The 72,089-nt window shown below is 38.0% G+C and overlaps 1 long non-coding RNA gene across 1 annotated transcript; it reads left to right on the top strand.

The window, feature by feature from the left end:
* The first annotated feature begins 39,575 nt into the window (after positions 1 to 39,575).
* Positions 39,576 to 48,385, top strand: LOC110569167 (uncharacterized). Its single transcript, XR_002479307.2, has 3 exons — positions 39,576 to 39,675; positions 42,714 to 42,753; positions 48,138 to 48,385. It is a non-coding gene; the product is annotated as an uncharacterized LOC110569167 (long non-coding RNA).
* The last annotated feature ends 23,704 nt before the right edge of the window (positions 48,386 to 72,089 follow it).

The following is a 72,089-nucleotide window of genomic DNA, read 5'->3' as shown; positions in this document are numbered from 1 at the left end:
TAACTAGAAATGACCTAAATACCTTGTAAGACTGAAGGCAAAAGAAAATACACATAAGCATTCTACTCTTACTGATAAAATTGTCTCCGGGAGTTGTGGATTGACAATTCTAAAACCACTGTATATATATGCATTGGAATTGAAGAAACTAAATAAATACATAGTGAATGATGAGAATAAGGCTTCTCACTGTTAGAGTATAAAGTTACAAATAGCCCAGAGGTGGAAACTAAAATGATCCATGTGGCAATAGAGTTAGAGACATCAGCATGAACTCAGATATAGCTTAATATAGACACAGATGGTTACATATTTATTATTTATAGTTATGCATATGATCAGGGGTTAGTATATACACATATATGTCCTTGCTCTGTCAACTGAAAGAACCTAGAAACACTGACATTTACTAGCAACAAGCCCATTTAGTGCCCGAATCTTGGTTTCTGATACTGTTCTTCGATTAAAGGACAAGGGCTCCTTGGATGAATTGCTGAATCTAGGACTGGGGCAAGAAATACACAAGATGAACCTGGAGCATATAGTCATACCACAAAGTAAGAAAGAGCTTTAAAAAATACAATGATAAGACATGTCAAAGTGATGCAGACATCAACTAAAAGAGCCTTCAGTGGTCAAAGCCGAAACAATTTAAGTAACAAAATAAAGTTGTATCGGATCTTTAGCTCAAAACATAAAATAACTATCTATGCATCTATCCTCTTATAAATAAATATTAAATAAATTTGTTAATAGGAGAAAAATAGATATATCTTCCAAAAAGAAATATCCCAAGTAATTTATGTAGATATTCTGCCCTTACATTCGACAATTAATTTTCTATTCCTTAAATGTGAGCTACTTTCAGTGACTTTCTTCCAAAGAGTACAGTGGGCGAAGGGGAAAGAAAAGAGTAACTTGACAGTAGAGAAACATGATAAACGCACCTAAACCAGGTGGTCAAGGTCAAACTCAACAGTGATGCCATGTTAATAGTAAGCACCTTGAAAATATGTGATAATAATCGCACTTTACTTTTGTGGTGTTCCTTCCAAAACCCACAAGTTCCATCTAATCTTATTTCTAAAAATCAGAAAAATTTCAATAAAGAGCCATCCTATAAAACATGTGAGCAGTACTCCCCAAACTGTCAAGGTCATGAAAAACAAGGGAAGTATGAAAAACTCACAGCTTAGAAGAGCCTAAAAAGACATGATGACTATATGTAATGAAAACCTAGATAGGATCCTGGAGTGGTAAAATGTCATTAGATTATAACTAAGGAAATCTGAATACAGTATTCATTTTAGTTACTATCAGTATTGGTTCATTCATTGTGACAAACGACCCTACCAATATTTACATTAGGGAAAAATGGATGCAGTATGTATGAAAACTTTCTCTACTATCTTTGCAATTTTTCTGTAAATCTAAGACTATTCTAAAGTAAAACAGTTATGTTTTAAATAATTAAGAATAATATTTTGGCCCCAAAGAGTTGTCCATAGTTCTGATTATTTTCTGAGTACTAGAATTACTTATTAAAAGTAAATGAATATTTTAAGGGGCCCTATTGCCAATTATTTACCATTATTTTTGCACTAATTTAATATGTCAGTGACAACATTTGAGAGAGTCTGTCCCTCTGTAGGAGCCCTGATTAAAAGTGACTTAGATGTTGAATCTTCCTCACAGAATCCAACTATTCAAAAAGGGCTAGCTTTATTCAACCTGAAGTGAAATAAGTCAGTATAACCTAGAGGATAAGTGCTCAGGGTTGAATGATACTGCATGAATTCGTATATGGCTCCACCATTTTCCACCTGTGACTTTGGGCAGGTTATGTAGCTGCCTTAATCCTCAGTCATTCTCATCCGTAAGATGACGATAACCAAATAACTCTCCTATATATTTTTGAGGACAATTAAATGAGGTAATGATACCACTTGATTAGTAAAATGGCTGGCACAAAGTAAGTACTTGCTCTCAATTATTGTTGTTGGTTTTTACTTGTTCACTCATTTATTCAACAAATACTTATGGAAGAACCACTGTATGTTAAGCACTCTGGAAGGTTCTGGAGAGATGATGGTCAACAAGACATAATCCCTGCCTCTAAAGAGCTTACAATCTTTCAGTAGAGTCCAAGACATGCACAAGAAATCACAATCTCATGTGATAAGCATGCAAACAGACTTCCTGATTCCAGGAAGCAAGGGAAGCATATGGCATGATCATGAGCAAGAAAGCCTCCTTAGGGAAGTGGACAGATGAGCTGGAATCTAAAGGATTTGTAGGATTTAACCCAGTGTTGTAATGAAGCCAGCACACACCAACTATCTAGGACCCATTGTGCAAATTTCTTCCCAATTTTGTTTTCAATGACATCATACGAGACAAAAGCCATGGTGAGAATGTTTATACCATGAAAACCATCAAATGCCACAAATCTAGGCTCCCCTTCTTCCCCTCTCCCAAAGGAAGTTGTTAAATGTTTACCAGCAAAATACTGCTTTAACTAATCAAATTTTGAAGGAGGAATGTGGAGGGAAGCATGGAGGAGGGTAGATTTGAGAGACTAAGAGGCGTTTGTCTTACTAGAGCAGGAAGGGGTTATGAGGGTAAAGAAACAAGTGTGAACCAAATCATGTGGCCCTTTGCAAGCCAAATTAAGACATTTAGAATTTTTTCTGAGGGTAATGGGGAGCCACTGAAGGGTGTGGGGCAAGGGATCAGAAATTGTTTGCATGTTAGAAGGATTCCCTCTGGTGTTGAAGAGCATAGTATAATTGAGAATAGACAAGGTGTACTTAACATTTTACGGATACATAAATGACTTGGATTTGATCATTATCTTTGTCTCTTCAGGGTGGCATAATTGAAGTGCCACTATCAGTTAATATATCAAAATTTTTGTATGTTTTTTGTGTATTTTCTACCTGGATTTTTTTAAGTTACTTTCTTAACAAACTGTCACAAAACGGTAGACTGAGACTTAACACTTTTGACAGTTTTATTACATTTCTAACAGTACCTAGAAAATTTTCTTCTTCCCAATCCTACATTTATGAAGAGAGCAAGACCTGAGACTGTGAAATAAATGAAAAGTTTGCTGAAGGAAACAAGATAAAAGATAATAGTCTGAACATGGGTGGTAGTTGTCGTGGTTGTGGCTAATGGCTTTGAAAAATATTTAGGAGGTAAATCATGATGATGGCATGAATGAGGAGAGTGAGAGGCAAGGAAAAGTGAAGAAAAATGCTCAGATATCTGGCTGGTCAGTGGTTCTTATACCACAAAATAGGAACCAATAGAGAAATAGTAATTTAGGGCCAGAAAAATATAGATATGGTGGTAAAAGGAGGGAAAGATGTGTTTGTTCAATTATTGAATTTAAAATGTCTTTGCAAGTTCTAAGACAAATTGTGCAGAACTCAGTTGTGTATGTGAATATGGAGCTCAAGGAAAGAGAAAAGAAAAAGCACCTTAAAAAAAAGGCATGGCCAGGTACAGTGGCTCATGCCTGTAATTCTGGCACTCTAAGAGGTTGAGGCAGCAGAATCACTTGAGGCCAGAAGTTCAAGACCAGCCTGGGAAACATAGCAAGACCCCCATCTCTACAAAAAAAAAAAAATTTTTTTTTAGTAGCCAAATGTAGGAGTGTGTACCTGTAATTCCAGTTATTTAGGAGGTGGACGTGGGAGGATTGCTTGAGCCCAGGAGCTGGAGGCTGCAGTGAGCTTTGATTGCACCACTGCTTTCCAGCCTGGGCGACAGAGTTAGACCCTGTCTCTAAGAAAACGCATGAAAAATCTTATTACAGCATCTGGAGACAAAGAAAGAGAATGAAGCCTTGTGGAGCCAAAAGAAGCAAGCATATCTTCAAAGAAGAAGAGTGAGTCAGCAGTGTCAAATAATGTAGAGAGGTCAAAAAAGAATTAAGGCATTCTCTCTTTGCTGCTTCTACATGAGAATGAACACCATTCTCAGGACTCATACTAAACATTCTGGAAAATGTCAATATCACTCTGAAGGGACTCACAGTTACGGAGGGTCCAGAGGAACTCTGCAGAGACTTCACTCATATCAATGTAGAACTCAAGTCTACTTGGAAAGAAAACAGAGGCTTCAAGTTGACACGGTAGAGAAATTCACAGGAATTGGCTCTGGTTCACACTATCCGTAGGCATGTACAGAACGGGATCCAGAACATTACACTAGGCTTCCATTACAAGATGAAGTCTGTGTATGCTCGCTGCCTCCTCAGCATTGTCATTCAGAAGAATGGGTCTCTTGTTGACATCAGAAATTTCTTAAGTGAAAAATATATCTGCAGGGTTCAGATGAGGCCAAGTGTGGCTTATACCATCAGTAACTCAAGCCCAGAAAGTAGAGTTCATTTTTGAAGATTATGACAGTAAACTTGTACCAAATTCAGCTTCTTTGATTTAGCAAGTTACAGTAGTTAAAAACAAGGCTTTCAGAAAATTGTTGGATGGTTAGCTATGTCTCTGAGAAAGCAACAGTTCAGCTTTCTGATTAATAAAGTCTAAGAGTTATCCAGCTATGGAAACAAGAAGATGCTGGATGATTCCTAAGACCTATTTGTGATATTTTTTAAAATGCAATAGAAGCCCTCTTGTTGATGGGAAAAAAATGGAAGGAAGGGATGGAGGAAGGGAGGAAGGAAGGGAGGAAGGGAGAAAGGGATGGAGGAAGGGAGGAAGGAAGGAGTGAAGGAAGGAAGGGAGGGAGAGAGGAAGGGAGGGAGGGAGGGAGGGAGGGAGGGAGGGAGGGAAGGAGTCACAGGATTTAGTAGTAAGGCTCTTCTTAGCAGCCACCTACAGAGCCATTTCTGAAAAATGGTTGGGGCAAAGATCAGGTTGTAGAAGAGGTAAAAATAGCAAAGATAGACTATTTTTCGCTTTGGTTTATGTTTTCTGCCTAGCAAGGTCAAACCATGTAACAAAGGTATGACCTAGCCCAGTACTTCTTAGTCTCTTCCACCAAAATATTGCTTATAGCAAAAGGGAGTGTGAATCAATTCATGTAGAGGTTTTTGAACCTACAACTACAAAATTTCTTTAGCTTTATCCTAGTAATTCTAAAATTTGTTTTTGTTATAGTATGAAAATAGCAGCTTTCAGCCCCAAAAAAATCTTTTGAGAAAAACCATACTCCCAGAAAAAATGGAAGATGTTTAAACTGTGGCCTCAGGGAGTTCTGCAGGATGCATGTAAACACTAGTTGAGAAGCAAAGACTCATTCCAAGTCTTGTGTAGGAAAATGTACCTTTATTTCGATTACCTCACAGAGATTGGGTCACAGTTTACCATAACAGATGACGCAAAGAATGGGAAGTTATCCAAGAAGGCAATGTTCACCTGGAGAACAAATGCTAGATCAAACTAGAACCCAGGTTCTACTCCTGGATCGCCATGAAATGATAGTACAAGTTTGGACAATCACTTAAAGGCTGTGAGTCTCGGTTCCTACTTCTGTGAAATAAAGGCATTAATGTACATGCTTATTAAGTTTCTTTCCCATCATAACTTTCTTTTCTGTTTGCCAATGTTAATATTGAATGGGCTAAAAGGAAAGGAACAGAGAAGTTAATACTCTTTCAGAGCCAGTGCTAAATGCAACTATGTTCAAGAATTCTGAACTATGTTCAAAGAGTAACCATTTTCCTACAAGGCTGCAGTTCCAGGACTGCTTTATTTAGCTCTAAGTTTTCATAAAAATGGGTCTCAATCCAGATGTTACTGCCCAGCAGAAAATATGAATCAAAACAAAGAAAATTGTATAGTCTCTGTTTTGGCTGTTTTTACATGTATAACATTCCTCAAATGCACAACGGCCAATGAGCTATTATTTAGTTAGCAAATGTTTATTAAATATGTACTCTTCTATTACATATAGTTCACCTTATGGGAAATGCAGAAATAAATGAAATGAAATCTCTATACTCAAAGATGTCACTCAAAAAAGAAACAGAAGTATACAACTCTGAGAAAAGGCAGAATAAAATAAATATGATGGATAGAGATAAAAGCCACATGCTCAAGGAGTGATCATCTTTGACCAGGATCTTCTGATGGAGAAGATGGTATTCTTTTCTTAGTGCTATAGTCATTGAGAAAGTCTTTTAAAGGATGTGAGTCCTACAGTCCAACTAGTCATTGAAAATAAATTTTACACACAAATTCTGACTGCAAATCCAGCTCTCTCTCTGCTGCCTCTACAAAAAAAAAATGATTTTTATCATGCTCTTCAATTTATGAAAACATATATATCTGTGTCTGTTTACACAGAAATGTATAAAATTCTATTTAACCTTCGCATCAATCCCAAGAAAGAATTGTTTTTATTTATCCAAATGTTTCACAAATCTGAGACTCTCAGAGGTTTCAGGACTCGCCCAAGATCAATCAGAACAAATCATGAAGAGGGGACTCAAACCCAAAATTCATAACACCCAAGTCTGCAGTTTCCCCTGAAATATTCCTAGCATACAGGCTGCCATGCTCTGGAGTAAACTGATAGACCTCCTATCTGATCACTATTTACCAGGAAGAAGCTAATGACTGGAATTCAAAAATTCTTTTATTTAAATAATGTTATATCTATTCTATTTGTTAAAATAAGAACAAATAGTCAGGGGATTATGAAGCTATATCCATCCCTTACAATGCAGTAGAGTAAGTGACTGTCCATTGAGCAGAGCTTAGAAAAAGGTGGATAGTGCAGAGATGCCAACAATACAAGGATGGCAGGGCAGCACACCAGCATGAGTAGAGAGCTGCAAGACAGAAGCATTGATAATCAGTTTTGTCCCCTTCACAATCCTGCCCAAGGAGGGACTCAGGAATGAAAGAGGAATTTCACCATGTCTGTCACTTTTGCCTCTTTTCTGTGAAATAAAAAAAAGAGAGAGAGAAAGTTAAGCATGTCTCCAACGGCATTAATTTGTCAAGAGTCCAAATCCCCTTTTAATGTGTTACTTGTCTTAAAATAATTATTGAAAAAAAAGGAAAGTCTCTGAATAATTTTTCAGCATTTTAAGAGGAGCACTTCATAAATTTATTTATGTGGCTCTTCCTGGACGCATCTAGCTTATTGTTGCTGTAAGTCATGTTTCCAAGGAGATTGCCATGATGGGCCATAATAGATTGCACTGGGGTAGGAATGCAGACTAAGTGGAAATGCAGGGCTAATCTGTCAGGTCCAACCAAGATAAATATCCCAGCAGCACTGCCATATTTCACAGTGCGTAGTGTTGACTGTAGATCTCCTGACATGATAAATTTTATGGCCAAATGTGGTGGCATTTTGCGACCCCGGGTCTACTAAGGATGGTTGGTCCTTCTCTGATGGGGTCAATTGTGATAAATTGGCCTGTTGAACTCCCATGAAATATGACATTTCAGGTTAGCCAAATTCTCTTCGATGTGCCTGTCCCTTTTAGCCTCAAGACATTTACTAGAGGAGCTTTTCTAGTTAGAAGAATGAAATGGTACTAGATATGACCTTCTCATCTTCCTTACTATTTTGACAGCAATGAAAATGAAAGTGCTAGAATCTCTTTCCTGGGAATATTATGGACAGATTTTCTTCTGGAGTGGCAGGAGGTGGAGGGCATTAGGAGGAGAAGAAGGACATAGATGATTGGTTCAATCTCCTGCATCTTTTATTAATTACCCTGGCATGGAACCACCAATTCGTTTTGGAAGAAGTTGTCTTTCCCTATACGAGAGACCTGAGTATCCAGTAAACTGATGCTACATATTCCTCCAAGGAAACTGACGTTTTATCCAGAGCAAGCCAGAATCATTTTTCCATACACAGAATTGTGTATGTGCCTCACATAAGAAAACAAAGCTTCAAAACTTGTGTAGACCACCCCATTTCCCAGCTTTTCAACACGAGTTTATGAATGGCAGTAATGATAAGATGCATGGTAACTGCAGGCTAATGTCAGCATACCCTGTCTCCAATAAATTCATCCTTGCACATAAGAACACAAACTGTCAGAGTTTAAAATGTGTCACAAAATAATTATGTGACCCTGAGCAAGTAACTAACCTCTTAGCCTTTGGTTTCTCAGATGTAATGAACCCAAATTTCCTTCTGTTGTAAAGCTTCTAGTAGGTAGTACAACAATGTGCTTAAGAGCACAGACTCTGGAAGCAGGCTACCTGTGTTCAAAACCTGCATCCTTCACATAATACACAAGGACTTTGAGAAATTTCTTTAATCTCTCTGTGTTCCATTTTTCTCATCTATGAAATGGGGTTGATAATAAAAGCACTCAACACATAGGGCTGTGATGAACATTAAATAATTTAATATATGCGAAGTGCTTCTAATCAAGGATAGAAGATAGTGAGTTTTCAGTAAGTGTTAGCAATTATTATACTAAAATTCTATGTACATGGTATTCAAATAATAGTGACCAATCCAGTACGTCAACTGTTACATAGTAAAATAAATAACATTTTTTTGCTATCTCACCATCACCTGTAACTGGACTCCTACATGTGGGCAAAATGTTATCAACAAACAGCAGGAACAGAACTACATAATACTAATAATTATACTTCTATTTTCTTTATCAGTTTATGTCAGTCACCATCATATCCACAAATGGTAACATTTTAAACTCTTTCTTCCCCTGAATTAGTCCCACCGCCATTTTCTTCCTCAATGAACACACACACACACACACGCACACTCAAACCTCAGTCATTACACAAATCTCTTTTAACTTCAACTGCCCAATATTTCAACACCACATCCTTTCCTTTCCATTCCTATTACAATCACGCATGGGATGCATTCAATAAAGTTTCCTTGATGATGACAATAATATGACTGAATATGAATACAATGGTCTCAGATTAGTAAATTGTACTTACTATTTTCAAAGCGTATAGGTAAGTCATACATGCTTTATTCATTCATTCATGCAGCTGTAAGCCTGCCACATATTAGGCCCTGAAAAAGCTCTTTGGGGTCCAAAACAATGATGTAACACATCAAAATCTCATCTAAATTTACATTCGGGCAAAATTTTAGTTATTATCCTATGGTCAAGCCATACAGCATTCAATTTGTAAGCAATTACTTACAGAAAATAATTCATTAAATTCCTAATTGTTTTTCTTCTTAGGACTTTGCTTTGGTCTATAGATACATTTTTCTAGTCGTGACTTCCTCAGCTGAATATTAAGGAAGTTTGACTAAATAGTCTCAGAGGTCACTTTCTGTTCTAATGTTCTATGGAACAAAGACAAAAATAGTTCCCCATGATTAGGACTTGAGGAAATAATATCAGCCAGGAAATATACTGGATTCTAAAATAATGACAAAAAGGATATGCACAAAACTGAATCTTTCTGGGTGGTCAGCTTGTGGATAAATTTTATCACTACCTTAATGTTCTCTGTCTCTCCTCTTTATTCTTTTCCTGTTTGGTTGCACTATTATTATATGGGCTGCCAAAAGGAGTAAAGTGTGATCAGCTTTCCTGGAATGTTAAGTCTGGAGAAATTCTGGGAGGATACTCCTGGCTCCCACTTGATTGATGGGTCAATTGAGCAACAGCTGACATGTAATGAAAAAATCATAGACTTCAGAGTCCAAAGACTGTACTTTAAGTCCACTGTTTCTTTCAGCTTTAAATTCCACTACAAACAATTCACGTTTCTTCTCTGAGGCTCAGGTTCAGCATCTATAAAATGCGTATCCCCACAATTGAAGGCACAACCTTTGGCTAGCTGTCCAGATATGTCATCAGTGCAAGAAAGACATTGCTATTCCTTATCTTCCAAGTGAGAGAGAAGAAACTCAGTGAGGTTAAAAGAGGTAGTACAGGTGAAATTATCTTGTAAATCCCAAAGTTCTACATGCATTTTGTTGTAGTTGTCACTGTTAGAATACCTCATCCAAATATTAAGCTTTTATGCCTATGCGATTACAGTAATGCAGACAAAATAAACTTTGATTATAAGTAGACATGTTTGTTCTCCTTAATTTGAAATATACAGAAAAAAAATTCAAGAGGAGGGTAGCACTTCCTCTTTTCAGTAAACTTCAAGCATGGTAGGAATGGCCTAGGTCTATTTTGTTCACCAGTGGGCATTTCTATCACGTAGTAAAGAGCCTGGAATACAGAAGGAGTTCAGTAAGTATAGTAAAACTCTTCCAGTGATAGATGTGATTCCAGCTAGTCATTTCCATAAAATGCCTGATTGCATTATTGCAAGCCATGGAGTTTGCCAGCTCAAAGCTATTGGGTGTACAATCTAAATTCATCTTGTCCCATGGCTGTGACTTGGTCCTACTTCATTGTCATCTTCTCTGGCTTAAATATTGATTCCAGGTCTTCTGGCTGGCTGAGATTTCCAGGACAGAAAACACAATTATAGACATATCCTTGCGCCTTTCCCCCCTCCTACCTGTGTAAGAATAAAGAACTTTGCCCAGTTTTTGATGGTGTTGTTTGGTTTTCTCTTGCTAATTTGTTTTAGTTCCCTGTAGATTCTGGATATTAGTCCTTTGTCAGATGTACAGACTGAAAATTTTCTCCCACTCTGTGGGTTGTCTGTTTACTCTGCTGATTGTTTCTTTTGCTGTGTGGAAACTTTAGTTTAATTAAGTCCTACCTATTTATCATTGTTTTGTTGCATTTGCTTTTGGGTTCTTGGTCATGAAGGCTTTGTCTGAGCCAATGTCTAGAAGGGTTTTTTCCGATGTTATCTTCTAGAATGTTTATGGTTTCAGGTCTTAGATTTAAGTTCTTGATCTTGAGTTGATTTTCGTATCAGATGAGAAATGGGGATCCAGTTTCATTCTTCTACATGTGACTTGCCAATTATCCCAGCACCATTTGTTGAATACAGTGTCCTTTCCCGACTCTATGTTTTTGTTCGCTTTGTCAAAGATCAGTTGGCTGTAAGTATTTGACTTTATTTCTGGGCTCTCTATTCTGTTCCATTGGTCTATCTGCCTATTTTTATGGCTGTTTTGGTGACTATGGACTTATAGCATAGTTTGAAGTCTAGTAATGTGAAAATGACCATACTGCTAAAAGCAATCTATAAATTTAATGCAATTGCCATCAAAATACCACCATCATTCTTCACAGAACTAGAAAAGAAAATCCTAAAATTCACATGGAATCAAAAAAAAGCCTGCATTCCCTGCGATTTCTCATGTGATCTCACCCTCCCATTCCTACCCAGTCCCCTCTCTCCACCTCCCTTAAAGGATAAGAACTCCAAATAGGGACTGGGCAGAGGACCAACATTTATTACCAATACTCACTGTGTTTTACTATTGGTAAATTAAATAAATATAGAGTTGAAAGTATGACATAGATGAATAAAAGTGGCATATTTAATATTTAATGGGATAAAAGAAATTGGTATATATTAAGGTAAAGGATATTCCCAAAATGATTTGAATTTTTTTCAGAGCAAAAGAGGTGAGAAAGAGATCAAAGGAGAAGCTTAAGGTAAAAGAGAAACAGAGACATTCGTACTAAGAAATGACCCAATTGTGTCTTTAAAGATAGACCACATTTTGAGAAGCAGGCAGACCCACAGACAAAACTCTCCCAAACAGAAATTTGCTAAGTCCTTGGCTTCGACTATGAAAGCAATTAATTTTTCATGAATAGTAAATTTACTCTCTCCCATACTCTTCCAACTTGTCTAAGATAGAGTCTATTATTGCATCAGTTAATTTTATCAGCTCACTCTTCATGATATCTACATTTGAAGGAACCTTCCATACCTGCCCCATCAGTTGGTTACCATCTTAGCTTACCAAATTTATGATCTGTGAGCTTCCACGACCACTCACAGCTGTCTTGATTTTCCCTGGGGCTGCAGCAATGATGGTTGAGAAGAAATTCCTAAGTGTTTGGTTTTGAAGTACTGTGTTGGCCTCACGAGACTAGAGTAAGAAAAGAGAGGAAGTTTCTGTTTCTTTCAGATTTCATTTTAGCAAGGTTCCAGACTGACATAATTTTCCAACCAAGTGGGACCAATTTAAATACTAGGATATGGTGATTTTTTTCTTACTATTTGATTTCAGCATTTCACTTTTTAACTAGGAGCCATAAGGAATCATTCAATAAATATTTAATAGGCTGTTATAATATAGAAAGTACCCTGCTAAGTCTTGCTGAAGACGTAAAATAAAACATGACTTGTTTCCAATCCAGTTATGCCATTTCATATATATGAAATGCAGTTAAATATATGTAATGGCATAAATGAACTAGAAACAAACTCTCTATCTCTCTCTCTCTCTCTCTCTCTCTCTATATATATATATCCCATTTATCCCCCTTATTTAATATTTAAATATGCCACTTTTATTCATATATATACACACACACAAACAAATTTTTGTGTATGTATATATGTATCTATGTCTATTGTCAACTGAAGAATGATAAGGTTCATAAATTTGGAAAGAATTGCTTTATTTCTCTTAAAAGGTTGCAGCCTGCAGGTGGCCATTCTTACAGGCTGGAAAGTGTAGCATCCAGTCACAAGCCAAAAACAGAAACTTTGAGGGAGAGTTAAAGAGAACAGAAATGTATGTTGAGTGGAGTGGCCAAGTATACATATTTAATAAGCTGTAGGGGGAGTCATTAATATTTATGAAAGGAGAAAGATGCACATGTGCAGTTGAGCTTTACATCCCTTCATGGGTCACATGTACAAAAAGTGATGGCATCAGCATGATCTGAGGGTGGAGTTTTCAGCCCTCTGAGGTCAAAAGATAAAGCAGAGGACACAAAAATCCTCATTGTGCACCCTCTGTAGACTGGCCAGAACCACTCCAGGGTCCCTGGTCTCTTATCAGCAAGGAATGCTGTTCAGTTGTTGTGTTAAAACCGCAAAAAAAGGGAGGAGCAGCATGAAGTATTGGCTGAAATCAGCAGTAGGGTCAAAAGGGCTGGTTTCTGTTTAACCCTCAGGGAAAAAAAAGTCTAATGTCAGTTAGCAAAGAAGGGTGTATAACGAGGTATACCTGCCCTCTTACCACTTCATGGCTAGGAACTCAGTTTTCAAGGTTTTCCTAGGGTCCACTTGGTCAAGAGGAAGTCAGTTCAGTTGGTTGGAGAGATTAGAATTTCATTTTTATTTCTCACTCTATAAACAGACAAATATACAGATAGATGATGGATAGATAGATATAACAACTCACGATATAATACACATATGGGCTCTAAAAGGGGAATGACAATATGTAAAAAGGAAGAATGGAAATATCAGAGAAGAACCAAAAGATATGAGCCCCAACTCCACACACAAAAAAAATAGATACTTTTTTTAATGGGGAGTGTGGAGTCCTGATAAGAAACAAGGATGGAGTCTAGCTGTCAAGAATGGGAGAAAGAAGAAAACAGGGAAAGGAAAATCAGCTCTTATAAGAAGGCTGACTAGCCATCATTCTCTTGCACCAACACACTGTCACAGGATGCCTGGGGTGGAAAGGCCTGACAGTTAAAAATCACCCCAATGTATTTTTAGCAAAGCAGCATGACCCTAACCACATATAACTCCTAGAGCATGACCCTATAAAACTTCCCTCCAGCCCCCGACTTGTCTCAAACAACCCCTTCTCTGCTGTACTGCCCATCGCTTCCTTGCAACGTACTTTCTCTCTAAAAAACCTTTCTTTAACTCACTACTGTCTTGGTAAATTCTTTTGCCATCCACAATGCCAGCCTCAGTCAGTCACAATCCATGACAGGGAGGATTTCAACTGACGGAGAATTGGTTGGCAGATATGAGATAAACCAGAAAACTTGAGAAATATTAAGAGATGGTATTTAAATGATACATTAGTGCTGAATTTTAAAAGCCATTATAAATCAGAGTGAAGAATTTGGCCTTCATGCTACAAATAATAAAAAGCCATTCGAGGATTCTTAGTAAAGTAACATCAAGAAAGTAATATTTAAGAGGATCTATCTATCAGTATTAGGTAGGCTCATTTAAAGAAAAGTAGCTTGTAGGCAGAGAATCTAACAGAATGAAGCTTCATGGGAAGGTAGAATCAGTGGAACGCCCTTTGAACTGATCTGGCTTCAAATTCCATTCATTAGCTCTATGGCCTCAAGCAATTTACTCAACTTCTCTTTGGTTTCACAGTTCCTCCAACTACAAAAGAGAAATAAAAGAAAATTTACACACCTGTGGTCAAGATTAAATCAGATAGTGTAGGCAAAGTGCCTAGCAAGGCATTGGCTCAGTCTTTGTTTACGAAAGAATGTGTTAATATTGCCTCCACTTTTGAGGGATGATTTTGTTGATTATACAAACTATGATTGACGTGTCTTTTTCTTTCAGCACTTTGCATATGTTATTCCATTGCCTTCTGGCCTCTGTTGTTTCTGATGAGCTATAAGGCCTTTTTCATATTATTGTTCACTTGTACGTGTTGAGCCATTTTTCTTTTGCTGCTTTCAAGTTTCTCTTCTTCTTTTTTGCCTTCAACAGTTTGTGGAATGTCTGATGCAGATCTTTTTTGTTTGTTATTCTTGGGGTTCTCTGAACTTATTCTGCCATTTTGGAAATAATTGGTTGAGCCCCTGTCTCTTATGTAATGTTTGCCAATCCTAATGCATAAAGTTTCATTGTGTGAAGTTTAGCTTATTAATATTTAGCTCAGAATTTATCTTAGAACCATTTTCCCTCCTAGGTTGCAGTCTTTTTCTCTGACATTTTGCTCCACTAGCCACCTTATGAGTTACTTCACCACTGACATACTTTACTTGCCCTCAGAAATCAGACAGAATGGATACAGTACTAGTTTCTGTGAAATAAAGATATAATTTATAAATTGATTGGCTGCATTTAGTAAAAACTAATATTTATTGGTCACTCCCTCTAGTCTCCAATCCTCTTTCTAAGTATTTTGCAAATATGATCTCATGTAACCTTCTTCACAAACCATATACTATATATTATATATTGTCTCATTTTACAGATGAGCAAACTAAGGCTCAGAGGGATTGAATAACTTGTCCTTGATTGCACATCTAGTAGTAAGTGGCTGAACCAGATTCAGTTTACCCGTCTGACTCATAAGCACTATATCTGTCTGAATTGAAGCATGCTTCTTTAATTTTGTATTTCTTTTCCAAAAGGCAGAAATTTATTTTAAGTCTCCAACCTTCATTTTACCTTGAACAGAATGAGAATGTGCTTTACATTTCTATCAGGACTCTTATTTATACTCCCATACAAGAGGCAATATTGCAAAGTGTCTCTTGTACCCTGACTTTGGTAATAGATTATCTGGATTCAAATGTAAGTCCATCTCTTTGCTATCTGTATTGAACAAGTAATTTAAAATCTGTGTGTCTTGGTTTTCTCATCTTAATTCAGTATAATAAGAGTAACTACTGCTTAGCACAGCAAAATGCTAAGACAGTCTAACCCAAAGTAAGCTCTCAATAAACATCAGATGTTATCATTACCTTGTATCTTTTACATTGTACTTACCAGATTATTCTATAATTTTCTGTTTGTCTGATTTTTCTATTTGACTATTAACCCCAAAAGTCAGGGACAATATCATTTTCATCTTTGTAGCCCTAAAGGCTTTCAGTATCTGAAACATAGTACTAATACATTATATTTTTAAGGGATAGATGGATGAAAGAGTTTTTTCACTGGGCAAGCTAACATTTTACATCAGATTTTCAGCCTAGTTAAAAAATAGCCAGGTGTTGTCTGTTAATTTTCAGAACGTGGCAAGTTCACCATATCTATAGCAGTAAACTGCAGGTGACAAAGGCATTTAAAAACTCCCTGCAAACAGAGAGAAAAGAGATGTCTGTGGCCCTAGCTCAACACACATCTTTGACAAATCTAGTTTATGTAATTCCACAGAAGCTAATGAAAAGCCATGAGGACTAATGGCCCAGAAGTCCTCTTATTTCAGAATAATCCATGCCAATCTTACTTTGTTCAAGATATAGATGCTTTCGGGTAGTTGTCCACTGGTAGATGTTTCATTTTCCCTTGTAATTAATGATTTGGTTGTATCGCCCATCACACCATTCCTTCTCTCTCATCTTCACATGGTCCACATACACCCCAGAAGAAATGTCTGTGTCCATGTACCATATTAGCCTCTTGAGAGGGCTTACATTTGACATTTTTAGTCTCAAGAGAAAAAAATGTCCAGAAAATATAATAGTAGAGTTTTACATTTGTATATATGTATATTTACATACATGCATATATATATCCACCTCAAAAAAGAGTTAGCTTATTGGTTATCAGTAGGAATTCAATACAAAAAACATGGACTGAACTTAGCCCAACACCTAAAAACCTGATCTCTGAAGTGATACCATTTGGGTTTGAAGCTCAGCTCCATCATTTGCTACCTGTGCCTCTTTTATCATAAGTCACTTTTCAGAGCATCTGTTTCCTCATTCATATCTTTCTCACTGGTTTGTGGTCAGGATTAAATGAGATAATTTGTTAGGTACAGCATTTTCACAATGTCTGGTATGAAATAAGGTCTTACTGATATTATTATTCTACTGTATGTCAGGCCTCAAGAATATTTATAGAGATAAAACAAGGTACTTGAATGGAAATACATGAATGATATAAGAGAAATACAGATGAAAGAACAAGAAAAGAAGACGGCAACGTTATCATCATTCTCGTCCTACAGATGTGGGAACAGATGGTTAGAGGTGTTAGCAACTGGCAGTATGTTATCCTGAGAATTAACTCTGCAAAACCCAACTTTCTAAACATCTAATTCATTTTATTTATCAAGTTTACTGGTTTGATGAAAATGGTTTTTATACCTGTAAGTCATGAGGAAACTAAAAACCAAACAGGAATATTTCAAAAGCTTAAAAGTAAGGTTGAATTTTGGTGTCTCATGATGAGAAATCTAGCAAAACAGAAATGTCAACATTTAGTATAGGAATTTCTCAGTTTCTATTGATCTCTAGACCCATTTTAACATAGTTTCTGTTTTGTCAGATTTTAGCAGTTTTAGGAATTTTTCAGTCAATTTTTAAAATTCTTTGCATTTATTAATTCATAGTCAAGGAATATTAGAGGTACTAATTATATCATTTACCATAATAAATTATTCTCAACAGCTCCACTTTCTTTACATACTTTGAAATTTTTAAACCTTTTATGTCCAATATGTCAGTTAAATTATAACTGCCAATTGTCTCTTATTGGCAAATAGAATTTCTATATTTCATACCTGATGAGATTTTTCTCCAATTTATTTTTACTTAAGATGCTTTTAGATTTAATTTTAAATTCTTAATTTAATTTAAATAGTTAATGTAATTCAATTTTTCCTTAATCAAAATAACTGAAAATTGAACTTAAATTAAAATAAAGATTTGATTTCACTTAAAATGGAAGCTCAATTTAATTTAAAATTAAAATTTAATTTAATTTAAAATTGTGATTATTTCACATGCTTTTGAATTAAATTTTAATTTTAAATGGCTACAAATACAAACTGAAACTTGATATGCCATTTGAGATATTGGCAACAGAATATTAAAAGCACTTGAAGTTTGAAAAAATATATAAAATGACATTCGAAAGCATCCAAATTCACATCCAAAAGAAGTAACTGAAACAATTCTAACATGTATAAAAGTCAAAATGTTGGCTAGAAAATACCATTTTTAATTGAACTTCTTGTGATTGCTTTTTAATTCTTGACCATTTTTCTCAGCTATCATATTACACTTAGTATAATTCATACTCCTGTTAAACTGACTAACATTGCTGTTAAAAAACTATCAGAACTGGTTATATGGTTAACGGATCATCAGGAGAACTGATCTGCTTCCTAGGTAATTTTCCCATGGTTACATACTGGCAGCCAGTTTTAGAGCCAACTCTGCTTGCGACATAGTCAATTCTCCTTTTGATGCACCATTTTAGAGAATATAGGCCAAAGAAACTCAAATGGAAAGCACCATGATTAGTCTAATTTAGCAAGTTTTACAAGACCATAGATTACCAAGTGCCAGGATAACTGAAATTTTGCTTTTGACTACGTAATCAGAAAAATTAAGCAATGTGTTATGGGTTGTTTCCACATTTTGTGTTAAAGGATAAAGTTTCCATTTAGCATCCTCCACATTTTCAGCTAAATATCATCTCCCAGACATCGTTTTGATCAGACAAGAAGGAAACTCCATTTTCCAATCCCCCGTGTTTTATTAGAAACTACTTTAGTTAGCTGTTCAAACAGTCAAACTTTGAAGCATGCCATAATATTTTTACATTGTTGCTTTTACTTCTTAAAGAAGTTGATAAAATTCTCCCTTTTAGGAGAAAGCAAGATGTCACATGAAGGAGAAAACAACATATTTTGATGAGTAACCAGAAAAACCAGAAAACAAACAATAGTTGCCTCTTTCTTCCAGAATCTAACAGTTTGTCTCATTATTTTGAATATATGGTTATTGTTTAGGAAACTACTGTCACCAATGTTTGTGATAAAATGCTACTAAAATACATATTTATACTATCTCTTTTCAAGAGTTATATACATCTCTATTTATTTAAAGAAAAGAAATGTCATACATTTCAATGATTTTATTTCCTTTCTATAATAGAAGACATTTTAGAAAAAGTCAAGAAAATTAGGAAAGAGCAAGGAATGGTATGCCATATACTGTGCGTAGGTGTTCAGTAAATGATATTTTATGTTGATAAGGAGAAGGAAGAGAAAAGAGGGAGTACAATTCTGAGAATATTTTTTAATTTATTCTGTAAAACAAAATTATTTAGTCACACCTCTAAATTTAGTGTAAAATCAGTGATAAGGCAATCACTAAAATGTAAATCAGGTAGTAGAGAATAAAAACCTAAGATCTACTTTTTAACTATTTTCTTCATGAGTAGGGGGAAAAAACACATTTCGTGATGGATGTGTTTTTGGAATTCAGTTAATTGGTTTTTTTTTTAAAAAAAAAACACTAAGATAGGTCAATATGATTGTCATTTTAGTTATCAATCGTCAAGTGCCCACTATTTGCCAGTAATATATTCAATTTTTTAATCTTTCAGATAATACAAGGGAACTTCAAAAACTTCATGAAAAATTGAATTGAAAGATATATAAACTTTATCAAGACACTTTTGTAAGTGATCATACCAGCCATTTCGTTCATCTCTAAAGAACTGAGGGTATTGGGAATGTAATTAATACAGTCTTTTTTACATTAGTAACCGAAAAAAGTGGACGTAGTTTCACAGATTTTGTAAGATTAGGAAACAAAAAGAAGTCAGAAGCAGCCAAATCAGGATTGCAAGGTGAATGCCTAATAATTTTCCATCAAAACTCTTGTGAAATTACCCTTGTTTGATGAGAAGAATGAACAAGAGTATTGTCATAAGGAAAGACTCTCTAGTGAAGTTTTTCTTGGCATTCTTCTGCTAAAGATTTGGCTAACTTTCTCAAAACACTTTCATAATAAGCAGATGTTATTATTCCTTGGCCCTACAGAAAGTCAGCAAGCAAAATGTCTTGAGCATCCCAAAAAACTGTTGCTATGACCTTTCCTCATAGATCATCTGCTTTTGCTTTGATTGGACCACTTCCACCTCTTGGTATTGCTTTGATTGCACTTTGTCTTCAGGATTATACTGGTAAAGCCGTGTTTCATCTCCTGTAACAATTCTTTGAAGAGGCATCAGAATCTTAACCCTATTTCTTAAAAATGTCAATTGAAAGCTCTGCCCTTCTCTGCAGTTGATCTGGCACAACAGTTTTGACAGCCACTGAGTGGAAAGTTTGCTCAACTTTAATTCTTCAGGCAGAATTGTGTAACTTGAACCAATAGAGATGTCTATGGTGTTGGTTATTGTTAGTGTTGTTAATCATTGGTCCTCCTCAATTAGGACATGAACAAGATAAATTTTTTCCATTGAGATACCATTTCACCAGGCACGGTGGCTCACGCCTATAATCTCAGCACTTTGGGAGGCTGAGGTGGGCGGATCACAAGGTCAGGAGATCGAGATCATCCTGACCAACATGGTGAAACTCCATCTCTACTAAAAAATATAAAAATTAGCTGGGCATGGTGGCACACGCCTGTAGTCCCAGCTACTTGGGAGGCTGAGGCAGGAGAATTGCTTGAACCCAGGAGGCGGAGGTTGCAGTGAGCTGAGATCGCGACACTGCACTCCAGCCTGGTGCCTGGCAACAGAGAGAGACTGTCTCAAAAAAAAGAAAAAGAGAGAAAAAAAAAAGAGATACCGTCTCATGCCAGTTAGAATGGCAATCATTAAAAACTCTGGAGACAACAGATGCTGGAGAGGATATAGAGAAATAGGAACACTTTTACACTGTTGGTGGGAGTGTAAATTAGTTCAACCATTGTGGAAGACCGTGTGGCAATTCCTCAAGGACCTGGAAATAGAAATTCCATTTGACCCAGCAATCCCATTACTGGGTATATATTCGAAGGATTATAAAGCATTCTATGTTCATTGCACACAAATTTGTGTGCACACACATGCACACAAATGTTCATTGCAGCACTGTTTACAATAGCAGACTTGGAACCAATCCAAATGCCCATCGATGATAGACTGGACAGGGAAAATGTGGCACATATACACCATGGAATACTATGCAGCCATAAAAAACGATGAGTTTGTTTCCTTTGTAGGGACATGGATGAACCTGGAAACCATCATTCTCAGCAAACTGACACAAGAACAGAAAATCAAACACCGCATGTTCTCACTCATAGGTGAGTGTTGAACAATAAGAACACACAGACACAGGGAGGGGAGCATCACAAACTGGGGTCTGTAGGGGGGGAACTAGGGGAGGGACAGTGGGGGCTGGGGAGTTCGGGAGGGATGGCATGGGGAGAAATGCCAGATATAGCTGATGGGGAGGAAGGCAGCAAACCACATTGCCATATGTGTAACTATGCAACAATCTTGCATGTTCTTCACATGTACCCCAAAACCTAAAACTCAATAAAATATATATTTAAAAAAAGATAAATTTTTTTCCTCAAAAATTGATATGCATGGAATGCTGCTGTGGACATCTTAAAACAAATCATCCATTTGTAAACTTCTGGGCATTGTCTGCATAAACTTCTCATATGGCATCAATGATTTTGCCACTCTTCCACCCAAGCATGTCTATAGATTTGATATTTATTCTTGCTTCAATTTTAGCAGAATTTGGCCAGGTGTGGTGGCTCATGCCTGTAATTTCAGCACTTTGGGAGGCCAAGGCAGGAGGACCACTGGAGTTCAGGAGTTTGAGACCAGCCTGGGCAAAATAGTGAGACCTCCTATCTACAAAAAATCAAAATAGTTAGCCAGGGAAGGTGGCATGTGCCTGTAGTCCCAGCTACTCAGGAGACTGAGGTGGGAGGATTACTTAAGCCTGGGAGATCAAGGCTGCAGTGTGCCATGGTCACACCATTGCCCTCCAGCCTCAATGACAGAGCAAGACTCTGTCTCAAATAAATAAATAAATAAATAAAAATATTCAGCAGAATTCACATTACACTTAATGTGAATTCTGCTCTTTTCAAACTGATGTCTTTTCCTTCTGAGTGTTTCAAACTACATTCTGTTCAGACATGTTATGTTAGTATGAGTTTATTTAGGTGCAAAAAATTTTTGAATTCCATTCATAATGCACTTTTTCCATGATCTTTTTGAACACTACTCATATTATAATACCACTATTTTACAGATAAAGAAACAAAATTATAAGCAAAAGAGTCAAGATTAATAATTGTAATTCTAGATATTCAATTTTTCCCCTTTCCTATAAGCTGTCATGAAGTTGCATTTCTCTCCTCCTACATAGCATTTGTTAAGTAAGAGCAGATCATTGGGTAGAGAGACTTACAACCCAGATGTAAGCACACACACTTAGGATTTGGCCTTCATCTCTAAAATCTCTGGCTCCACAGAAATGAGGCTTTTAGAAGCATAATTTTAGGTGCCAATTCAAAATTCCAAATGCTACTGAAGTGAACATTTATTTTCATTATTATTCCTTAGCATACTAGATGTGAGAAAGATAAATTAAGTGTGAACTCTCTGCTTCTTGGCCAGACTGAAAGTCTATGACATGATATGAAATTTTTGGTGAAATCACCGAACTCTCTTCTACCAGTGAAACAATTTCTTATATAATCCAATGATCATATTCAGATCCACACCTTAAGAATATTATCTTTTTTCTCCATTTAAAAATATTTTACATAATTAATGGTGCCATGTACATACTAGGCACCACTACGAAAATAATTCTGTATTACTTCAAGTTGGTGCAACCAATATTGTTTAATTTTTTTTTATTTTTTATTTTATATATATATATTTTATTGCACTTTAGGTTCTGGGGTACATGTGCAGAACATGCAGGATTGTTGCATAGGTACACACATGGCAATGTGTTTTGCTGCCTCCATCCCCCGTCACCTATATCTGGCATTTCTCCCCATGCCATCTCTCCCCAACCTCCCTACCCCTCGCTGTCCCTCCCCATTCCCCCCTAACAGATCTCAGTGTGTGATGCTCCCCTCCCTGTGTCCATGTGTTATTGTTCAATACCCACCTATGAGTGAGAACATGCGGTGTTTGATTTTCTGTTCTTGTGTCAGTTTGCTGAGAATGATGGTTTCCAGGTTCATCCATGTCCCTACAAAGGAAACAAACTCATCGTTTTTTATGGCTGCATAGTATTCCATGGTGTATATGTGCCACATTTTCCTTGTTCAGTCTATCATCAATGGGCATTTGGGTTAGTTCCAGATCTTTGCTATTGTAAACAGTGCCACAATGAACATACGTGTGCATGTCTCTTTATAATAGAATGATTTATAATCTTTTGGATATATACACAGTAATGGGATTGCTGGGTCAAATGGAATTTTTATTTCTAGGTCCTTGAGGAATTGCCACACGGTCTTCCACAATGGTTGAACTAATTTACACTCCCACCAACAGTGTAAAAGTATTCCTAGTTCTCCACATCCTCTCCAGCATCTGTTGTCTCCAGAGTTTTTAATGATTGCCATTCTAACTGGCATGAGATGGTATCTCAATGCGGTTTTGATTTGCATTTCTCTAATGACCAATGATGATGAGCATTTTTCATATGTTTGTTGGCCTAATAAATGTCTTCTTTTGAAAAGTGTCTATTCATATCTTTCACCCACGTTTGAAAGGGTTTGTTTGTTTTTTCTTGTAAATCTGTTTTAGTTCTTTATCGATTCTGGATATTAGCCCTTTGTCAGATGAGTAGATTGCAAAAATTTTTTCCCAATTTGTTGGTTGCTGGTTCACTCTAATGATGGATTCTTTTGCCGTACAGAGCTCTGGACTTGAATTAGATCCCATTGGACTATTTTGGCATTTGTTGCCAATGCTTTTGGTCTTTTAGCCATGAAGTCCTTGCCTATATGCCTATGCCTATGTCCTGAATGGGTTTGCCTAGGTTTTCTTCTAGGGTTTTTATGGTGTTAGGTCTTATGTTTAAGTCTTTGCTTCAAATGTGTCCCAGAGATTCTGGTATGTTGCGTCTTCATTCTCATTGGTTTCAACGAACATGTTTATTTCTGCCTTCATTTCATTGTTTATCCAGTCAACATTCAAGAGGCAGTTGTTCAGTTTCCATGAAGCTGTGGGTTCTGAGTTAGTTTCTTAATCCTGAGTTCTAATTTCATTGCACTGTGGTCTGAGAGACTGTTTGTTATGATTTCTGTTCTTTTGCATTTGCTGAGGAGTGATTTACTTCCAATTATGTGGTCAATTTTAGAGTAGGTGTGATGTGGTGCTTAGAAGAATGTATATTCTGTGGATTTGGGGTGGAGAGTTCTGTAGATGTCTATTAGGTCCGCTTGGTCCAGATCTGAGTTCAAGTCCTGGATATCCTTTTTATTTTTCTGTCTCATTGATCTGTCTAATATTGACAGTGGAGTGTTAAAGTCTCCCACTATCATTGTGTGGTAGTCTAAGTCTCTTCGTAGGTCGTTAAGAACTTGCTTTATGTATCTGGGTGCTCCTGTATTGGGTGCATATATATTTAGGATCGTTAGCTGTTCTTGTTGCATTGATCCTTTTACCATTATGTAATGCCCTTCTTTGTCTCTTTTGATCTTTGTTGGTTTAAAGTCTATTTTATCATAGACTAGGATTGCAACTCCTCCTTTTTTGTGCTCTCCATTTGCTTGATAAATCTTCCTCCATCCCTTTATTTTCAGCCTATGTGTGTCCTTGCATGTGAGATGGGTTTCCTGGATACAGCACACCAATAGGTTTTGACTTTTTCTCCAATTTGCTGGTCTGTGACTTTTGACTGGGGCATTTAACCCATTTACATTTAAGGTTAATATTGTTATGTGTTAATTTGATCTTGCCATTTTGATGCTAGCTGGTTGTTTTGCCCATTAGTTGATGCAGTTTCTTCATTGTGTCAATGCTCTTTACCATTTGGTACATTTTTGGAGTGGCTGGTACTGGTTGTTCCTTTCCATGTTTAGTGCTTCTTTCAGAAACTCTTGTAAGGCAGGCCTGGTGGTGAAGAAATCTCTCAGCAATTGCTTTTTCATAAAGGATTTTATTTCTTCTTCACATATGAAGCCTAGTTTGGCTGGATATGAAATTCTAGGCTGAAAGTTCTTTTCCTTAAGGATGTTGACTATTGGCCCCCACTCTCTTCTGGCTTGTAGGGTTTCTACCAAGAGATCCACTGTGAGTCTGATGGACTTCCCTTTGTGGGTAACCTGATCTTTCTCTCTGGCTACCCTTAACATTTTCTCCTTAATTTCAACCCTGGTAAATCTGACGATTATGTGCCTTGGGCTTGCTCTTCTTGAGGAATATCTTTGTGGTGTTCTCTGTATTTCCTGGACTTGAATGTTGGCCTGCCTTGCTTTGTTGGGGAAGTTTTCCTAGATAATATCCTGAAAAGTGTCTTCCAGCTTGGATTCATTCTCTCTGTCACATTCAGGTACACCTATCAAAAGTAGATTAGGTCTTTTCACATAATCCCATATTTCTTGTAGGCTTTGTTCATTTCTTTTCACTCTGTTTTCTCTAATCTTGCCTTCTCATTTTATTTCATTGAGTTGATCTTCAATTTCTGATATCTTTTCTTCTGCTTGGTCAATTCAAATATTGAAACTTGTGTATGCTTCGCAAAGTTCTTGTGTTGGGTTTTTCAGTTTCATCAGGTCATTTATATTCTTCTCTAATTGTTTATACTTGTTAGCATTTCGTCAAGGTTCTTAGTTTCTTTGCATTGGGTTAGAACATGTTCTTTTAGCTCAGAGAAGTTTGTTATTACCCACCTTCTGAAGCCTGTTTCTGTCAATTCATCAGACTCATTCGCCACTCAGCTTTGTTCCCTTGCTAGTGAGGAGTTGTGATCCCTTGGAGGAGAAGAGGCATTCTGGCTTTGGGTGTTTTCATCCTTTTTGTGCTGGTTTCTTCCCATCTTTGTGGATTTATCTACCTGTGGTCTTTGTAGCTGGTGACTTTTGGATGGGGTCTCTCAGTGAATGTCGTTTTTGTTGATGATGAAGTTATTTCTTTCTGTTTTTTAGTTTTCCTTCTAACAGGTCCTTCTGCTGTAGGACTGCTAGAGGTCCACTCCAGATCTTGCTTGCCTGGGAATCACCTGAGGCTGCTGCAGAACAGTAAGAGCTGCTGCCAGTTTCTTCTTCTGTTATCTTCATCCCAGAAGGATACCCACCAGAAGTCAGCCTGAGCTCTCCTTTATGAGGTGTCTCTTTGGATATACGGGGGTCGGGGAGCTGCTTAAGGAGACAGTCTGTCCCTTATAGGAGCTCAATTGCTGAGCTGTGAGCTCTGTTGTTCCATTGAGAGCTACTGGGCAGGTGCGTTTAAGTCTACTGCAGCAGAACTCATAACCGCCTTTTTTTCTTGGTGCTCTGTTCTGGGAAGGTGGTGATTTATTTATAAGTTCCTGACAGCTGCTGCCTTTTTTCAGAATGCCCTGCCCAGCAAGGAGGTAGCCTAGTCACAGTCTGCCAGCAAAAGCATTTCTGAGCTGCCATGGGCTTTGCCCAGCTGCTGTGTGAACTTCCTTGCGGTTTTGTTTATAGAGGTATAGTTAGAACTGCCTCAGTAATGATGGTCTGCCTCAGTAATGGCAGACTGCCTCAGTATTGGCGGATTGCATCAGTAATGGCACACTGCCTTGGTAGTGGTGGACTGCCTTGGACATCTGTGGATGTCCTTCCCCCCACAGAGCTGGACTTTCCTGGCTCCAGCTGCACTTGCTGTGAAACTCTCAATCCAGAGCATTTCAGATAGCTGGTCTTTGTGGGGGTGGGACCCACCAAGCCAGATCACCTGACTCCCTGTTTCAGCCCCCTTTTTTCAGTTGAATGGGTTGCTCTGTCTCCCAGGCACTCCAGATGCCAGTTGAAACAGCCAACCAGATTTGTGTGAGTTTTTGCACGGAGACCCGCTGCGCCAGCTGAAATAGCCATGCTGGAAACTCATGGCACTTTTCAGCCCAGGAATCTCCTGGTCTGTGGGCAGTAATAACTTGGTTGGAAATGTGGTGATCACACACCCTCTGCATTGTTCTCGCTGGGGACTGCACTCCAGTGCTGTTCTTATACGGCCATCTTGGATCCATCCCTCCTTAGTCTATTGTTTAATTTCTTAACATCCTCTACATGCAACTATCTCACAAGCCAGGTCAGTACCAGCAATAAAGTTGCAGAAAAGAAGCACAGAAAAGAAGGATGATAAACTAAGAGGAATAAGAAGGCTATTAATAGTTGCAGAATTAGACAGCCTTGCTAAATGGAAAGGATGGAGATGGCAGTTTCATAATTGCCTCTGACTTATTGATATGACAAATGTAATAATAGCAGATGATGTAGAGCACAGCTCCAAACAAACAGCAATGTCACAGACATCAAAACACAATAGCAGACTCTTTTCTAAGACAAATTTGTGTAATCTCTGAAAGTTTACCTGGTTCACTGACTCCAGTATCTGATTTTTCTTCTCTGAAGATATGTGAGCCATGGGATTTGGGCACGGACTAGGTTGGTGGAAACAGAGTCACCTGCCCAAAGCATTGTATGCTATCACTGCCAAGAATCTCACAGAATCAATAATCAAAATATAAGGTGAGAAGGCCACCTTATATTTTGTTTATATAGTTTTCTGGGAAAATGAGACCTAATGAGGCAATAATTCAATAGAAAATCTGGAACAAAAGTTGGGGCTTGAAGCACAGATTCAAGGATAGGAGCAGGAAAGGAGAGCCGGAAACCTTGAGTAAACAAAAGATAGGAGGCAGGGTAAGCAAATTGTGAAACAGAATCCGTCAGCCTCTGCTGTCCCAAAGGCCCAAGCCCATCATGGCAGGGCAGTTATGTTGAAAAAGCCAAAGAGCCAGAGGATACAAATGGAAACAAACTAATAATGTCCTATAATCCCCAAACTGAAATGCTAATGGAAGATCTTTCATAGAAGAGAAATTTTAAAATAATTACCAAAAATAATTTCTTAGTTATTTACCCATAGAATGTGAAACAGTGAATGGGGAAGATGTTTCAGAATCTGCAGGACTTGAGTTGAGGTCTAGGCATTTTCTCTGACTTTGTGTGCTTTGGTTAGTAACTTTGCTTAGCTAAGACTCAGTGTGCCAGTCTGTTTATACACTGCCATAAAAAAAATACCCAAGACTAGGTAATTTATAAAGAAAAGAAGTTTAATTGACTCAGTTCCACATGGCTGGGGAGGCCTCAGGAAACTTGTAATCATAGCAGAAGGCAAAGGGAAAGCAGGCACATCTTCACAAAGCAGCAGGGAAAAAAGCAAGTGAAGGAGGAACTTGACAAACACTTATAAAACCATTAGATCTTGTGAGAACTCACTCACTATTATAGGAACAGCATAGGGGAAACTGCCCCCATGATTCAATCACCTCCCACGAGGTTCCTCCCTCAACTATCTGGGGATTACAATTCAAGATGAGAATTTTCCTAATTGTAGAGATGGTTTAATGAGTCTATACATATGTTAAGACTCATAAAATTGTACAACTTAAATACGTGTAGTTTATTATAGGTCAGTTATACCTGAATGAAGCATTGCCTTTAACCAAAGTATATATGGTGCTTTCTATGTGTTAGTTAATATGTTGAGCACTTTATATGGAGTGTGTCATTTTGTCTTTATAAAAGCTTGTGAGATAAACACTACTATTATTCTCAGGAGACTGAATGATATTCATTTGCAATGTACATTGCAGGTAGATATCATGAAACTTTTCAATAGATTTTATGAAAGGAGTGAAGGAAAGAAAGAAATGGGGCTGGGACAGTGGGAGATGGGGAACAGGAAGGGAGGATGCCCAGCGAGAAACTGGATGGAGAACAAAGCCAAAAATTATGTCTAGGCTTAATTAATTGGAAGATGCCTATTAGAACTGTTTTTCTCAGATTTTAAAATGTAGGTCCTGATTCAGTTAAGTCTTGGGTGGGCCCAAGGGTCAACATTTCTGGGATGATGTCAGTGATACTGCTACACAGATCATGTTTTCAGTAGCAAGTTCTTAGATAACTAAGTGGATTATAGTTAGAATAGTGATCTAGAGCTGTATAGAAAGGTAAGAAACTATGTTATAAAATTTGGTAACATTTGATATATTTCTTAAAGTCCAAAATAATTGAGAAAATATAGAAGAATAAGCAAACCAGAGCGTTTAGAGGAAAATCCTATAAAATTTAGTAGACAAAGTATAAGAAGCCAATATTTATATAAGACAGAATGTGAATTTAAAATAAGAAGAGAGAAACAGGAATAAATGTAGAATTCAAGAATCAGAAATAGGTTGTGAGCTGGTTATGGCACTATAGTTCTATAAGGCAGGTAAGGTGAAAAACAATCCCCCTTGATTCACTTTTTGCTAATCTAATCCTGACCCATTCTATAAGAATGATTTGAAATTCTAGGGTAATAAAATCTTGGAGTCAAGGTAGAAGGCAACACCAATAAGTCACTAGAGTTTTGGCTGATTAATTTTAAATAAGAAACCAACAGCTTAAACAATATTCTTTAGAGCAATGGCTAACTGAACCTTTTCTGGGAATAATGAAGAAATGTGAGTACTTCCAGGGACTGAAAAAGGTAACACTATGGCTGAATTTTGATGGAACTTTAAGTTAAAACAGAGAAGGAAGATCCCCTAAAGGGCCATTCAAAGTATTTAAATTTGCACTCACCAAAGCATGTACTAATGTTTTAACAGCTGGAGCGGTTAAGCATTCTTCTATTTTAGTAGTTTTAGTAGCTGATGACAAGAAGGCAAGGTTAGACACCCAGAGAGCTCGGCAACCTCACGGCAACACCTGAAATGAGTAAAAGTCTGTTTTGATGGGATGGAACAGTGTCTTCTGAAGAACAAAAAATGTTTAACAGACTGTTCTACATGTTTAAATTAAAGGAGATTTACCCTTTACTTAAACTTGACCAGCAGACTCCACAAAAGCTCTAAGCAATAATACTGCAATTACTAGAATATAAAAATGGAAAATTATCATCAACGAATGTATATCTAGTGCCTACATCATGAGAGCACACCTATTTTGTGTTCAGGCAGATGCCACATAAAGCAAAATAGGGATGTGGCCATAAAGTTTAACAGGAATTTAACAATTATTCAGTCCATTCAGTCAAAGAAGAAGGCAATTTGGAAAATTGAGAAACTGGATTAGGATCCTGATTCCTTCTCTCTTTCTTATGTAAGCTCTACACCCTACTATGCCCAAGCATCTACAGACTTTCAGTTTGCAATGTCCTTTACCTTTCATATGGGCCTTCAAAAGCAATAGGGCATAAAACTCCTTCCAGTAGCACGTTATCTAGTAGGGCAGATATAATACCTTCCCCATGTAAATACGAGGCGGAATGCTAAGTTTTCGAGTTAGAGTGCTCGGATTTTAGCGTATGTCAGAATCACCTGGAGGGCTTGTTAAGCCAGATTGCCAAGCCCCACCACCAGTTTCTGATTCAGTAGGTCTGAAGCAAGGCCCAAGAATTTGCAGCTCTAACAAGTACCCAGGTGTTACTGATGCTGCTGACCCAGTGACCACAGTTTGAGAACAACTGTTTTAGAGGATAACAGAAACAGTATTTTCAGCCCAGCTATCAGAGACAGCTTCACAGAGACCGTTAAGCACAAATTGAGTCTTGAAAGACTGAAGGCTGCAATGTGGGAAATAAGAGAAAGAGGGTATTAGAAACGAAAGGAAGGTACTAGTTATTAAGCTAAAACTGCAAAATGTTTTCCCTGCCCCCATACTATTGTGGTTATTAAAGATCTAAGAATACAGTACAGGAAATGAAGATATTCCCATTTTCACATTGCTTGAAAAACTCAAAGAAAGCAAACTTTCCAAGGAGTTTCCCCAGATTCTAATTTTCCAATATGTTTATTGAATCTCCTACCTCTTTTGTTGCAACTGTTGCAATGGCAATCCACACTCAAAAATGTAAAACAGGCACTATTAACCAAAATGCTACAGGAGATTTGGGGGATTTTCTTATCCAGGGCCTGATTTTGTTGTCAGACATTCACAGCCACTACCTCTATTTATTGGGACAAGTCCTAATGTGTATGATAAATTGTATTGTTTGCTGAGAACTATGGCAAGGAAAACTTAGCCGCCTTATCCAAGTGCAAAACTGCTTGGGGCATTCTAAAGTAGCAAAACAGTATATGTATATCATACACTGGTTAAAACAATTCTTTAAGCATGGGACATGTGACCTTGCCCCCATGGCTCCCTTGTGGAGAATACTTTCTGGTTTGTCCTTGATCAGTGGTAAGCATTTTTGTTCTATGAGAAAACACCAAACACCTGTTTGTTAATAATAATCACCTATTCAGAGGGAATAAATATGTGGGTCAGAGTCTGCTCGAGGCCCTCGGCGTGGAATGCTATTAGCGCCCTGAGGCTTTCAGCTCGGAAGGCTGTTGGCCCCCGGATAATACCCCTTTGTGGTTCTATCTGGGTGTCTGCTTCTTAATTCCTTCAGCACCGCCTGGGTGGGGGTCTCTACAGCCGAGCTGGTCTCGGTGTCTATTTCAATCTACTCTGACAACATAATAATTTAAGTGTTTTATGTCTTTTGCTGTTGTCCAGAATACTTAAAATGAAAGAAAAAAAACAAAAATATTTCTAAAAAGAAATATAAAAAAATTAATTAGAGGTACATATAACAAAATAGATTAGGACAATGCAGTATAAAACACAACTGTCTTTAATTAGCTGGAAGAGCAGCAAAAGAACCAGAAAAAAAAAATGACATTATTCAAATGCTAGTCAGGGTTATTGCATCTTGAAAAAAAAAAAATCTAACCCTTGGTTCAATTTCAGAAATAAAGAAATAGAAGTTTTCACCCTGGAAGCAGAGGTTGCAGTGAGCCAAGATCACTCCATTGCTCTCCAGCCTGGGAATAAGAGCAAAACTTCATCTCAAAAAAAAAGAAATAGAAACTTTTAAAAAATCTGTTTTTTAATTTGTGAGAGCACCCTCATTCTGACAACCTAGAGCCCTCAAAACAAAGGCCTGGAGAAGAAATATTGAGAGAATGACAGATCATGTTTGGCTGGAGCCTAGATATGACTCTAGGAATAAAGGAAAATAAAGTCAAAAAGGTAAGCTGATGTCAGATGCTATATAGGACTTGGAACGTCTAAAGAGAAGAACCAAAGTATATTCCTAGCTAGAGAATGTTATCCTTTCCCAGAGTGAAAGCCACCTAAAAGACTACCAGGAGAGTAAAATAGTAGACAACTATTATATTTGTGTTTTTAGCCCTGTTCTTTCCTTTTGGGTACTGTCTCTTTCCTCCTATTCCATGTGATTCCAGCAAGACTGATCACAGTGCCCATCTGTTTACGGGCTGTAAGAGTTGAATAAAAGCCTGACCTATCACTGTCCTTCACTCCCTAAGCCACAGTGGGCACATCAGCTAGTCACAGCAGGTCAGTTTCCTTCCAAGAGAATACTACATAAAATTCAGAAAAAGAACACTTCTTTTTGACTCTTTACTGTGGGATAGGAGCTTAATGCTACCATCAGCCCATCATCTGAAGAACACAAACAGAAAGAGAGTCTAGAGACGATGGCAGAGACAGCCCTGGCGCTATCCTTGGAGGCCTTCCCTCTAGCAGAGGAAACCTCAGAGCTATCTTTGAACTTCCCATTTTTGTAAGCCAATACTTCTCCCTTTGTCTTTCTTAAGTCAGTTTAAGTTGGTTTCTTTCATTGACAATTACAAGAATCATGAGGTAATAATAAGTGTATACCTGTTTTGCAAATGATCAAAAAAGAAAAACTATGCTACTTGTGAGTCTGTGGGTATCTCGTTTTTCAGGAAGGTCACTTAGCCTGAGTTGTGGTATAGGCAAGGATTTTGAGGGTATACTTTAAAATATTATTCCATTCTGTATGTTTTGAAGGGGCTACTGAAGTTATAAGTAAGTAAGAAAGAAACATAGACATAGGAGAGAAAGAGGGAGGAAGTGAGGAAGAGAGAAAGGAAGGAAAGAAGTAAAAACAAAAGAAGAAACACTAAATTTAAATCAAAATCCAAACCACAATTCCAGGCAGTGGCTGCTAAAGTGTCTTTTGTCTAAGAAGTCTAATTTTCTTCAGAGATTAACTGTTACATGCGAAGAATATTAGACATAAAATAGTGTCACCAAGTCTGTTCACATATTTGCCAATATATATTTCAGTTTGAAAGACTACATCCTCTATAATGAAACTAGATCCACAAATTGACTTCTCAAATTACACTTTTTACAACAAAAGGCCTTCATGCCAACTTTGGAGCAGTAATTTCCCACCCTATCCAAAAACCATACCACAGCTCTATTCCCTCCCACCATCCTGTGACTGACATTATATCAATTACAGTTCAATTTCCCTTTCAACTTCTGTCCCAATTCCCTTGCAAGTCCAGTAAACAGCAAGACTCCTCAGTCACAAAATACGTCAGCAAGAAAGTTTGGCTCCATCAAGTTCTGATAACCTTTCTTGCAGCAAGAATAATAGAATGGTGGCCCTCTTGAACCACTTCCATCAATTTCTATTAAACTTATCCTTCAAAGCTGTCAAGCCACTTATTTCTCCTTCCTCCAATAGAGAGTGTCAGTGGATTGGAAGCAGTGGGGAAGAGGTGGAAGGCATGGGGTAGAGGAGCCTGGAAGGGATCACAGGTACAGGCTGACTCGGGTTGGGGGAGGGGAAGAAAGGCATCAATACCTTCGTAACCTGTGTGCGATGACCACAGTCACAGAAACTTCACTTAATCTCACCAAGGCTATTAGGAGCTACATTTCCAGGTTGCATCTAGCTGCTCAGAAAGATAACTGCCTTGCAGACTTCAATATACCTTGAGAGAATTAGATTTTTCTAAGCCAAAGATTGAATTCCTCCTGCTTCCCCCGTTCTTCACTGTAACCAGGGCCTCATACAAGCAATTTTATTTTCCTCGTGCGCCGGGCAAATGACATCCTGCCAAGTCCGCCAGAAGGAGGGAGGAATGAAATACTAGGATCTGTGATGTTGCATGCTAGCCCACTTGCTTTGCTTACCTATTTCCAGTAAAGGGACTGGTGGAGAAAACCTTAATCACAAAAACTATAAAATGGAGTGCTCTCTGCAGCTTCCAGGAGCCAACCTACCTTGGCAAAGTGTAGCTTTTACTTTTAACCTTACACAATTTACTTTGATTCATTTCTGCTAATTGTAATTGTTTGCTGAATAGAGAGAGTGCAGAAAAGGGGAAAGATTCATTGCTAAGCCCTTATGCAATCAAATGTCATCTCAAGGTTAGAGAAATAATGTACAATTCCACTTTTGCACCATCTGCAGATAGCATGCCCTCCATGAAACTTCAGCTAATTTCCCAAACAGAGCCTGCTCCGCCCTCCTCTGTGTTCCCATAACACTCTATTGCCATCTCCTCTATATAATTTCCGACTTTATATTACAATGGCCTGTTTGCAGATCTATCTCTTCTCCACTGGAGTAAGAGTTCCTTAAAATGAGAGGCTGTATTTTATGTTTTTCTTTATCTCCAATTCCTGCATAATATCTACACATGGCTGATGCTCCCTCCACATATCTGGGTTGAATGAATGAGGATACCTGAATCAATTCCTCATATATTCCCTGCTAAAGGACCATAAATTTGTAAGCAAAGATGTTTTTCCACACTGGAAACTAAATCAAATCAAACACACACACACACACACACACACATACACACACACGGAATCAATGAATGCATATGTGGCAAGGACTCTTTTTAATATATTAATCATTTACAAAATAAAATAGCAAAATAATGGATGACATTCAGATCAGCATTGTCATCTCAGAAGTTAAAAAATAATTCCTCTGGCAAATCTTGAAACATTCCTTTAGGCTTGTACCTGTTCTCTGGTTTCCCCAGGAGGTGGAAAAATACATACTGCAATGCCTTTGAAGGTCTGAAAATCAGCTGGTGCAATGGGCATCATAGGGTGTTGAGACTGTTCCCAGAAAGAGAACCACTGATCAGGGTAAAAGGTCAGGCCAGGGGAGAGACCACAGACCAACTGGAGCTGTACGCAGCTCACTTGCCCCAAGGGAGGTTGCCTCCAGAATGCAGCTTGCTCCTTTACCAAAAAAAAAAACTTCCCAAACAAAAGGAACAAAAAACACTGTAGCCCATTGCTATTGCTTTTTATGTTAAGAAGTAAGGCTCAGAGAGGTGTGACCCTTGTCTTCTTGTATCACGTCTCCTGCCACCTTTTACCCTCCCTGTCAAAGCCAGCCCGGCAATTATCTTCAGTCCTCCTGGTATGACTCTTAAATGGTTCAGCCCTGGTTTTTCCCCATGCCCCATCTCTCCTAGTCTCTGGGCATTCAGGGTCCCTATATTTTTATTCCCTCCCCAGAGATTGGTTCTTGATCTTTTTACTGACACTAGAGTGAAAAGGTCTCAAAGCCTTAAAGCCTGATGCTCTAGCTCTAAAATTCCCAGGAGATGAAAGAAGATTAAGATTTAACAGGGTGCTGAGCACTTTGGGAGGCTGAGGTGGGTGGATCATGAGGTCAGAAGTTCGAGACCAGCCTGACCATCATGGTGAAACCCCATCTCTACTAAAAATACAAAAATTTGCCGGAGCATGGTGGTACATGCCTGTAATCCCAGCTACTCAGGAGGCTGAGGCTGGAGAATTGCTTGAACCTGGGAGGAGGAGGTTGCAGTGAGCCAAGATTGCACCACTGCACTCCAGCCTGGGTGACAGAGCGAGACCCGGTCTCAAAAAAAAAAAAAAAAGTCTTCACAGGGCTTTCTGAGAATCTCTAAAATAGTAGCTCAGAAAGAAAATAGTAACTTCCAAAGAAGGATGTCACTAGATTTGGCCTTAATCCTCTGGCAGGCTACTTTCTACTCTAAAAACTGAAAATTTAGTAGAACTATATGGTATTGTATTAACATAAGGGTCAGAGGTAAAGAAAAGCAGAAAGCAGGTGGAAGGATCAGAGACAACAAGTAAACACAGCCCCCAAATGGGAAATGTCCATTCTGACGAACATGTCCTCTTTCTCCTGGTGTTACGGAGAGACCATGTGCTTTCTTATCAGAGAGACTTGAGTCTTTTCATTTACTCACACATTTATCTGACAAATATTGCTCAAGTGGCCACTAGGCACTCCTAATTGTGCTAAATTTGATGTCTAACTTTTACTTGGTAAGATAATTAAATTTTTTTGAGGCATAAATGTTGGGAGAAATAAAAAATTAGAATTTTGGACTACAGAAGCAATATATACTGTAATTAATGTTTATACTCTGGAATAAGTTAAATCTAGGTTCGAGTCCAGGTTCTGACACATTGCAGCTGTCAATTGATCTCTTCCAACCTCAGTCTTCTCTTATGTAAAATGGAGATTATGATCATTATTACCTCACACCATTACTGCATGTATTAAATGAGATAATGGGTACAATGTACTTAGTACACTTTTGAGAGAACAAACATGCAATATTATTAACAATTATTTAAATAGGAGGAGGCAAAATCTGAACTGAAGATAACCCTTTCTACTAAAAGGCAAGGAAGGAATGGAAGTGATAAATTTCACTATCATTTCATTTTGTAGTAGTTGAAAGTACCTGTAAAATTTAGTGAAGGTGAGAAAAGATAGATGCAAAATCAACACATAGAATGAAAATTTGGGATTATTTTGGGACTCTGATTAACTATGCTTTATTAACATAGAAAGCCAGGAATTGTTAGAACAGAGCTTTTTAAATTTAATCTCCTAGGGATCCTATTGGGATGCAGGTTCTGATTTAGTAGGTCTGGGCTGCAGCCTGAAATTCTGCATCTCTAACAAGCTCCTGGTGGCAACAGTGCTGATGGTCCCCAGATCACATTTTGAGTAGTAAAGAAGGTTAGATTAAATTAGAATTTAAGCTATATTCACATTATATATATATGTATGTATATACATATATGTGTGTATATGTGCTAGATTAAATTAGAATTTAAGCTATATGCACATATTATATATATGTGTGTGTGCATGCAGTTAGTTTATTGTGAACATGCAGGGATATATGTATCGTATATTGTATGCATACATAGGCATATATTATATGTATACAGATATAGACATAGATATATAGATATGGATATAGATATAGATATTCCCTCATGTTAGCAATAAATTTGTAGCTGGGTTCCTATTTTCCTGCTCTGGTTCCACCACAAATTCATGTTATGGCTTATTTTCTTCTGACTTCTTCATTTTAGGAAATGAGGGCATTGAACAATGTTTTCTAAGTTTCCTTCCAGCTTTACCTTCCTAGTTGAACTTTTTTCCACTGGGAGAAAACAGACAGTTACTTATAATTGCATGGGATTTGAGAGATATGGAGAAAGTGATTTTTGATCCTCAGGTATTTTGTTCATGCTAGCCCTCGGGAAAATCCTCACAGAGCCCACTACTCTGGAGTCATTTGAAATATAGAAAATTTAACACATTTTTCCTTATATGAATGTTAATAAAGGAACGATACATAGATATTATTTAGAAAAACAGCATTAGACTTCCATTCAGAAAAATTTAGTGTGGCTCAATGTCATAAACAAAACCTAAAGCATTCAGCTTCATATCTTTAACAATTTCAAAGAATTTGTTGGGTGGATGGGAGGGTGAGAGTGGGGCTTGGAGGGAAGTACAGAAAGAACCTTTAAAAGCGCCATGGAGAGAAGAGTCACCTTGGCAAATATTCCAGCTCAGAGCATCTCTTTAGCTGGCATGATCACTCAGACACACTTGTTCCTGCAACACCACAGCCATACAAATTGTTCATATTTTCTTCTTGCAAGTTTTTGTCACGTTTTTGTTATTTATGAGCTAACCAGCTTCATAGCTAGCCTTTTACCTTGTCATATTTGTCTGCATTTTCAGAGCTAATCCAGTCTGCCTATTACCTTTCCTGGCTGCATTGTATAACAAGGAAATGGAGCCATTAAAAGCACTGTCTCTGATAGGAAGGGAATCCATAACTAGGCAAAGGGATGATGCTATTGTTAAGGGAATCAAGACCCTTCCCAAATCCATTGACCTTATGTTTTCTTCTTTTAAAAAAAAATCGTGCTCTTTTTCTGACACTGCAAAGTATTTAGATGCAACTGCAAAGTATTTAAATGCAACTGCAAAATAATATTTTTTTGGAATATTTTGACTAGCTTTTTATCAGGAAAAAAAGCCTTAAATAGTGAAACCCCGTCTCTACTAAGAATACAAAAATTAGCTGGGCATGGTGGTGAATGCCTGTAGTACCATACCTGTAGTCCCAGCTACTCGGGAGGCTGAGGCAAGAGAATTGCTTGAACCCAGGAGGCGGAGGTTGCGGTGAGCCGAAATTGCTCCATTGCCTGGGTAACAAGAGCAAAACCCCATCTCAAAAAAAAAAAAAATAAAAGATACTTGAGATACATGCCTGTAATCCCAGCATTTTGGGAGGCCGAGGCAGGGGCATTACTTGAGGTCAGGAGTTTGAGACCAGCCTGGCCAACATGACGAAACCCCCTCTCTACTAAAAATACAAAAATTAGCCAGACATGGTGGTACACACCTATAATCCCAGCTACTTGGGAGGCTAAGGCATGAGAATTGCATTAACCCAGGAGCCAGATACTGCAGTAAATCGAGATTACACCACTGCACTCCAGCCTCGGTGACAGAGTGAGACTCTAACTCAAAAACAAACAAAAAAAGTACTTGAGGTGACCTTGCCCAAGTTGTCTGGACAATTCCTTCTCTTAACTCTAATATACTCTCCTTCGGGCATGCTGTTAGTACTGGCCCAGGCTATGAATGGTCAGCCAAGGTGCTGGGTGATTTTGCATGCACACGGTATATTTGTCCATTTCAGAGGTTATGTTAAGAATCAATATTCTCTTCATTGTGTTAAGAGTAATAATAAGTAAATAGGCAAAAGATTTGATATTTATTCCAAAATTTAAATGAGCTCTTATTTAAGCACCTTGAGCAATATCTGAGATTTATAATCCATATCTGAGATTTAAGTCACTAAAAAGCCTAATGATAAATGAAACTAAATGAGAGGTGTGGCTCAATTAGATGTATCTATACATGTGCACATAATTACACAGAATATGTATGTATTATTTGCTTTTAATAGTATTTCCGTCTATACCTGAAATTCCCAAGTGTCTTCAAATAAGGACAGCTTTGTGATGTCATGCCTTTAATGGGGCCCTGTTACCATGGGGACATCAGAGCTCTTTCTCAGAATAGCATTTAGTTCTGACAATTGAAGAAGCTGGAGAATTTCAACTATGCCAACATACTTAGTATCTTCCAGCACCTACAAATTTGAAAGTTATCCAGTTCTGAAGTATTGCCATTTGGCCTGAGAAGATATTGATTTCTGGCCATGTTTCAAAGAAGTGCACATATATAAATAAATATCTATTCAATCCTTTATCTTCCAATTGCCTATAACATGGAAATATATATTGCTAGGTCCTCTTTATTCAACAGCAACTGAGTAGAACCCATTAATTCATTCACTGGTGCATTTGTTCAGCATTATGTATTTTGAGTGCCTTGAAACTATCTCCAGTGCCCAGCATAGTACATAGCATCTAGGTTGTGTGTGTGTGTGTGTGTGTGTGTGTGTGTGTGTGTATACATACATATGAATATATATAGCAATATATATATATAAACTTCATACTTTCAATGACCTTGAAGTACAGCAAATACTTAACGTGTGTTAAAAGATGGAAACACAAAGATATATTATGAAGAGAAGGAGGAGTTGGAGGACCAGTTGGGTACAGAGAAGAGATTATGAAAGATCAAGTGAGTGCCTCTGGAAAAACTTCAAGAGCAAAAAGAAGATGGGCCTCATAAGCCAAAGCAATTAAATTCCTCTCCCTCTGACCACACCAAAGAGCATTTAACATGCATGATGGTCTCAGGTCAAGGGTATGTTAAATAGTTGACAGTTATGTGGCCTCTAGCTTTCCACGAGGTGGGGCATGACTTAACAAATCATACCATAAGCAACCAGAGAACCAAGGCCACAGCCGACAGAAATGCAACCAAGAGGGCAAAGATAATGGTTTGCCTGAGACAAAGATGGGAGGAATTTCCTAATTGTTCCCAGTATGCAGTACTTATCACAGAGATGAATAAGCTGCCAAAAGACCAACACCTCCCAATGTCTTACAAACCCATCTAGGTTTCACTGCCCAATGGAATGAAGTAAAATAAACTTAGTAGACTAAGGTTACCTTGGAATTATCAGTGCCCACTTAATGTTTTTTATGTAGCATTTTCTATAGCTAAATTTCCTCGTATACTTTAAGCACTTACCAGAGTACTTATCCTACATATTGGACATTTCCTAGAACTGCTGAAACAAGAGAAAGCACATTGGGATTATGTTGAGGAGGAGGAGGAATAATAAAATAACCTGACATTCAAAGCCCTGGTGATTTTAGCAAGGTAAAGTGGTTCAAAATACCCCAGTAGAGCTCTGGCCCTGTGATGCAAGCAGGCAAATTGTAAAAAGTTTAGATTGTTAGTCTACTTAGAAAAAAATTTAACTACATATCTCATTTGACTGTGCTTTGCCTGAAGGTCAATACAGTATAAAGGTTAAGGCCTTGGTTTCTGAAAATAAAGACTCTGGCTCTAATAATGGTTCTTCCCAGATTAATAGCTTAATAGCTGAGTAAGCTTGATCTTGGTCTTTAATAAAATCCCTAAGCCTCAGTTTCTCCATCTGAAAATTGGGCTAATAAAAATAGCTTATTCATATTGAGTGTCTTCTCTATGCCTTGCACTATCATATTAAACATTAACTCATTTAATCCTCTACATACCCAGTGAAAAAGATACTTATTATTACTTTCATTTTGCAGATGAAAATCTCATGTGAATAGAGAGATTGAGAACTTTCCCAGGTCACATGAGTAGGAAGTGGTAGGGCTGGAATGGGAGGTCAAGCAGCTGTGATCTATAGCCTGTACTGCTAGTCACTATACTGAATTACTAAAATAATACCAATTTCCATTAAGAAGCTAAGTTGAGGGCCGGGCACGGTGGCTCACGCCTATAATCCCAGCACTTTGGGAGGCCAAGGCGGGTGGATCACGAGGTCAAGAGATCGAGACCATCCTGGTCAACATAGTGAAACCCCATCTCTACTAATACAAAAAATTAGCTGGGCATTCTGGCGCATGCCTGTAATCCTAGCTGCTCAGGAGGCTGAGGCAGGAGAATTGCCTGAACCCAGGAGGCGGAGGTTGCGGTGAGCCGAGATTGTGCCATTGCACTCTAGCCTGGGTAATAAGAGCGAAACTCCGTCTCACAAAAAAAAAAAGAAGCTAAGTTGAGCTGATTATATGTATTTGTTTACTGGGACTGCCATTACAGAACACCACAGACTGAGTGACTTAAACAACAAAAATATATACTCTCAGTCAAAAGTCTAAGACCAAAGTGTCATCAGTATTGGTTTCTAGTGGGGCCTCTTGTCCTGGCTTACAGAGGACATCTTTCTTACAGTGTCCTTATGTGACTCTTCTTCTCTGCTCCTGCATGGAGAGAGAGAGAGAGAGAGAGAGAGATCTCAGGAGTCTCTTTCTCTCTTATGAGGACACCAGCCTTATCAGATTAGGGCCCTACCCCTATGACATCATTTAATCTTTTTTTTTTTTGAGATGGAGTCTTGCTCTGTGGCCCAGGATGGAGTACAGTGGCACAATCTCGGCTCACTGCAACTTCTGTCTCCTGGGTTCAAGCAATTCTCCTGCCTCAGCCTCCCTAGTAGTTGGGATTACAGCCACGTACTACCATGCCAGGCTAATTTTTGTATTGCTGGTAGAGGTTTTGCCATGTTGACCAGGCTGGTCTTGAACTCCTGATGTCAGGTGATCCACCTGCTTCAGCCTCCCAAAGTTCTGGGATTGCAACAGTGAGCCACTACACCTGGCCCCTGATTCAATCTTAATTACCTGCCTAAAGTCCCTGTCTCCAAAAATAGTCACATTGGAGGTTAGGGCTTCAACATATATATTTTACTGGGAAAATAATTCAGTCCATAATTCTATGTAAAGAATTTAGCATAGTAATTGATACACATAATAATTATTCACATAATGTTCAGTATGCTATGACAAAATGCCATAAACTGAGTGGCTTATAAACAACAGAAATCTCTCACAGTCGTGGAGGCTGGGAAGTCCAAGATCAAAGTACCAGCAGATCAAAGTGTCCGGTGAGACCTATTTTCTGGATCATGAATGGTGCCTTCTTGCTGTGTCGTCACATGGTAAAAGGAACTAGTTAGCTCTCTGGAATCTCTTTTATAAGAGTACCAATTCCATTCATCAGCACTCCACTCTAATGGCCTAATTGCCTCCCAAAGGCTCCACCTATTATTTCCATCACATTCATGATGAGGTTTTAACATATGAATTTGGAGGGGACACAAACCTTACCGTATAATAATCACTTAACAAACATTACCTATTGGTATCTTATGGACTTATTTGGCAAACTGTAGAAATTGTCAAGTTTAGTAGAAACATGAAAATCAGAAATTGAAAATTTTAAGTTTGTTAATGCCATTTGAACAAATCAATTAATTTCTGTCCATCTCCTTTTCTTAAGCTGTGAATTATGATACACCCATTATCAAACATTAGTATGACCATGTGTCTATGATCATATTCTTACAAAAATAACAGAATCTTAAAAAGATAGCTACTTTTGTAGGAACTAGGTGTTTTTTGTCACAACTACTTATATTTTGGAGGCTCTAGTCATTCCTGATCATCAGGCCTGCGTTTATCTAAAATTCTGATTCATGGAAATTTTAGGCCCTCTTCTTTGATTGGGCTGTCTGAAGTTTGGCCAGGTTACATATCTATATCCCAGCACTTCCCTCCGCTATTCTTCACTTTCAGTGGAGAGCGCTTTATAAATCCACCTCTTGTGAAGCATCTTAAATAGGCTGCAAGCTCATAATCTGTGTAAGTCTGATGGTTGCTGTCTTTTCAGAGAGGAAGTCACTGCCCATCATATAATGCTTTAATTTGAGGTAAGTGGAATCAAAGAGATCTGCTAAGGTTCTATTTTTAATGTAGTTTATTTCTTTTAATCTCCTTTTTATCCCATCTGTTTTATGACTGATCACACTAACTCTGGTCCCAATTAAAAATTGGTAATTTTAGGTTTCCAGAAAAGAGGGAAAACTCTATTTATAATGATGAATGTATCAGATGGACCTGCTGTAACTTAGGTTTTCCCTCTCTCTGGCCTTTCTGTGCTGAAAGTTTTGTCCTGCCTAGAATTGACTTTCTAATGAATTACGTGTAAATGTCAGCTTCCTCTCAACATTGGACACTCATGATATCTTCCTTCATATAAAGATGAACAATATCCATATTTTTTTGTTTAAGAGAAGGGATTTTCCAGATGACAAGGTCACCTCAAGTATCTTTTAAGTCTTTTTTTCTGGTAAAAAAGTTAGTCAAAATATTCAAACCATTTTTTACTTTATAGTTACATCTATTTCTCCTCCTCAATGTATCTAACATCAAGGACTTCAAAGTATTATGAGAAGCAATATGATGAAGCTGTGAAAATATTTTTGCGTTTTTAAAAAGTTGAAGAGTTTTTAACTTCTGTTGTGAGGTAAACATGATATTACACTACCTGAATATGGGAAAGTGAGTTAGGTAACTTTGAAAGGTGTTGTTCTATCTTAGATGACCACAGAGAACATCCATGTAAGGAGATGAATAAACAAGGCTGAAATCCAGCCAGAACTTTGCTCACTAACCTGTATACCCTGGCTCAGGGTTGTGTTCACATAGGAGAAAAGCACTTTTTTTGATTCACACAAAGGTACCATAAGGGATAAGGAGACTCTGCTCCAACCCTACATGTCCATGGATTTAGATTTTGTTCACTCCATTTTTTAATTGGTAATAACAAGTATTCTATTCTACAGCCATTTAAGGAGTATCGTTATATGCCATGGTCAATGTCCCCTATTCTTTCTGAAATATGTGATATCATTAGCACTATTTAGGAAGTCTGATTCCAGGGCATCATTCCAAACTAAATACAGAATGATGATCTTTGTACCTATGGCTTAAGGGAGTAAGAACAGTTGACAGCATTGAATGTTGTTGACTCACCAAAAGCATTTTTTTATCTGCAGACCCAGAAACATTTCCAGATCTGAACCTTGCTGTATCATGACATCATATGTATTTATGATATATTTTTAGTTCTCCCAGCTAAATTTCTTTTCCAAATGTGATCATCTTAAAGCAGCTACCAGGTGAAGAGTCAGAACACCTGAATTCAAGCATTGGCTTTACAACTTCTCACTTTTTGACCTTGAATGCGAGTCACTTGAGTTCTCAGGGTATTGCTTCCCTCTGAACAGCATGAACAGTGAAGAAAAACTAGCCTCTGACTCCACAGGGATGTTGTGAAAATAAATGAGATGCAGGTCTGGAGAGTCACTTTAAGCTCTTAGGAATGAAAGAACTTAAAGAGATATAAGGTTTCCGTAGTTATTCTTTATTTTTTCAGGCTCACAAGTGAGAAAGTTTCCACCTTGGTAAGTTTTGAAGAATACTGCCTCACTGACAAGCCCCCACAGATCTGTGGCTTTGCCTCGTCTTCATTCACAAAGTCTATTGTAATTCTGACTATTGACTCAGTGAAATTTTTAAAAATCTGCCATATCCTTGGACAACAAAGAAGAGTGGTCACACTCTAGGTGGGGCAAATTATCTGCCAGCAGTTGGACATCATACTATACAGGATCTCACACTGGGTGTTAAAAAAAAAAATCTAACAAGACAAATAAAGTGTTACATTGCAGAAAAGAGGAAGTTGCTAGGATAGAATTCCCACTCAGAATGTTGATCTGATACAGTCCAGAAGTCCATAGGAAATAAACTTCCAGCACTTTCTTTAGAAGAACTAAACTACATTTTGCCAATGTCAGAGATACACTCTTCTAATGCCAAGGTGGTTGTGAAAGAGAATCACAAATAACCAGCTAAAACTCCTGATCTTCTCTCTGCTCCCAGATGAAGAGACTCTGACAGGTGATATAGATAAGTACTGCATAACCTGTCACCTTATCTTCCTTAAGAGGGCAGCATAATCCATGGAGCTCACATAAACTCTTCAGCGGCTTTGATTCCATTGTGACATTCAGGAGAAAAGTTGACAGTCATGGATTAAAGGAAAACACTATAGTGAAGAGATACTTAACAATAGGTAGCTCTGACTAAAGATGTGTTTTGGCAAGAATTAGCTGGAAAGACACATTGGCATGCTGGCATGGATTTCTAAGCTAGTGGATCAAACTAACATCTTTGCCTTGATCTCATTAGGGCCCAGGTTGACTTACAGGCTTTGATTGTCTTCATTCATTCATTCTATAAATATTCATTGAGCACTGTAATGGAAATTGCTGGTAGTATCCCCAAATATATTCTTACCTCCTGTATTAGTCAGGGGTCTCCAGAGAGAGAGAGAGAACCAATAGGATACAGATAGATAGATATAAATATATGAGAGGGGATTTACTAGGGGAATTGGCTCATGTGATTATGGAGGCTAAGAAGTTCCATGACAGGCCATCCACAAGCTGCAAACCCTGGGATGCTAATGGTGTGGCTCAGTCCAAGTCTAAAATCCTCAGAACCAGGAAAGCCAATGGTGTCTTTTTCAGTCCAAGACCAAAGGTCTGAGAATCCTAAAGGGGACCTCTTGTTAGGTACTGGAGTCCCAAGGCTAGGGAACCTGGAGTTATCATCCAAGAACAGGAGAGGAAGAAGTTATCCCAGCCCCAGCAGCTAAATCAACATATTCACTTTCTCTCTGTTTTTTGTTTTCTCCCAGCCCTCAATAGATTGGATGGTGCATGTCCATGCTGACAGCAGATCTTCTCCACCTAATCCTTCAGACTCATATCTAATCTCTTCTGATAACACCCTTACGGACACACCCAAAAATCATGCTTTACCAAGTTGCTAGGTATTCCTTAATTCAGTCAAGTTGACACCTAAAATGAACCATAACACTTCCTTCCTGAGCTGATACCTGTTCAACTAAAATGTTCATTTTCCAGTTGCTCTTACAGGTGTGTGACCTAAGTGCGCACTAATGGAAACTGAGTGAAAGAGTAGGGGCAATTTCAGCATCACTTACCTTAAAGAAAATCCTTGGCCTGGACTTCTGCTCATTCTTGCCTGCTTACTGAAAGTGGCAAAGTCAGGCCTACCCACCAGCCATAAACTATTATGTAAGAGGAAAATAAACATCTGAATTTTAGAGTCTCTTCATTACATCAGCATATCCTGCACCTTTACAAATAGGTGTGCCTTCTTGATACTAGATTGTGTGCAACATGATGAAAATTCTGCTTAGCAAAGCACACATGGTGCATGGTCCCATGTAAAGTATCATCTAATTTCTATGATAGTCTTCTGTCTGGGAACAAAACCTGTGAGATAAGTGTGAACATACTTATCAATCAAAATAAAACAAGACAGGGAGCAAGAGTAAAAGAGTGGGTAAGAACTGGATTTCAGTGCCATGCAGGTATAAATTCAAGCTCTTGCAATAAATATCTTCTAGTAACCATGTCTTTAGGGAAATCATTTAACTTTTGTAAACCTCATTTTTATTCTTGTGAATTGGAGATAATAGAAATAATAATATGTGCCTAATAAGGCTGTGATGATGATCTAAAGAATCAGGCATGTAGATAGCTTAACCTGGGGCTTGAGTGTACCAAGTATAATTATCAGAGTTCAATTTTTTCATTGCTCTTGTTATTTCTAAATTCCATCAGGAGGGGCTTAAAGAAAAGATAGAAACATCATGATCTCATTCAAGTCATATTATATGAGGCAGGTGTCATCTTTCCCATTTTTAGATAAGAAAACTGAAACTTAGAGTGACCACTACTTAGTGAGTGGCTGAGCCAGAATTTATTTTCAGGTGTCTGATTCCAAAGCCCGTACTACTATACCAGATGCCCGACAATCAGACCCAGAAATCACTACTTAGATATTAGTCCAATGAGCTTAATTCTTCAAGGTTACGTCACAATTATCAGTTTCTTTCTACTGCCTACCATACAAGTAAAACCCTTCTGAGAGTAAAGTTTCCAAGTCTGGACCCCAGTGCATAAGTTAGTACCCTCTTCTGTGTTCCTATGGCACTTTGCATCTCTGTTATCATTTAGTCACCATCTTATAATTCTTTTTACTCATCTGACATCCTCCACTGGAATGTGAGCACCTGAAATTTGGATTTCTTAAATATCTCTGTCTCAGGACTTAGCATGATGCCTGGTATATACTAGGCACTCTATGAATAACTGTTATAAAGAATTGCCATATGAATAAAGAATAGACATTAAAAACTGGAGTGTGAGTAACCTACCTATTAAGGTGGTTATTTGTTTGATGCAAAGGAAATGGAGGCATTCAGTTTTGAAAATAAACGATTGGCAATAAAACATTTAATAAAATTCATCAAGCATAAGAAATTAGTACATAGTAGCCCCTTGATGGAAATAAATGTTTTCCAAAAGTCATATGCTGATTGCTTTGACCTCAAAGACAAAATGAAATGTTGTGCATCATCTGTAAGCGTTCAGTTAGCAAAAGCGTTTTTAACCTCAATGGAAACTGAAATACTGTAAAATTGTGTTAGAACAATTGTAGCAAACAACATACTTGAAATGCCAAAGAGAAACACACAACAAAAATCAAGATTCTGTTCTTCAGTGAGAATAGATTTAATTAGAGAAAGATAAGGAAGTAAACGTTGACTTTCAAAGACCCTGAAGGCATTTACTGTGCATTTTCACTGGGTTTAGAAGTTCAAGGCATTGGTTCTTTATTCTCCCTAATTCCACATCAAAGCTTCCAGCTTTCACTCTCTTTACTATAGAGATATTGCAAGCAATATTCTATATAGAATAGTCTGGATTCACCCCTTTTTTCTCATAAGTGGAACAAAGAGAGGGAGACAAATATATCTAAGATAACTGAAAAAGAATTGGAAACAAAAATAAATCCATGATTTGTCTACAGAAAGTTAAAGGGGGAGTGAGTAAACTGGCCAGAAATATAGTGCCTAGAGTGAAGTTTACTGACCTACAATGAGGGAATGTTAAAGAAATAAAGAGATGAGCAAAAGCTGCATATACATTTTTTTTTTTAAGTATTGAAACAGGTGGCAGGAAAGACAATGACTCACAGTATTCTTCCATGCTGGCCAACAAATAATATCATCAGCCCAAGGACTTTAGTTTGTTATTGAGAACAAACAGGAGGAGGAGATACTTTGTTACAGGGGAGGATAGGAGATGTGATAGAGAATTTTTCATTTACATGAATAGGTTAATTACAACTTGATTTATTTTTAAATTCTGAGAAGCTCAGCTGATGTCTGTGGAGAAGAGAACACAAAGGAACAACGTAATATGGAACTCTTTAACATGATATATATACAAAGACTATTGAAGCAGAGAAATCAGTAGGAAAATTCAAAACTAAGGGAGAAAGAATTTTGAACTATTCATCTAAGAATTTGGTCAGTATTAAAAAGCCAATAATTCCAGAAAAATCCTCCAAGTTATGTTCATAGGCTTAGCAGAATAAAAACAAGGCTTACTAGCTAAATGAGTGAGAGAGGAGAATTTTTTCTGCATTTTGGAAAATGTTCAGACTCTCTCATATTTCTCCACACCCCTCATGAGCATCACTGTAAAAACTGCCATCTGGACAAAAGACAGCAGCTCTGTTTCATGTAGGTATCAATGACCAAACTACTGCTCAAGGAAATCAGAGAGGACACAAACACATGGAAAAACATTCCATGTTCATAAATGGGAAGAATCAATATCATGAAAATGGCCATACTGCCCTAAGTAATTTGTAGATTTAATGCTATCCCTATCAAGCTACTATTGACTTTCTTTACAAAATTAGAAAATACTACTTTAAATTTCATATGGAACCAAAAAGAAGCCCAATAGCCAAGACAATCCTAAGCAAGAAGAACAAACCTGGAGGCATCATGCTACCTGACTTCAAACTATACTACAAGACTACAGTAACGAAAACAGCATGGTACCAGTACCAAAACAGATACATAGATCAATGGAACAGAACAGAGGCCTCAGAAATAATTCCACACATCTACAACCATCTGATCTTTGACACATCTGACAAAAACAAGCAGTGGGGAAAGGACTCCTTATTTATTAAAGGGTGTTGGGAAAATTGGCTAACCATATGCAGAAAACTGAAGCTGGACCCCTTCCTTACACCTTATGCAAAAATTAACTGAAGACAGATTAAAGGCTTAAACATAAGACCTAAAACCATAAACACCCTAGAAAAAAATCTAGGCAATACCATTCAGGACATAGGCATGGGCAAAGACTTCATGACTAAAACACCAAAAGAAAAGGCAGCAAAAGCCAAAATTGACAAATGGGATCTAATTAAACTAAAGAACTTCTGCACAGCAAAAGAAACTATCATCAGAGTAAACAGACAACCTACAGAATGGGAGAAAATTTTTGCAATCTATCCATCTGACAAAGGGCTAATATCCAGAATCTACAAAGAACTTAAACAAATTTACAAGAAAAAAAAAACCCAAGCAAAAAGTGGCTGAAGAATATGAACAGACACTTTTCAAAATAAGACATTTATCTGGCCAAGAAACATATGCATAAAAGCTCATCATCACTGGTCATTAGAGAAATGCAAATCAAAACCACAATGAGATACCATCTCATGCCAGTTAGGATGCAGCAAACCACCATGGCACGTGTATATCTATGTAACAAACCTGCATGTTCTGCACAGGTACCCCAGAACTTAAAGTATAATTTTAAAAATCCAAAAAAAAGTCAGGAAACAGATTCTGGAGAGGATGTGGAGAAACAGGAACGCTTTTACACTGTTGGTAGGAGTGTAAATTAGTTCAACCATTGTGGAAGACAGTGTGGTGAGTCCTCAAAGATGTAGGACTAGAAATATCATTTGACCCAGAAATCTGATTACTAGGTATACACCCAAAGGATTATAAATCATTCTACTATAAAGATACATGCACACATATGTTTATTGCAGCACTGTTCACAATAGCAAAGACTTGGAACCAACCCAAATACCCATCAATGTTAGACTGGATAAAGAAAATGTGGCACATATACACCATGGAATACTATGCAGCCGTAAGAAAAGAATGAGTTCATGTCCTTTGCAGGGACAAAGATGAAGCTGAAGACCATCATTCTCAGCATACTAACACAGGAACAAAAAACCAGAAGTATATTGAAACCAGTTGATTAGGGTATTTAGCTGTTAACTAAATTTTTGTGAATTTGAATTTCACCAATCTAGCAAGAAACACCACATGTTCTCACTCATAAGTGAGAGTTGAACAATGAGAACAAATAGGCACAGGGAGGGGAACATCACACACTGGGGCCTGTTGGGGCGGGGGGAAAGGGAGAGATAGCATTAGGAGAAATACCTAATGTAGATGACAGATTGATGGGTGCAGCAAACCACCATGGCACATGTATACCTATGTAACAAACCTGCATATTCTGCACATGTATCCCACAACTTAAAGTATAATTTAAAAGAAAAAAAAAAACTGGGTATTTTGACGATGCCCATCCCAGAAGCTCAATTGAATTCAGATTATACGTCCTTAGAACTTAGCCAAAAGTTGTAAGCACTTGACCTACAATACTTTTCTTATTCAGAATATGATTATTTTCATTTATTAAAGTAGCAGACATTTTACTAAGTTCTCAAAGCATATTATTAACAAAACTGAGGACCAGAGAAAACCAAAGCTGAGTCTACTAGAGTCTTCAAATCAATCTCCTGTTTGTAAAGATGAGAAGAATGAGAACAAAAGGTCATGCAGATTTCTCCTAAACAGACAAAATTGTGGCTTTAATAGAACTTGAGTCTGGATGTTATGAAAATGATAGTACTTTTCTGTACTATTAAAAAATACTGAGGATGTTTTTCTCATTCATAATACTCAAAGAGTTGAAGTTTTTACTCAACCATATCCCAGTGATCATTTGTGAAATAAAAAATGCCAAAACAAAAAATCTAAAGAAAATCTAGCCCTTGATAAAAACATGTTGCCATTTTTAATAATAACTTGACAATGTTATATCAGCTTATGAAATATTTTTTTCAAAAACATGACCAATAGCTCCATACTCCATCTGTCACCTTCCAAGTGTTTCAAAAATATAACTGAAGTTTAATCTTAATTTTTTTCATGAAGAAGATTATATTACCTGAATTGCTACTAGATACAAATTCAGTGAACATGTGTCTAATTAGTTAGTGCATTAGGATTCAGTTCAGGCATTGTCTCTTCTATGAAGGCAGGCAGTTGAAGCCTGGGCTATGTATCCCTCCTCTTCATACCACAGGGCCCTGTAACTCCCTATAATAATACATTTATCTCATTACAGCAAATTATTATTTTAGGTGTCTGCCCTCTAGTTCTATGAGCAACTTAAGGACAAGTGCAAAGAACTTTATTTTCAATCATTCTCTGTTCTCAAAATGTGCTACTTGATGAGAAACATCACTATGATCAAGACATTATTCCTTACCTCGAAAACTTTAAATTGTGAGAGAGAGAAGAAACTTATAATACTGTATCATGAGAGGGTAGGCTCTGATGGCTTATAGGTCAGGGTTTAAATCTTAGTTCTGCCATTTCTATAACACTGGGACAATTAATTAAGTATAGCTGAAAATGCCATGACAGTAATAATACCTACTTTTAAGAATTGTTTTATAAGATTAAATGATGATGATGATGAAAAGCCATTCTTGCCTACAGTAAGTGCTAAATAAATACGATGATCTACACAAAGCTATAATAAAATATTGGTGGTGCATGCACAAACACTGACAAAACAAATAAGGAGAGGTGCATAGATTTATTATATTTTAATCTAAGACTTGACTAACTCAGAAAGATATAAAGGTATGATAAATGTTCTAGTGAATTGTGAAATAAATCATTTTATTTAGCAAGAGATGGTACTTGATTAAGCCAATGTAAGCTGAAGCAATGTAGGAAGAAATAGAAGACTTCCCAAAGGAAATGGCATCTTGGTTGAGACAGGAAAGATTAGTAGCATTAACCACACAAAGAGAGGCAGAAGGCAACCCAGGTTGAGGTGATACCTTTTGCAAAGACCTAGAGATAAGAAACCACATGATGCTTTCAGGTAATTGCAAGTAGTTATGTTTAACTGTGACATCAAATCAGAGGGATGCTGAGTATGGTCCAAGGTGAGGACAGAGAGCAAGATAAAGCCCCCTCACAAGAATCTCAGGTGCTCTGCCAAGGAGCTAGCACTGTATCCTAAGACCAGCTGATAACCACTAAAGAGTTTGATTCATGGAAGTAACATAATAGAATCTGCATTTTTGAAACACAATGAAATGTAATGCAAAGAACAAATTAGGAGGTGTAATAATGAAGCGGTGAAACCAGAGCAAGACCCTTGGCTAAAGAATGGTACAATAATCTGATAAACAGTTAACAGTGGCCTACATACTTAGTATCCCACATTCTCAGCACACAGTCTCTGACGCTAAACATTTGTTGAACTGATTAAATAGTAGGAAAGGGAATTAACATACCATGGTGAAAAAGAAGCAGCATCTCTGCTGTCTACACAACAGTCATCTATATCTGTTTCTCACTTCTGCATCTTATGGAGCCATAAAATTAAAAGTTTTGAGAACTCTTTATGAGAATAAGGTAGGGAGATAAAATAAGAAAAGTGTGATCACAAAGTTTAATCACTTTATATTACTGGTGCTTAACAGAATTAACATCCTCTTTTATGCTAATTATGATGCTTTCCATTTTATATGTGTGCATAATTTATGCTTGTTGGGACATGATTTGACTTACAATCTGCCCAAATTCATGAGATGGCAGAAGATACTAGTGGGTATAAATCTACTTATACCAATGCAAACACATATGCATATTTCAACCTCCATATTTGTATATCACATCTGATTTAAAAAGAAAAGGCTGTTATATTTTTTAAAACATATTGGTTACTTAAATACTCTGTCTCTTTCATAGTGTCTATTTCTGGTTCCATAACAATCTTTTTTTCTCTCACAGTTCAGTTTGTTCAGATTAATTATTGATATTGAGATGGGATTCTCAATGCTCATGACCACAGCCAAATACACCTACATAGGCCATCCCCTACCTGTTCAATCTATTACAATTCCAAAGGACTTTCAAAGGGCCCTCTGGCTTCTGGTGGCTTCTGTGTGTGTCTAATTTCCTCCTGACCCCTCATTTATTGGCATCCATGTTGGAACAGGTGCGAGCAGACACAGGCAGTTCCTTGGGGCCTATGGTTCAGTGCTGGCACAAGATACTGGTTATCTTCCTCGAGGAGATGACTCTGACAATGTTTTCCAGGACGCCAATTTGCAATTAGTGTCATCTTTTGCTCTACGTCCTAGGGCAAAAGTCCATTTTATACTGAGTAGACTCAAGGTGTTCTGAGAGATGGGCATGGATGCCAGGATGAGATGCATTTCAGCTTTTTTATTGTTGTCAAGGATGACTGGTCTGTCAACAAGCGACACAGTCCCCACTGTCCAGTGTAAGGTCAGTCTCTTACTCATGAACAGGGACACTAATTTATTTTCCAACAATGAAGCCAAATGTGCTTCCAGATGTTGAGCTATGAAGCAATTGTGATTGCTGCAAGCACATTGTAAAAAAAGAAAATTCCACAGTTAAGACTCACTAATTGTCTTCGGGAGACCATTTGTGTTTGAGGAGTGTGCTGATGTTTTCAGCAAGGCAAAACATTTTGTCAACTGAACTCATAAGAGTTTTTAACAGACTATCTATTGTTACCAAAAATTCTTTTTTTTTTTTTTTTTTGAAAAGGAGTCTTACTTTGTTGCCCAGGCAGGAGGGCAAAGGTGCAATCTCGGTTCACTACAACCTCCACCTACCGGGTTCAAGCAATTCTCCTGCCTCAGCCTCCTGAGTAGCTGGGACTACAGATGCATGCCACCATGGCCAGCTAATTTTTATATTTTTAGTAGGGGCAGGGTTTCACCATATTGGCCAGGCTGGTCTCGAACTCCTGACCTCGTGATCCACCCACCTTGGCCTCCCAAAATATTGGGGTTCCGAGCGTGAGCCACCATGCCCTGCCCCAAAATTCTTATAATAAAGTTCTTAAAGACCATAGATTTTTCTATAGCTAATATGCAGGGGAAAAGTAACAGAGAGGCTCAATTTCAGAAACTATGTTCATATGATGCCATAACACTGTTGATGGGGTCAATCCAACAGCAAATAGATGAAAAGAATTATTGGATCAAGTAAGCCGGTTTTCGTTTTGTTATTGTTTTGATTTTGTTTTTGTTTTTTCCTGCATGAATGGGGTAAGCAATTGTCAAAAATGTTACCCTGTGTAGGCAGAGGGCCTTTGCAAAGTCTTTGGTTTAAAATTGCTGACAATCTTGGGCACATGCCTGACACATAAATTCAGTAGAAGAACCTAATCCAGGGACAAGCAATTTCTGCTCCATTCCCTTACATGGGCCTGGTCAATGTACACAGAAGACTCCTTTCTAGTCCAGGCCACTGGCCAGCTTTAGTCTACTCTTCCATGTCCTCATATCTGACTCTGAAGACACTTATGTACTTATTCATCATTAGCCCTTGTTGAACACTCGTGTATAACTTTGTACTCACATTACGGTCCTGTAAACTATCAGCTATGAATCAGAAACACATTTCACCATTCTCTCCAATCCTTACTGTACCAGTAAGCAGCCAGACTACTGTCCTGCATTGCCTTCTCCAGTGAAAGAAAAAAAGATGGATATTAACAGTCAACTCTTATGCAAAATCTAATTTTAGATATAGAGTTGCTTCAGTTGTTGAAATACTTGGCAACTCTCCTTCTTCATGAGTCCCACCTAAAATCTCATCTGAATTCTATACTCTCTCAGCAAAAAATAAAGCTGAGACATGAGAACAAGAGCTTTATGAGTGAGGCGGTGTGGGGTAGCAGAAGAAGCATGGATTTTGAAAATAGATGAGCTTGATTGTCTTTTTTTTATTATTATTATTAAGTTCTGGGATACACGTGCAGAACGTACAGGTTTGTTACATAGGTATACACATGCCATGGTGGTTTGATGCACCCATCAACCCATCATCTACATTAGGTATTTCTCTTAATGATATCCTTCCCCTTGCTCCCCACCCCTCAACAGGCCCCAGTGTGTGATGTTCCCCTCCCTGTGCCCATATGTGTCCATTGTACAATTCCCACTTATGAGTGAGAACATGTGGTGTTTGGTTTTCTGTTCCTGTGTTAGTTTGCTGAGAATGATGGTTTCCAGCTTCATCCATGTCCCTGCAAAGGACATGAACTCAACCTTTTTTGTGGCTGCATAGTATTCCATGGTGTATATGTGCCACATTTTCTTTATCCAATCTATAATTGATGAGCATTTGGGCTGGTTCCAAGTCTTTGCTGTTGTGAACAGTGCTACAACAAACATAAGGTATATATCCTTTGGGTATATACCCAGTAATGGGATTGCTGAGTCAAATGGTATTTCTAGCTCTAGATCCTTGAAGAATCGCCACAGTGTCTTCCACAATGGTTGAACTAATTTACACTCCTACTAACAGTGTAAAAGCATTCTTATTTATCCACATCCTCTCCAGCATCTGTTGTTTCCTGACTTTTTAATGATCACCATTCTAACTGGCATGAGATGGTATCTCATTGTGGTTTTGACTTCCATTTCTCTAATGACCAGTGATGATGAACTTCTTTTCACATGTTTGTTGGCCATATAAATGTCTTATTTTGAAAAGTGTCTGTTCATATCCTTCACCCACTTTTTGATTGGGTTGGTTTTTTTCTTGTAAATTTGTTTAAGTTCTTTGTAGATTCTGGATATTAGCCTTTTGTCAGATGGACAGATTGCATAAATTTTCTCCCATTCTGTAGGTTGCCTTTCACTTTGATGATAGTTTCTTTTGCTGTGCAGTAGCTCTTTAGTTTAATTAGATCCTATTTGTCAATTTTGGCTTTTGTTGCCATTGCTTTTGGTGTTTTGGTCTTTGTCCATGCCTATGTCCTGAATGGTATTGCCTGGGTTTTCTTCTAGGGTTATTATGGTTTTAGGTCTTACGTTTAAGCCCTTAATCCATCTTGAGTTAATTTTTGTATGAGATGTAAGGAAGGGGTCCAGTTTCAGTTTTCTGCATATGGCTAGCCAGTTTTCCCAACAGCATTTATTAAGTAGGGAATCCTTTCCCCGTTGCCTGTGTTTCTCAGGTTTGTCAAAGATCAGCTGATTGTAGATGTGTGGCATTATTTCTGACGCCTCTGTGCTGTTCCATTGGTCTATGTACCTGTTTTGGTACCTGTACCATGCTGTTTTGGTCACTATAGCCTTGCAGTATAGTTTGAAGTCAGGTGGCATGATGCCCCCTGCTTTTTTTTTTTTGCTTAGGATTGTCTTGCCTATACAGGCTCTTTTTTGGTTCCATATGAAATTTAAAGTAGTATTTTCTAATTCTATCACAAAAGTCAATGGTAGCTTGATGGGGATAGCATTGAATCTATAAATTACTTTGAGCAGTATGGCCATTTTCATGATATTGATTCTTCCTATCTATGAACATGGAATGTTTTTCTTTTTGTATCCTCTCTTATTTCCTCTTGAAGAGGTCCTTCACATCCCTTTTAAGTTGTATTCCTAAGTATTTTATTCTCTTTGTAGCAACTGTGAATGAAAATTCATTCATGATTTGGCTCTCTGTCTGTTATTGGTGTATAGGAATGCTTGTGATTTTTGCACATTGATTTTGTATCCTGAGACTTTGCTGAAGTTGCTTATCAGCTTAAGGAGATTTTGGACTGAGACGATGGGGTTTTCTAAATTTATGCAATCGTGTCATCTGCAAATAGAGACAATCTGACTTCCTCTCCTCCTATTTGAATATGCTTTATTTATTTCTCTTACCTGATTGCCCTAGTCAGAACTTCCAATACTATGTTGAATAGGAGTGGTGCGAGAGGGCATCCTTGTCTTGTGCTTGTTTTCAAAGAAAATGCTTTTAGCTTTTGCCCATTCAGTATGATATTGGCTGTGGGTTTTTCATAAATAGCTCTTATTATTTTGAGATATGTTCCATCAATACCTACTTTATTGAGAGATTTTTGCATGAATGGGTGTTGAATTTTATCGAAGGCCTTTTCCGCATCTACTGAGATAATCATGTGTTTTTTGTTATTGGTTCTGTTTATGTGATGGATTACATTTATTGATTTGCATATGTTGAACCAGCCTTGTATCCCAGGGATGAAGCTGACTTGATCATGATGGATAAGCTTTTTGATGTGCTGCTGGATTCAGTTTGCCAGTATTTTATTGAGGATTTTCACATCGATGTTCATCAGGGATATTGACCTGAAATTTTCTTTTTTTGTTGTGTCTCTGCCAGGTTTTGGTATCAGGATGATGCTGGCCTCACAAAATGAGTTAGGGAGGAGTCCCTCCTTTTCTATTGCTTGGAATAGGTTCAAAAGGGATGGTACCAGCTCCTCTTTGTACCTCTGGTAAAATTTGGCTGTGACTCTGTCTTGGTCCTGGGCTTTTTTTGGTTGATAGACTACAAATTACTGTCTCAATTTCAGAACTTGTTATTGGTCTATTCAGGGATTTGACTTCTTCCTGGTTTAGTCTTGGAAGGGTTCTGTGTCCAGGAATTTATCCATTTCTTCTAGATTTTCTAGTTTATTTGTGTAGAGGTGTTTATAATATTCTCTGATGGCAGTTTGTATTTCAGTGGGATTAGTGGTGATATCCCCTTTTTCATTTCTTATTGCATCTATTTGATTCTTTTCTTTTCTTCTTTATTAGTCTATTTGATTTTTCTCTTTTCTTCTTTATTAGTCTGGCTAGCTGTCTATGAACTTGATTCTCAAAGCCACCTTTTCACTATGCACTTGACTGCTATGAGGGCTTATGTAAGTTACTTGAGCGCCTCCTATCTCAGTTTCCTGATTTGTAAAATTGAGGATTAAATGAGAGACGGCATATTGGGACATTAAGCAGAGACTTTAGAATATAGACTCACTCTTTTTTTCTTTTTAAATTTTTGATGAGAAAGCAGCGATAGTAGTTTTATTCAAATACAGTCATATATAACTTAATGACTGATGGGGACAAATTCTGAGAACTGTGTTATTGGGTAATTTCAATGTTGTGAAAACATTGTAGTGTGTACTTCCACAAATCTAAATGGGATACCCTACTACACACCTAGGTTATATGGTCTAGCCTACTGCTCCTAGGCTACAAACCTGTATAGCATGTTACTATACTGAATACTGCAGGCAATTGCAACACAATGGTAAATATTTGTGTATCTAAATATATCTAAACATAGAAAAGGTACAGTAAAAATACAGTATAAAAGATTAAAAATGGAACGTCTGTCTAGGGCATTTATGAAGGAAGCTCATAAAACTGGAAGTTGCTCTGGGTGAATCATTGAGTGAGTAGTGAGTGAATGTGAAGGCTGAGGACATTACTGTAGAGTTTTGTATGACTGGCAGCATAGTAGGTTTATGCACACCAGCGTCCCCACAAACACATGACTAATGTGTTGCGCTACAACATTAAGATGATCACAACAGCACCAGGTGATAGGAATTTTTCAGCTCCATTATAATTACACAGGTCCACCAATGTATATGTGGTCCGCCATTGACCCAAACATTATTATATGGCTTATGACTATATATGCAGAATGTAGCAGATTATGTTTTCCAAAAATGCCCACAGCAATATTTCTAGTTTTATTTGTGCCTCCAGCATCTGGCCAACCCCCATCAAGAGGGCAGTCTGTTTCTTCTGATGATCTGGGCAAACCTCTGTGACTTCCTGGAGAAATAGTATGTGGTAGGAAGGACTCTGCATGACTTTCAAGACTAGCTCATAAAAAGCAATACCACTTTCTCCTGACTTTCTTTATCTAGATGCTTCCTCTGGAAACCCAGCCCGGAAACCCAGCCACCATGCTATAAGGAAGCTCAGAACACATAAAAATGTGACATTTAGGCTGGGCGCGGTGGCTCGCGCCTGTAATCCCAGCACTTTGGGAGGCCAACGCGGGTGGATCACGAGGTCAAGAGATTGAGACCATCTTGGTCAACATGGTGAAACCCCGTCTCTACTAAAAATACAAAAAATTAGCTGGGCACGGTGGCACGTGCCTGTAATTCCAGCTACTCAGGAGGCTGAGGCAGGAGAATTGACTGAACCAAGGAGGTGGAGGTTGCGGTGAGCCGAGATTGCGCCATTGCACTCCAGCCTGGGTAACAAGAGCGAAACTCCATCTCAAAATAAAAAGAAAAAAAAATGTGACATTTAGTTGTTCCAGCCAATAGGAACATTGGCTAAAACCTGACTAAGGTTTAAGCTAACAGCAAGCATCAAACACCAACAGTAAGAGTGAATAAGCCTTCAGATAACTCCAGCCTCCAGCCTTCAAGCTGCCTTAGCTAACGCTGACTACAGTAGAGATAACTGTCCTCACAGGTTTGTGCCCAAATTGCAGATTTGTAGGCAAAATATGTGTTGTTAATGTTTTAAGCCACAAAATTTTGGGGTAGTTTGTTATATAATAGATAAACAGAACACTGAATCTCAGCAATTAAATGCAATGCTACTAAGTTTAGAATCAAAAACAGTTTTCAAAGGATATCATCTGAGATTTTCAAAATATGAAACTGAAATGTGTCCTCAAAAACTTCACAATTCATCTTTTATATTTTGTAAAAACCTGAGGACCAGAGATGTTGTGTGACTTAGTTGAGATCCCATAAGTAGTTAGGGGTATGGTCTGAACCAAGTCCAGCTCGATACTGCCCTTTCCACAATACGATTATGAATACCAGACAAGTTTGTTGGGCTCAAAATGTGAGGGTTAAATTTAGTGCAATTATTCTGCAAGTCTACCAGAGTTCAGTACAATGCTTCCGTGCTCCTCTCTGCTTATTTCTTTCTTCCTGCTTAACAGAGAGCCTGATCTGAACTTTGTTGATTTAGTGTGTAAGGTTGGGAGGTTGGATGGGATCCAACAAGTTCAACTGAGCTAACAAGAGTTTTTTAAAAAAATGTGTCAAACCATGAAATCAGCAGATGTGACTTAAAGCAACAGAGAGAGGGGGCAAATATGCTGAGTGAAAGCTTCTGTTTTTCTACAGTCACTTTTCTGAGTATAAATGCCTGAAAATTCTATAACATTGATCAGATGGTTTGGCAGAAGCCTGTTTTTGGCAGGCGGAGAGTTCCACATGATGGTTTTATCTTGTTAGGAGCTAATCTATTATGATAGACTAACATACACAGATAGCCCATCAATTAGAAAATGTGATATCACATAATTGATTGCAGACTCTTCAGTCATTGAAGTGGCACTAGGAAAGAGTGTTGACATGAATATTTGTCTTTCTTCATTGCTGCTAAGTGTACAAACTGTTTAAATTGGCCAACAAAAACTTCGTTTTTTGATGCAGAATTCTTCTTCCAACCTCATTCTAAAAGAATTCATATACATATGAATGTGAGATGAACACAAGTCTAAAAAGTTATGGGAAATAATAAGGAGGAAATTGGAGCAAGAAGAAAAAGCAGAAAGGCAAAAAGGAAGAGAAGAGAGCAAAAGAAAGAACTAGAGAATTAGGCCTACTACATTCATCACATTTGTGGTTCAGTGCCTTTCTCCCATTCCAAAAGATACATCTCAATTAGAGAATGAGGCCCCAGGATCTGTTAATCAAAGTGTTCGCCACTTTTTCCTGAGTTTTGACTCAATACCTCACACCAGTTCAAAGATCTTTTCTCTCTATTCTTCCTAAACGCTTGATATTAGTGATTCCATCAGGGGTCAGCAACTTCTGAAAGCTTTATGAAATTTTTCATTCTCAGTGAGGTTCTCTTTGTCTACCAGCTGGTGGGGACACCTGATTTTAAAGGCACAACAGATAGGACTACTAATTCTATCATTTCAAGGAAGTTAAGAATTTGCTCCATGGAAACTCTCGACAAGGATCCACTTTAGAATGTGCTTACTGAGAATACAGTTAAGGTTTTTCATGATTTTACTTCCTTCATTTTGAAACACTGGTAGCATTTTATAAGATTTTGTTTAACAAGAAGTGGTGGGAATAACTTTTGTGAACTTCCTATCTTTAGCCATTAACTGCGGACAACAAAACTGCTTATTCTACTGGAGCAAATTCTGCTTCAATAAGAAAGTTGAACTTCTTTCTCATTTAGCCACAAGCCACTGGTTTTCTTGTTCTAGCAAGGAAAAGATGAGAAAAGAGGAACGTCAAGATAGCACGTCTCTTATGTGGTTTGGTGCTGATCTTTTGAGCTACAAAAATCCTAGAGAGAAACTTAAAGGGGAAATAACAGAAAGAAAAGGGTAACATAATGGGGTTTAAAAATCACAGAAGAGAGAGAAGCTGTTAAATCCCTTTATTATTGTTCAGCCTGTGTTCTGCTAAAGAGTAATTAAATGATTATCTAAAAACATGAATTATTTTCTATGTTTAAAACAGAATAAAATGTGAATATTGGCTAATGTTACGGGACATCTGAAACTGCCCTTAGGATGATAAAGTGAGTCTGAGGAAAAACCCAGAAGTAGCAGCAATGTTGGTATCTGACGTTCAAACACAAAAGAAAATGGATTGAGAATGAGCATGGCACCAGAAAATGAAAATGCTAAGTTGAAACGTGAAGGATAAGGAGTGAGGAAGCATAGAGAGGCTGGACTTTATGTTTAACTCTGTCTGAATTCATACTGTGGCTTTATGCATTACTCTGAAAGAAAAACAAATATGAAAAACTTTGAAAATGTCGCCATATATACCTCAGTGTCCTGAAGGCTTTCCAACTCAGGCAAGCTGGGTGCTAATGGCTCATAATAGCATTCAAGATGCATGTATGTTCCCACAATTCACAGCCAGTTACTCTGTACTTGTCTATGGATGATGAATTTCCATCATGTTTAATCACCAGTTTTGTCAACCCTGGATGGTTACATTCCAGCTGTTAACTAATGGTAAGGATTGATGTTCTTCCAGATGTGCTGGATTTCCACACATCTCTGTCAACTCCAAGAGAGTATGTGATTGCTTTTCTGAATCAATGATCACTGATGGATCTCTCATAGATGTCTCTGTGGCAGAACTGCCCCTGTTTTCTAGAGAAATCAAACTGAACAGTGGCTTCTATAAATGTTAGAACACACTAACCACGACTCCCCCGCCAATGTCACCAATTGATTTTAGAAAAATGAAAAACAGATACAAATTAGCAAAAGGTAGTAACCTGGTGCCACCATCTTTGTATCTTGCAAAAATACTAACTTGGTGAAACTATAAAATAAAAATTATCAGGCCCCAGGCTTAACTCAAAATGAATTAATGGTGCCATCAGAGAGAGACATGGGGAACAGAATAAGCATCTCAAACTGTGTAGAAGTAGGCTAGAGCTAGACATTTCATAAAATACTGATCATTTTAATAATCAATTTTTATTTTAATCATTTTAATAATCATTTTTTATTTCTATAAACCTTTGAAGTTCTTGATTCCAAGCAAAAGAGCTAAGTACCTTTACAGATGAGTCTTGCACAGTCCCGAACCAGACAAGAAGTTTGGACAACTTTCAGCTAAGTATCCAAACTTCCAAATATTTATTAAAACTTAGTTAAAACTCTGGGCTTGACCAGGTGCAGTGGCTCACGCCTATAATCCCAGCACTTTGGGAGGCTGAGGCAGGCAGATCACAAGGTCAAAAGATCAAGACCATCCTGACCAACATGGTGAAACCTTGTCTCTACTACAAGTACAAAAATTAGCTGGGTGTGGTATTGCATGCCTGTAATTCCAGCTACTCGGGAGGCTGAGGCAGGAGAATCGCTTGAACCAGGGAGTCAGAGGTTGCAGTAGCCTGAGATTGCGCCACTGCACTCCAGATTGGTGACAGAGCAAGACTCCATAAAAAAAAAAAAAAAAAAAAAAAAAAAAATCTGGGATTTTGCAAATCCTCAATTTTTGGTAAATATAACAATGCCTACACCAAGATAACATAAATATTCTAATAAAGCCGAACTTGAAATTATCCCAAAGCAAGCTACCAAGAGTTTGAGTTTGTTTGGTTTTTTGCCCAATGTAGTAAGCATCTTTTTCTCTGCAGTAGAGTCTTCATTTCAACCAATGATGAAAATGAAGACAGTGGAAGGTTATTTGGTGATAGCAATTACAGATCATTAACATGGACTCAAAGCCAGTTACTACGGCCAGTTCTCCACTTAGACAAATGAACTACATTTACTCTGTGACACAAAACATCTGGTTGGACAATGAATACCTCAATTAATAATTAAACCTTTTCTAACATTCTGGATACCTGGATAATTTTTCCATTTTCATCAAGGCTTTATTCATCAAATAGACAGTGCCTTTCTGTGGACTAACTTTAAGTAGTCCTCAAATAAGTAGCTTTCAAGCTGAACTATGTTTTTTACCCAAAGAATTTTTCTCATGCTGTTATTTACTAACACAGGGTTAAAGTAGTCTTCAGAAAATCATGATGGAGTGCTAGAATCTATAGATTTTGTTAACAAATGCCACAACTTTTCTAAATGAAGCATCAAAAAGAAAACTTTTGGAAGAAAATATCCAAGAACATACACAGACATTTAAAAAAACAAAAGCAGAAATCAAAACTGAAATCCACATATTCTTTGCCAAAACTTTCATCCACTGATCTACACGGCTCTTTTAAAATCCCTCAAACAGCTTCTTTTTCAAACAACTTCATTCAACTCAGTGGGGGTGAGGGAGAGGAACTGGGAGGAAACAAAGAGAAAACTGCAAAACTGTAGAACTAGATTTTTCCCCAGATTTGTGATTTTCATACAAATGGAATTCTGCCAGGCACGGTGGCTCACGCCTGTAATCCCAACACTTTGGGAGGCCAAAGCGGGTGGATCACCTGAGGTCAGGAGTTTGAGATCAGCGTGGCCAAGATAGTGAAACCCCATCTCTACTAAAAATACAGAAATTAGCCAGGCATGGTGGTGCATGCCTGAAATCCCAGCTACTTGGAAGGCTGAGACAGGAGAATTGCTTGAACCTGGGAGGCTAAGGTTGCAGTGAGCCAAGACCATGCCATTGCACACCAGCCTGGGTAAGAAGAGTGAAATTCCATAAAGGAATTTTAGGAACCGGCACCATGGAAGAGCATAGGCCAGACAGAGCCTGAGGGTTCCTTCCAGCCATCTCCATTTTCTCTGTTTTGTACTTGAAGATTCCATATAAGACTTCACATGAAAAAAGGAAGTGTCTGCAGCTAAAATCGTTTTGAAATGGTCCTCAAAGTATGGTCCCCAGACCAACAGTACAGCATCACCTGCAAACTTGTTAGAAAAGCAAATTTTCAGGCCTTATCTCAGATCTACAGAAGCAGACACTCTAGGTAGGGCCCGGTAGTGTGTGCTGTAACAAGCTCTCCAGACATTTTGATGTGTTCTATAGTTTGAGAACCTCCGCACTGTATGAGACCCAACCTCCTACCAGAAGCCTTCTATAGCTAAACATTTGCCCCTTCTCCCACCTCCACCCCCAACACAAGTACCATACATGCGTACATAACTAGGTTGTTGGTGTCCTTCTGAACTTGGATCCACCAGAGTGCGCACCACATTTTTGTGTCATTATTTCTTTATGTGTGTACCTCTTCTATAACCATATAAATTCATCCAAAACATCGATCATGGGGCAGCCTTTTTTTTTCCATTTCTCACATTTAGCTTAGTGGCTGGCAAAAACAGGTACTCAGTAAATATCAAATGAATTGGAGATACATTGACATTTGTGTATTTGATGTATTTATTTGTATCATGCCTTCTTCAAATAAATGAAGTCTTACATAAGTTTGCTCATTGTATTAGGTCATTTTTGCATTGCTATAAAGAAATACCTGAGGCTGGGTAATGTATACAGAAAAGAGATTTAATTGGCTTGCAGTTCTGCAGGCTGTGCAGGAAGCATGGCACCAGCCATCTGCTCTGCTTCTGATTAGGCCTCAGGAAGCTTGCAATCATGGTAGAAGGCAAAGAGGAAGCTGGCATGTGACATGGTGAAAGCAGGAACAAGAGGGGAGGGGTGCCACACACTTTTAAATGACCAGATCTCCTAAGAACTCACTATTGCAAAGACAGCATCAAGCCACGAGGGATCAGCCCCTGTGATCCAAACACCTTCCACCAGGCCCCACCTCCGACACTAAGGATTACAATTCAACAAAAGATTTGGGTGGAGACAAATATCCAAACTATATCACTCATATAAGTACAATGTAACCAAAATTAAACCAGATAACCAAGACAAAGACAAGGAAAATCAAAAGGTTTCATCCAATGAATCATCCTAAGCGCAAACCTTCCACATCTATTAACCCAATGGGCAGCTGCTCACGACTGTTTAGTCCTTTTTAAGCAATTCTCTGACTGGCTATTTAGTCCTTTTCAAGAAATTATCTGACCCTCGTGTTGCCTGTGAAAGTGAACCTTACCTCAGACTACTATGCTACGTCACACGTGGGGAGGGTTGTTTCATTGGCAATGGTAACTTCAAAAAGTAAAGACTGGGATCTTTCCTTTTTTTAAAAATGGATAGATGAGAGTCAGTGTTATTAACGAAATCCCTTATGTGTTTTTTATACTCTTTTCACCATAACTCACAATAAAATAGTACATTTTCCCTTTTGCCCGAATAAACATATACACAGACATATACACATATGTTTTCAGAAGCCACTCATCCTATGCCATATGTTACCTGCTGGTATTTGCTCTTCTATTTTATATTATCCTTTTTCCCTAAAATTAAAGTGTTTGTGATACACTAAGTAAATTTCATGGTTCACCATCTGGTTGCAAACTACAGTTTTAAAAGTACTGTACTATATAATGTATCATATCATTGTTAGCATAACTAAGTGGAGTTTGGTTTTATTTTACTTTGTTTTTAACTAAATGAATAGTTTTTCAAATTACTTGTTCTGAAATTTAATCATCCCTTTATCTTCCAAAAGTAGAGAGCTTTAATGCAATATCCCACTACTAACAACTCTGCAGCCGAATTTTCCAGAAACCCCAGTTCTATAGCTTAGTATCATGTGACTTTGGACAAATTATTTAACCATCTTGAGTGCTGCTTTCCTTAGCTGTAACAGTCCTAATCCACCTCTTACAGAGCTAGGTGGAGGAGTAGAGAAAATACATTAAAAGCACTTGGCCATAGATGCTCAACCAATTTTTTGTTTGTTTGTTTTATTTATGTTTTGAGACAGGGTCTCACTTTGTTGCCTGAGCTGGAGTGCAGTGGCACAATCAGGGCTCACTGCAGCCTCAACATCCCAGGCCCAGGTGATCCTTCTGCCTCAGCCTCCCATGTAGCTGGGACTACAGGCATGTGCCACTATACTTGATCAATCTTTAGTATTTGTTGTAGAGATAGGGTTTCACCAGTTTCCCAGGCTGGTATGGAACTCCTGGGCTCAAGCAATCTGCCCACCTCAGCCTCCGAAAGCGCTGGCATTACAGGCATAAGCCACCACACCCAGCCCAATGATAAATTTTACTATCATCTTAGACCACTAGAATCATCAGTTAATATTTTTAAGGCATTCTCAGATATCCATGTAAAAAAGGACATCAAAATTCTATGCTACAGATAAAACTGTGCATCAACAAAAGTTCCGATGCAAACTATGATTATACCCTTTGGGAGGATCCCCTATGACTCCAAAGCAAGTTATACCTGTTGGGAGCTGGCAAAGTCTCTTCACTGTTAAATGGGATTTTGGATTCTTAGGCCTTTCTAACTAACACCTTGCACCATCAATAAATGTACCATCTCCTCTTTTCTGAAAGATTCTTTAGAGTTTAAAACCTCATGTGCTTCCTAGTCATTTGCTGTAGCTACTGATGCAAATTCCATGTCCTTATTGGGCTTATCAAACCTGGTGCCTGAAGATTACTGTAACATTTCATTTGCAGAAAGATAGCTCTGAAAAAAATTAATAAAATTTTTGAGATTATAGCTGCTTGTGTGATCCTGAGATACGGGATATTTAACAACTGAGAAGAATTTAAAACATCTCTAGTTAAAGCAGAGGAAAATAAACAGCAAGCAAACTGCAGTATAGGCAGGCCCTTTACTTAAAAACTCAGGATCTACAATATTCATACAAAGAGACACCCACCACCATTCCAATCCCAGGCGCTAAATAACCCATTCCTCCCAGTTTTCTTTCAGCTTTAGAACCACTTTGATAATAATGAAATAGACAAATATGTATTCACAAAATTGGAGGTATAAAGTAGTTGAAAAACAAGAATAGTTCAGAGCAACCAACTTCCGGGGCTATACCCTCAGGCAAAAATATACCTAATAACCAGGCAAATATATTGCCCAAATACGTTTTCCCCTACATTTCCAGTTTGTGTTTGTCTCCTTTTGTTATTCCTCTTGAAATTTCAGCATTCAGAGATTTTATTGGTTTAATGAGCAACACATAAAAAGATAAAGGGTTGCTGAGCTATCAGATAGGCACACATTGGAGTGGATAAATTCAATTAGACTGTTTTCCTCATAATATCAGGCTAAAATCAGAAGATAAATGTAGGGATGCTTCCGCAGGGCTTCTAGCACTAAAATTCCCACAATATTGAAAGCCTTTAAGTGACCCTTCCTTTGTAGGTCCCCAGAGCTGGACTGGGAGTGCAGGGATAGGGTGATGACAATCTGAAGAAGTTGACCTTCTATACCTAGGATGATGAGGGAAGGAGTTAATGGGAATCAGCTTTTATGAAACCAAACCAAGATAAAGTTCTAAATATAGCTCAGGTTTTGGGGAGACCGTCCTCTTCTCTGTCTATATCCTTTCCCTGCTTCCTAATAATTATAACAAAAATAATAGTCAACATTAATTGAGCACATTCTACACGCAAGACTCTCCAGTACCAAAAAATAGATACTATATATAGCACCTCATTCACTCCTCACCACAGTCCTATGAATAAGCATCTTTATTATTTCTACCTTATAGACAAGGAAACTGAGGCTCTGAAAGGTTAAGTTGTCCATTGTTGCACTGGCAGTTGAATTCAGAACCCATTGAGCTATGCTTCCACTCCACCTTTTCTGTGGATAGATCCAGATAGTGTAATTGAGAAATCAGGGAGAGGAGAGAGAAAGTAGAAGCCAAATCTCAGGAGAACGTTTGGGTACTGTGGTAGCTGAAAAATAGCCCCCCAAAGATGTCCGTGCCCTAATGCCCCAAACCAATGAATATATTACCTTATATGGCAAAAGAAACTTTGCAGATATGATTACATAAGAATCCTAAGCTAGGGCAATTCTATATTATCAGGTGAACCCAATGTAATTCCAAGGGTCCTTATAAGAGAAAGGCAAGTGGGTCAGAGACACAGAGAGACTGGAAGATGCTACATCACTGGCTTTGAAGATAGAGGAAGGATGCCATGAGTCAAGGAAAGCAGGCAGCCTTTAGAAGCCAGAAAAGGCAGGAAATGGATTCTCCCTAGAGCCACCGGGAGGAGGATAGCCCTCTGAAACCTTGATTTGGGGACTTCTGACCTTCAGAACTACACAAATAATACATTTGTGTTGTTTTAAACCACTACATCTGTGGTAATCGGTTACAATAGCAAAAATAGAAAACGAATACAGGTCCCTTCACAAAGAAAATGCATGGACTCTTTTATTTCTCATCCTAATGAACACTCAGTGTTTGTTTGCACAGCAGAGGCATCTCAAAGCAGTGCACCTCAGATTCCAGGTGGGGAGGCAGCAAACTCACCTCATGGCAACTAGATCTTTGCATTCGTTCACCACACTAAGCACAAGTTTGGCACCAAGACGTCTTTCCCAATTTGCTGAGGCCCTTCATTCCCAGGAGTTCCCAGCTTTCTCAACAGTTATTTATTCACGTCTATTACGGCACCCAGTGCATTGTCGCTTTTCTGATTCATGTCTCCCTCCTCCACTAATGTAGTCTCTCCAGGAGAGATACCATATTTTTTTCTCATTTCTATGTCTCTAGCACCTAACACCATGCTTGACCCATAGGGATGTCCAAGCCCAGAGTAAAGGAGAGAAGAGAGGAAGAAAGGGGGCATGAAAGATGACCCAAGCTCCATAAAATACTTAATGGAAAAACTCCTGGATCTAAGGGTGCCCATCACTCTCACATAATCTGCCCTGAGACATAAACCTGTCTATATCTTGATATGGAAAACATTTGCTGCTTTCTGCCAACAGTCCTCAGACTTACATCTTCGAAGTTTCACGGCGACCTATTCTGTAGAACCAAGTAAGCCTGCAAAGCCCTGAATGATGATACCTGTTGTGGTAAGAAAGCCAAACAAGACTTGTGCTGTCTGTCTGTCTATCTAAGTTTTGAAACTGATTTCCACTTCCAGGATCCAAAAGGAATTGATGCCTGGTTTTTAACCATTTAAGATAAATCTCTCCTTCTCTAGGGAAAATGCTTACATACTTTCTGCCCAAAGACAGCCACCTTCTTAACAGTTCTTTAATAGTTACACTGTACCTTCTGATTTAGTACCAATTTTATAAGGATTGCATTGCTGGGCATCTGTTCTTTATGTCTTTTTTTTTAAAACTGAGTCCCACTCAGCCACCTAGGGAGGCACGATCTTGGCTCACTGCAACCACTGTCTCCTGGATTCAAGCGATTCTCCCATCTCAGCCTTCTGAGTAGCTGGGATTACAGGCACCCACCATCATGCCTGGCTAAGTTTTGTATTTTAGTAGAGACCGTGTTTCACCATGTTGGCCAGGCTGGTCTTGAACTCTTGACTTCAGGTGATCCTCCTGCCTCAACCTCCCAAAGTGCTAGGATTACAGGCATGAGCCACCATCCCCAGCCTTTTCTTTATGTCTTATCTCTCTAATTAGATACAAAATAATAAGCCTTCATCAGCCAACAGACATCTCTGGAGTGACTTCTGCATGTCAGTCACTATGCTAGCCTTGGGGGATACAGTGGTTTTAAAGTCACAGTTCTGTCTCACATATAAGAGCTAGGTTTTTTTTTATTTCCTTACACAACCCCCACATCCCAGTGCCTAGCACAGAGAAAGTGCAAAAGTATCTGTGTTCTCTGATCAGCCTTTTAACCAAAACAAACAATAAGTCTAATCACATAGATCTATCCATCTTACAGTTAGCTAGAACCTCAGGGATTATACACTATCTAGTCTGATACTTTGGTTTTATGGATAAAGACACGGAGACACAAATATGCAAAGTTATGCAACAACTGATACTACTAGGGACAGAATTAAGGTTACATCCCTGTCTTCTGCCTTCTAATCCAGGGTGCCCTCTAATTGGACCCAGAAGTGACAGCTAACTGGATTCTAAGGACAGCTCAGATTGAATCATTCTGAACTTGCTGCAAACGTCCAGGCTTACTAAGCCAGGCACTTATCTGATTCCACTCCCAAGTTCTCACCAACATCATTTCTCCTTACTGTTATTCACTCTCAGCCGTATGAAGCCGCAGCTGGTACTAATGACCTTCAGGGTCACTGGGAAGCAATTTATTTCATTTTTTGAAAAATAAAGGAAATGTTAATATCACAAGATCTATGTCTGAAATGCCCCTGGGCAAGTTTCCTTTCTGACTTGACTCTGTCTCATTTTCAACTTCCTTTTTTTTTTCTCCATGTCAAATTGTCAGGATGACTTTGATCTCAGAGACACACTTTTTCTCCCTTCCCGACTCCCATATGCCACCATGAGACAATTCTACTGAAACCTATTAATTCTTTTAAGTCTAAGATCAGTCCCTGTGCAATTTCCATAGGGGCAGGGAGGGTCCCCAGCACAAAGATAGATGTAATTCGAAAGAAAAGGGTAAGTGTGTATGCATATCAATGGATCCATAAAAACCAAAAGCAGTTTGTCTTCATTGAATCTGGAGATCACAGTTTCCCAGACTTTCTATTTTAAGACAACCTCTGGAAACCAACTTTTATATCAAACGGAAAACATGTAGTCAAAAGAGCTCCATGTGTGATATTCAAAAGAGTGGCTGCGCATCTGAACTGGGGTCCAATTACCTCGGTTGATAAGAAATGCATTTCAAACGGAAGGGAGATGATTCAACTTAGTGAAGCTCTTTGGTTACAGAAAAATAGAATAACTTGCAAAGAATTTGTCTCTTTCCAACTTCCATGTTCATAAACATTATAGTTAATTCCGGGTAATAAAAATGTAAAGTTTAATCAATGACAAACATTTTGGCAGGAAACCAAAAATGGTTTATTGGTGAGAAATAAACAAGAGGGCATTATGTGTTTAACAGTCAAACTGGTGCCAATTTTTCCTTCCACCTTAGTTTTTACTTATCCTCCACCCAAGTGTCTGTTCTACAAGGCAAGTAAGGACAGGAGAAGAAAGGAGAGAGATGTAAATTTAGACAGAGAAATAAAAGAACTGAATGGCTGCCTTATGAATAATAAAACTCTATTTGTAAATTACCTGCATTTAGAGAAAATTCAGCTCATTTAAAATGTTTAATAGATGTAAAGAGCTCTGAGGTTTATAGAATAAAAGCAACTAAGTCAAAACATCTTTGAAAACAAACAAGAGAGACGAAACATCCATCACATCCTCACCTTTTCTGTCTTCCAAGAAGTAACAATCTTAGGCCCTGGGAGGGGAACCATAATTTTTATTTGAAAACCTCTCAGGGCGGTCCTTTTGTATTTCCCTTTCTTTCTTCTCAGATCACAGCGGCAATTTTCTTTTATTGTCAGCTATTTATAGTTTTCTTTTCTCAAAACCGTGGCCAGAAAGAAATTGGGCAAAAAGCATTTCTTTCAACAGCCACATTATTTTGTAGCACTCTTCAAAACTATTAAATACAATCAAAAGAGACCCAAAAAAATCCCCCAAACTGGTTCAACTCTTTTTATTTTTTTATTTTTTTGCCACTTAGCCTGTTTTACTTAAAGAAGTGAAAGCCAAACAGATATTCTCATCCTGCCCCCAGAATAGGGAGATGTGGGAGAAGAGCCACTCAGAAGCTATCTTCCTATTCACAAATGAGCATGTAACAGTAAAGGAAGACATTTGGTATA

The sequence above is a fragment of the Aotus nancymaae genome, unplaced genomic scaffold (genome assembly GCF_030222135.1).
Source record: "Aotus nancymaae isolate 86718 unplaced genomic scaffold, 86718_ANA_hifiasm-v0.15.2.pri h1tg000011l, whole genome shotgun sequence".
NCBI classification, from domain to species: Eukaryota; Metazoa; Chordata; class Mammalia; order Primates; family Aotidae; genus Aotus; species Aotus nancymaae.
Note: the sequence above shows the minus strand (reverse complement) of the source record. Positions and strands in the feature narration are given on the sequence as shown.